At 41.4% G+C, this 72,089-nt stretch overlaps 1 protein-coding gene across 1 annotated transcript; it reads left to right on the top strand.

Annotated features, from left to right (window-relative positions):
• Positions 1-24,428: 24,428 nt before the first annotated feature.
• DPT (dermatopontin) lies at positions 24,429-65,598 on the top strand. Its single transcript, XM_081226121.1, has 4 exons — positions 24,429-24,745; positions 46,445-46,570; positions 61,395-61,502; positions 65,322-65,598. The coding sequence occupies exons 1-4, from the start codon at positions 24,441-24,443 to the stop codon at positions 65,386-65,388; spliced, it is 606 nt and encodes a 201-aa protein (XP_081082247.1). The 5' UTR covers positions 24,429-24,440; the 3' UTR covers positions 65,389-65,598.
• Positions 65,599-72,089: the final 6,491 nt, after the last annotated feature.

Here is a 72,089-nt window from a genome sequence, read left to right as displayed (position 1 = left end):
TTAGCAGGTCCAGGTAGGGTACTGGTACCTGTAATTATAGAAAGATTCTGAATTGGTTCTTATGCATTTCAGATTTGAGAAGCACTTCTCTACTCCATCTGCTTTGTGATTCTGGGAGTCTCCTCCCCTCACCCAGACTTACATTCCCAACTTGAATATTTTTCTCCTCTGGCCAAATTCTGTTCCACTTTGAAAACTGGGCTCAAGTGTCACCACTGCATTTAAGGGCAAAATAGCACCATGATTGAGTAAGGTTTCTGCAATCAGACAGGTGAAATCAAATCTCAACTTATTTTATTGACAACATACAGAGCTAAGTTTGCTTATGTAATCTCCCTGAGCTTCAGTTTCTTCATCTGTTATATGAGAATAATATTATCTCATACGGCTCTCAGGGTTGTGATGAGGGTTAAATGATATAATACTAAATACATGTAAAGTGTTGAGTACATCACCAGGCACACACTAAGTTTCCAATTGTCACTTCCTGGTGGGAAGGCAGCACAGCACAGTACTGCCAAGTGCAGGTTCTTTGTCCGTGTGTGGTCAGAAGCGGGACCTCATACAGTGTACTTAATGTCTCTGAGCCTCAGTTTCTTCTTTTTAAAACTGGAGTAATACTAACCTCCATCTCAAAGGTTGTGTTGAGTATTTGAGACAATAATACCTGTAAAGTACTGTGTACTTTCCTGGCACTTAGGAAGGATCTTAGCAAATATCCATTATCATTATTCTATGAAGATATCCTGCCTTTTCAGTCACGTTGCAGAATTTACTTTTCCTCTTTGGCATTTCCATAAAACTGTTCATACCCTTATGAAAGTACTCATATTACTTAACAATTATTCCGGAGAGACCTTCAAGACAGCAGAGGAGTAAGACATGGAGATCACCTTCCTCCCCACAAATACATCAGAAATACATCTACACGTGGAACAACTCCTACAGAACACCTACTGAACGCTGGCAGAAGACCTCAGACCTCCCGAAAGGCAAGAAACTCTCCACGTACCTGGGTAGGGCAAAAGAAAAAAGAAAAAACAGAGACAAAAGGATAGGGACGGGACCTGCACCAGTGGGAGGGAGCCGTGAAGGAGGAAAGGTTTCCACACACTAGAAGCCCCTTCGCGGTCGGAGACTGCGGGTGGTGGAGGGTGGGGGGGTGCTTCGGAGCCAAGGAGGAGAGCACAGCAACAGGGGTGCAGAGGGTAACGCGGAGAGATTCCCGCACAGAGGATCGGTGCCGACCAGCACTCACCAGCCTGAGGGGCTTGTCTGTTCACCCGCCGGGGCGGGCGGGGCTGGGTGCTGAGGCTCGGGCTTCGGTCAGAGCGAGGGAGAGGACTGGGGTTGGCGGCGTGAACACAGCCTGCAGGGTGTTAGTGCACCACAGCTAGCCGGGAGGGAGTCCGGGGAAAAGTCTGGACCTGCCTAAGAGGCAAGAGACCATTGTTTCGGGCTGCGCGATTAGAGGGGATTCAGAGTTCCGCCTAAACGAGCTCCAAAGACTGGCGCAAGCCGCGGCTATCAGCGCAGATATAAGCGCAGACCCCAGAGACGGGCATGAGACGCTAAGGCTGCTGCTGCCGCCACCAAGAAGCCTGTGTGCGAGCGCAGGTTACTATCCACACCTCCCCTCCCGGGAGCCTGTGCAGCCCGCCACTGCCAGGGTCCCTTGATCCAGGGACAACTTTCCCGGGAAAACACAAGGTGCAGAAAAACTGTCGACAAAATTCAAAACCAATTCATGATAAGAACCCTCCAGAAAGTAGGCATACAGGGAACTTACCTCAACATAATAAAGGCCATATAAGACAAACTCACAGCCAACATCGTTCTCAATGGTGAAAAACTGAAACCGTTTCCTCTAACATCAGAAGCAAGACACGGTTGTCCACTCTCATCATTATTATTCAACATACTTTGGGAAGTTTTAGCCACAGCAATCAGAGAAGAAAAATAAATAAAAGGGATCCAAATCAGAAAAGAAGAAATAAAGCTGTCACTCTTTGGAGATGACATGATAATATACATAGAGAATCCTAAAGATGCCACCAGAAGACTACCAGAGCTAATCAATGAATGTGGTAAAGTAGCAGGACACAAGAGTAATGCACAGAAATCTCTGGCATTCCTATACACTAATGATGAAAAATTTGAAAGAGAAATTAAGGAAACACTACCATTTACCACTGCAACGCAAAGAATAAAATACCTAGGAATAAACCTACCTAAGGAGACAAAATACCTGTATACAGAAAACTGTAAGACACTGATGAAAAAAATTAAAGATGATACAAACGGATGGAGAGATATACCATGTTCTTGGATTGGAAGAATCAACATTGTGAAAATGACTCTACTACCCAAAGCAGTCTACAGATTCAATGCAATCCCTATCAAACTACCACTGGCATTTTTCACAGAACTAGAACAAAAAATATCACAACTTGTATGGGAACACAAAAGATCCTGAATTGCCAAAGCAATCTTGAGAAAGAAAAATGCACCTGGAGGAATCAGGCTCCTGGACTTCAGACTATACTACACAGCTACAGTAATCAAGACAGCATGGTACTGCCACAAAAACAGAAACATAGCTCAATGGGACAGGATAGAAATCCCAGAGATAAACCCATGCACATGTGGTCACCTTATCTTTGATAAAGAAGGCAAGAATATACAATGGAGAAAAGACAGTCTCTTCAATAAGTGGTGCTGGGAAAACTAGACAGCTACATGTAGAAGAATGAAATTAGAGCACTCCCTAACACCATACACAAAAATAAGCTCAAAATGGATTAAAGACCTAAATGTAAGGCCAGTCACTATAAAACTCTTAGAGGAAAACATAGGCAGAACACTCTATGACATACATCACAGCAAGATCATTTTTTACCCACCTCCTAGAGAAATGGAAATAAAAACAAAAATAAACAAATGGGACCTAATGAAACTTAAAAGCTTTTGCACAGCAAAGGAAACCATAAACAAGACGAAAAGACAGCCCTCAGAATGGGAGAAAATATTTGCAAATGAAGCAACTGACAATGGATTAATCTTCAAAATTTACAAGCGGCCCATGCAGCTCAATATCAAAAAAACAAACAACCCAATCCAAAAATGGGCAGAAGACCTAAATAGACATTTTTCCAAAGATGATATACAGATTGCCAACAAACACATGAAAGTATGTTCAACATCACTAATCATTAGAGAAATGCAAATCAAAACTACAGTGAGGTATTACCTCACACCAGTCAGAATGGCCATCATCAAAATATCTACAAACAATAAATGCTGGAGAGGGTGCAGAGAAAAGGGAACCCTCTTGCACTGTTGGTGGAATGTAAATTGATACAGCCACTATGGACAACAGTGTGGAGGTTCCTTAAAAAACTAAAAATAGAACTACCATACAACCCAGCAATCCCACTACTGGGCATATACCCTGAGAAAACCATAATTCAAAAAGAGTCATGTACCACAATGTTCATTGCAGCTCTATTTACAATAGCCAGGATATGGAAGCAACCTAAGTGTCCATCAACAGGTGAATGGATAAAGAAGATGTGGCACATATATACAATGGAATATTACTCAGCCATAAAAAGAAACGAAATTCAGTTATTTGTAGTGAGGTGGATGGACCTAGAGTCTGTCATACAGAGTGAAGTAAGTCAGAAAAAGAGAAAACAAATGCAGTATGCTAACATATATATATATATATGGCATCTAAAAAAAAAAAGGTTCTGACAAACCTAGGGGCAGGACAGGAATAAAGACGCAGATGTAGAGAATGGACTTGAGGACACAGGGAGGGGGAAGTGTAAGCTGGGACGAAGTGAGAGAGTGGCATGGACATATATACACTACCAAATGTAAAATAAATAAGTAGTGGGAAGCAGCTGCATAGCACAGGGAAATCAGCTTGGTGCTTATGACCACCTAGAGGGGTGGGATAGGAAGGATGGGAGGGAGACGCAAGATGGAGGAGATATGAGGATATATGTATATGTATAGCTGATTCACTTTGTTATAAAGCAGAAAATAACACACTATTGTAAAGCAATTATACCCCAATAAAAATTAAAAAAAAATTATCCCCATGTTTCTTCATTAGGCCTTGTTATATTATATTATATTATATTACATCAATTATTTTATATTATACGATATTTTATTTTATGTTATATATATACACATATAAAACAACCACCACCTCATAGGTGTTCAATAAATGTTAATGAATCCCTGAAGCAATCCAAAATCATTAGGTAAGTTTTTTTATTAGATCAACAAGAGGTTATTTGAATTGGTCCTTAAAATGGCCAGAAAATCTTGCTTATATGTGACCTGATTTATTTTTGGATAACTAACAGCATCCCAGACTCATCATGTGTTTAATGAGAGGCAGGAAGTGCATTGCTTTCCTGGAACAGCTTAATAAAGTCCTCAGTGTATGATGCTAAAAGGGAAGATGAGAAAATGAATAAATTAATGCTTGCCAAGAACAAGAAGCTCTGGAGAAGAGAGAAGTTGCATAATAATATAATGGCTGTGGGTCATGCATGGCCAGGATTTTTCTCCTTTAGTCATTGAGGGAACTCAGTGTTTTACAGTAAACAGGTACACTATCTCTACAGCTTTTGTGAGATTGAATTAGGCAGGAGACTCAGATTATTTCCATTCTGCAGATGGGGAAACTGAGGCATGACATAGGCATAGATTTTCCCTATGCCACATACCAATGAAGTGGTGCATATAATAAAAATAGCTACTTGTTGTGAAGAATCTACTATGTCCCCTCACTCTTAGGTTTATTATAAACATTATCGCTAATTTTCACATCTACCCTGGGAGGTAAATATTAGCTAATTGAAGTTCAGAGGGGTTAAGTGACTTGCCTAATCTCACAGAGTGATTAAGTGTCAGAATTTGGGATCATCCTGTATGATTCCAGAGTCCATGCTGTTTGCACTACATCAAGACCAGGCATTCTGATCTCTAGCCTAGAAGATTGCACTGTGGGATAGGGAAACAGTACTGGCTTTTGAAAAACCTGTGATTAAGTTTCAAGATTTCAGAGAGCAGTGCACAGGACATGGTTGAAGGTGAATTTAGCCTCAGGTGAATGCTGCTGCCAAACCAGTTGTTCCTGGTTTAACGAATGTGATTAAGTTGCAGTGGGAAGTGGGTTCGAGAGGAAGAGTTTCAGGGCCCTGCTCTGGCTCAGTGGAATAAATAGTGCAGGGATCCAGCCCTCAGCTGGAAAGGGGAGCCTCTCGCTTGAGTGTCCTGCAGAGCGGAGCAGGAGAGAGAGGCTGTAAGCTAGTGTGGTCTCGGGGAAAGCGTGGACTGCACAGCCAGACAGGCTAGGTTTCAATCTTTCTGACATTCTCTAGGGTGTGCCTCGGGTATGTTCCTTCATCTAGCTGAGCCACTGCTTCCCAGTTGGGAAATCAGAAACATTCTGATCATTTTCACAGCAAGATGATGATGATTACAAGAACTTATGATTAAGGTGCCAGTCGCAGAGCAGGTAGTTTGACCTTCCAGCTCTGGGATGGCTGGGACTCAGAAAGCAATCAGAAAGCCAAGCCGCTTCACTGGGGGATGAGGTGACCCAGGGCAGCCCAGGCTGGTTTGTAGTTACCAGCATAGGCCAGACCTTGCCTTTACTGCCCTACAGGAAGGAATAGGTCATGGTTCCGGTTCACTAGCTGGTACGAGGTAGTTTCTACCAGGCTAGCGTAGAAGAATGAGGCAGTGAGAACAGGAATTGCTCAAGGCGAGATTATGTCCCGGGAAAACAGCACCAGGCCGCCTTGCTCTGCCCAGAAAGCAGCAACCTGCAAGTTGGGGCTACAGAGTCCCCGGGTATGGGAAGGGGTAGGAGAGAAATTGTCTACTTCTCAAGGCCACTTTCAGGCCTCTGATACATCACCCACAACTTTGAGAAGAGTGTGAAAATGGCACCCAGCCCTGACAGATCCCCCTCCTTGTATTTTGCCTGATGAACAACAGGCTCTCAGGGGCTCAGCTTTAGAAGAGTGAGAGTTTTCCAAGTCCAGACTAAATGGAGGCGACATGGCACCAGGGCCTTGGCATTTATTATTCCTGGGGAGACTTGAGCTCTCCTGTAATTTGCAATTAATATGGTGAACTGTTTCTCACTTGTCAGCAACCTTGACTGAGTGCCTGCTCTCTGCAGAGCACAGCTGCACAGACGGACTTAGAGTCCTGACTTTGAAGCACACAGTATGGAATGGGAGCCTGAGCCAGGGCTTACTAACTGAAGGGCTTTGAACTCCCTGAGTTTCAATTGCCCCATCTGTAAAATGGGAATAGTGTTACTATAACCTGATGCAAATGAACAAATGCATTTTCAGATACTTTCTCTAATGCCTGGCACTTGTTAGCTGCTCCATAAATACTACCAAGACAGTGAATAGTAGAAAAGTTGTATTCTCAGTGTGGTCACACTGAAAAGCAAAGGAAATAATGATAGAATGAAATGCACAGATTGCATGACTAGAAAGAAACATGGGCTGCAGAATTATGGAGAATGACCTTAAAAGCATTTATTTCAGACAGATGGCCACACTGTCACTGATGAAAGTCAGTCAGCTCTAAGGGGGCCTCGGCTTTAGAACTGCATTTTACATGAGAAGGATTTTTAACTTAGTTATCATATGGCTCAGGGGTGTGGGTGATAATTTCGTTCATTCCACAGATATTTTTACTGCCTCCCATGTACGAAGTTTTCAAAGTAAAACAACTGCCACATCCAGACTAGAGTGATTGGAATTATTTGGGTCGAAACTAAAAAGAAGGTAGTTTTCCCTGTGCGTTTTCAACTGGTTCTTTCAGCATTCCCTTTCCACCGGGTGTCTTCTCCCCCAGCACATCCCATCTCAGCACAAGTATCCTTAGTCATCTCTTAGGGTCTCCCTCTCTTCCGGATGTCAGTCAGAACTTACCTGTCCTTGCTTATTGTCTTTGGTTTTTCCGGACCCAGTCTCGGCTAACTATGAGAAATTGAACTGGGAGACCACATTTCACGTCATCTTAATGATTACAATCCCATTATAGTCTTACCCATCTGAGAAATATTTACAGCATAAACAGGGATGGGTTGGGGGCTTTACACACTGGCCCGAGAAACAGAATCTAATAGGACTTCAGACACTGCAACAGGAAGATGAGGTATGTACAGATATTTTTGCTTCCCACTGTCATTTCTTTTTGCCAAAAGATAGGAAGAAGGAAGCAAAAAATTTGCAGGAAGAACAATGGGCCAGATACTGACTTGGGCTTTGGAAATATGTAAATGAGTAAGACAGTCTGAACAAGTTTTAAGTAGAAAAAAGGATGTGATTTGGAAGGTGCTAAGATACCTCATACTTTTTTCCTCCAAATAGAGCTTTTAGCCATGTTATGATTGTGACATTTTCTTAATATTTCTCCCTGTGTTGAAATCTCCTATGCTTGTCACCTCTCACCACCCACCTAACTCATTTCCTGTTTGACCTCTTGGATCAATCCTTAAAATGCTCCAGGTCACAAAGTAGACATTTAAAAGGGAATGTGTGATTGTACGGACACAGTGCTTCTGCTAAGTGGTCAACCCTTAAGTTTGTTTTCCTGGCATTTTAATATAATGGTCACATCAGGGTGGTTCCTTTAATCAGGCCTATAATAAGGCTTCACAGGTGAATATTAGTTCTTATCAAATATTATATATTAAATAATATTTAAATATTATTTAATTTTATTTATTTATTTATTTATTATTTTATTTATTTATGTTATTTATTTTATTTTATTTATTTGATATCAAATATCAAATATTAGTTCTTATCAAAATATTAGTTCTTATCAAAATGATTATTTGTTTATATTTACAGTCTAGGGTCAAATTTTTTTTTCCTGGGGAAATACCTGTGAAATCATAATCCAAGTAGAAAGTCTGGTTCATTAAGAAAATTTAATTTTATTTACAAATATACAGAAAGGAACCTAAGGCTTATTTGGTGTTGTTTGATTAAAATTTTATAATACTGTATGGGTTAAAATTCAGGATATATAAGATTTTAAAATTTTTAACCTGATACTCTGTAGAATATTGAATTTAAAATTAGGTCTTTGAAGGCAGAAGCAGTGCCCTGTGGTTTATCCTCTCTTGGTAGCAATTCATAGTCATAAAATATTAGGAAGGAATCCTTTGGAGCAGGGACCCATGGTCTGTGGTTGGATTCAAGGTGTCCATAACATCCCTGAAAATGTATGTTAAAAGTCTAATGTATGCACTTTCTTCTGGAAGGAAGGTTTAGTGTTTTCATCAGATTCTCAAAGTTGTCTATGACCTTTAGAATGCTAAGAATCACAATCTTGGAGATAAGCTACACCGACCTCCTCATTTTACCGGTTGGGAAACTGCCCACGCCCTCCCAAACTTGTACGGTTAAGCAACTTGACTGACAGTCTGCGTGAGTGCAAGGCAGATCCCAGACATAGACGAAAGTCTGTGGACTTCAGGAGCATAAGAATTAGAACCATCTGCACTAACACCGGTATCTTCTGGACCTTTTAGGCAAACAAAAGATACTAAGTTTAGTTTTTAAAAATATTATTTTTCACCGTAATTGCAAATGGCTCATTAACATTGATGAAGAGGTGGAATTGTATCCGTGAAACCCTGCATCACTTAGGTTTACTGGCATCCAGTTTGGCTCTGATTTAGGACAGGGGCTGCATATGTGCTGGAATAAACACCCCCTCCCTCCCTTTCTCCTGCACTGCATCCTGCTCACATGTTTGGTGCCGGTGGCAAGTATTTGGTCTCTTCTGATGAAGCCCTGGAGTTGAGGGATGCTGTCTGCTTTTGTTTCATGGAAAATTACTGCCATATCTCACCCTGATATCTGAAAGCTCATACCATGGTTCTCATCCAACAGGTCTGTCAGGTGTGAGGTGTTTGTACAACAGTTTCTTGGACAATAAGGAGAAGATAAAATTTCCCAGATGAGGAGGAAGTGATATGAGTGGAAACCTGCAGAGGTTTAATTCCCATCTCTCCTCTCCTCACCTCGTCCCCACCCCTCTCAGAGTCTGTCAGTACAATGCTATCTGCACACATACTACAAGCTGTACAGGGTCCATAAATCGGAGTTGTAAGTGATCCACCATTTAATACTTATTCTACTTAGTGGGTCAACTGATTTGTCTTTAGCTGAGTGAGAGTAAATAAAGTTGAATTTGAAAAGTTAAACTGTCAGGAGTTGAGTGACCTTGATTCCCTTTCCTGGCAAACCTGGGAAAATTTGCCCAATTCACCGATCTCGATGCTCTCCAAATAACTTGTTTAATATCATTACTCATATTTTTCTCAGTGATTTTTCCTGTAAAATGGAATTTTTACTTGTGTGTTTCAGTCATTTCTCACCCTCAATCAATTTCCCGACCACTCATGTCAGGGTGACTGTTAAATTTGATTTGTTTCTTGCCGTTTTAGTTGTTGCTGGGGAGACACGGCACCTCCCTTCCTAGTTATCATGTTTGGCCGAAGGAGTTTTCTGTTTTAATTCATCATTTCAGTTCAGCTCAACAATGGCTTTTGAGCCTTTACTATGTTACCCACACTGATTCTGAGGAACTCATGGCTGAAACAAGCAGTCCTTGTCTTCAAGAAGCATACAACTTTGTGTGGGAGTCTCGTGTAAGCTGCTAATTTTAACACATGGCAGCATGACAATTTCATGCTGAAAAGAAATACGGGCAATGTGTTATGGCAGCTCAAAGCAATGACATCTTAGTTGTGTGATCAGAAAACTCTTCAGAGAGGAGGATGCATGTGAGTTGAGCTTTTTTTCCCCCTAAAATAGTCAACGGGTATCTTTTGTTGAGTGCTTACTCTGAAGCATTGTGCTTTTTCTCCTTTCATACTCACAGCAATCCTATGAAGTAGATACTATTATCCCTATGTTACAACTGGGCAAACACAAACGTAGAGTTCAAATAACCAACTGCCAAAGGCAGTTCTTCTTGCTGACTCCAGAATCCCTCACCTCACCACTCTACCACGCACCTGCTTATTTGAGTAAGTTCTCTAATCAGCAGGAGTTGAAAGCATCCCAGGTTGCACCTTTATGTCTACTGGGTGAGCAGTGGAAATGGAGTCAAAGAGGGCAGGACTGTGCAGCCTAGAAAAGAGGATAGGAATTGTCCTCAACTCCTGAGTGGTTCCTCTGAGCCAGGCACTGCCTGAGCACTTCACAGACAAAATTATCATCTCATCCTCATAATACGTTTGAGAACTGGATATTATTATGCCAATTTTTATAATTGAGGAGACTCAGAGAGTTATGTTTACTTACTTGAGGCTTCAAGGAATATTGGAGGGCAGGGATTTGATCTCAAGTTCTGATGATTCCTTTCCAACCTCTCTAATCCACTAGGGGAAGAGTAGGCTCCACAAAACTGATCAAAGACTCCTGGGCTTTTGACCATAAGTATACCTTCACTTTCCTTTCTCCAACCCAGTACTAGAAAGCAAATGAAAAAAAAAGTAGCCTAGATTCCTTTCATCGAATTGCCTTCCTGTTGTGAGGTGGATTATAAATTGGCAATTAGGAAGAAAAGGGAGTAGATTAATTATCAGCATAATCTCCCAAGATGAATACTGATTACCTTATTTTACAATGAAAGAATTTGTACTCAGAGAGTGAAGAAACTTTGTCATGTCGACGAAAATTCAATTAGCTATCAAGAAGAAAAAGAAAGAATTTTATTCCAGCCAAACTGAGGATTATAACCGGGGAGGCAAATTCTCAGAATGCTCTGAAAACTCTTCCACTTGTTAGAAGTCAAAGGCATAGTCATGTACATTTTCGAGACAAAGGATCATACATCAAAATGACATACTGATATTTTACATAAAGTTTACCAAGGATATATAGTCCAGGTAAGTACATACAAAGCAAGCAGCAAGTCACCATAACCCCCTATAGAGCTGGGAAAGAACACTATTCTTTTGAGAAGTTACGTTGCTAGTGTGAGAAGAAAGAAAAAAAATTGATCTTTATGGTTGAACAGGCACTCCTATCTTTGAGGAGCTGTGGTTAATGTGTAATGCAGATGCACACTGCACATTAGGGAGGGAGGAGGCCCAAATAAACACACAAAGAGAATTTTATGTTTAATTTTTTCTTGTCCTGCCTTAAAATGGAAACTTTATTTCATCAGTCAAAATTAGATAGCAATTATTAGAAGCAGAAGGGGTGAATGCATCATTGTTTGATATTTATGGAGATTATCAAGATGTAAAACAATTTGTATTCAGATATTTATCCCTGGCCTTTTCTGGACTATTCTTTTTTTTTTTTTTTTTTTTTTTTTTGGCAGTACGCGGGTCTCTCACCATTGTGGCCTCTCCCGTTGTGGAGCACAGGCTCCGGACGCGCAGGCTCAGCGGCCATGGCTCACGGGCCCAGCCGCTCCGCGGCATGTGGGATCTTCCCGGACCGGGGCACGAACCCGTGTCCCCTGCATCAGCAGGCAGACTCTCAACCACTGCGCAACCAGGGAAGCCCTGGCCTATTCTTTTAAAGGACTCAAAGTCAAAATTTGTAGATGGATCTCCTTCCTCAAAGTTTGTATTTGGGGTATTCTATTCCTTGTGGGGGTTGAGGAGCTTTGCACTGGTTTCCCATAAATGTTGACAAATTCTCCTTTGCCTTTCTCTCATGAAGTCTTCTTGGAGCAGACCCCATCTGAGGCCACTTTCACAGATCTAGATTATCTCTCCAAAGGAGGTAAGGGAGAATCCCAAGATTCCAGCACCCTAGGGAGACTCTGTGAAATGTACTTCCCATTCCAGAAAAGTAAAAATAGCGTGTTTCTCAGATGGTCATAGGGTAAGTACTCAAATGCCTTTGGGTAGCCTAACCATGCTGGTGATTTATGGAGCAGCTCTCCATGACAATGGATACTTACAAGAGCTGACTGACAATGACAAATATGAAAATGTTACTCAGAGGTACTAAATTGTTACTAAACTCTTGAAGATTGTAGATGGCTCAGAGCTTACAATTCTATCATAGCAACAATAAATATTTATCAAGAATCGATTATGGGCCAGAAACTCCATTAGAAATAGGACGTAAGGGTGAATAACATAGAATTTCTATCTTCAGGGATCTTACAATCTAGAGAAAGTTTCTAAAAAATAAATAGGCAAGCACACAAGTTTGGGAGGTGGTATAATAGGGGCACTTAAACAGGAATGCACAGGTGAGCACTATCCAGATGGGAGGGTCAGGGAAGGCTTCCCAGGAGAGGAACTGTCTAAGTGGAAGTCTGCATGTGGGTTGAGGTGAGCCCAGTGAAAGGGGAAGAGGCCATGGAAAGTGTTCTGCACTGTTGGAAGATCACACAAAGGCCAGGAAGTAAGAAAATCATGATATTTCTAGACATCTGAAAGTAATATGGCTCTGGTGAAGAAGCAGTGGGTAGACTATGAGAGGACAGCTCCTAAACTTTCTCAATGATTGATTCTTTTCCAGAACCAATAATTTAATAGTGACTTTGAGGTTTCAGAGACAGAAGCTTTGACAACACTAAAAAGAGTATCTTTTTTCAAGAATATATTTAAAACATAGAATTACTAAATGTTAGAGATGGAAAGGAGCCCTCATCTGATGCAATCCCCTTGTTTAACAAATGAGGAAACTGAGGCTCAGAGAGGTTTGATGACTTATCCAAGGTCCCAGCAAGCTTTAATAAATGATTTTGCTTTAATACATGCACAAGTATATTACGTTCCTGGATGGGAAGAAAGTACTGTCAAAGTGAATATTTTTTCCAAATTCAGATATGGCATTCATACAACTCCAATTAAAGTGGCAAAAGGATTATTTACAAACAATCCAACAAAATCATTCTAGAAATCAGTGACACTTAAATGTTCAAGTCTTTCAGGGTAATTGTCTATTCCATAGTACAGTCTACACAGCAAGGTAGAATGGAAGAGATAAGAACCCTTTCCTTCTAACACACAAGGTACTTCCATATGTTATATCCCACTTTCAATGCGTCCAAGTACATTTTAAGAGCACACTTCCAGGGGAAACGTCTTGTCCTTACTACTGTCCTGCAACCTGACAGCTAGCCAGCAAGCTGATGCGCAGGTAAGCCCTGTGATGACGCCTTCGATGAAAGGGGCAGCAAAGGCATCATAAGTCATCCCTGACTCAAAGCCTTCCATTCCAGCCCTTAAAAATATTTACTGTATTAGTTCTTCTTCTTTCCAAATGCAATAAGAATTAACACTTATATAATGTCTCGCATCCCAGGAGCTCTAAGGGATTGACTAACATAATGGGGCTTAGTACCTTTCCGATTAGCCATGGGAAAATGTCAGTTTTCATTGCTCAGGAAAATTACTGCTCTTCCTCGTAACCTTCCCCCCACCACCCCCTCCACCGCCCCGAGAGCCTAATTCATCATTCTTAGGCCAGGAGAGCAGAGTCCTGCTCTGGAAAAGTAGACTGAGACCTGAACAAGGGGGGGACTTGCCTCAGGAATTGGGAGGCTGTTTCTGAGGGGTGGTGTTTACACAGGGCTCCGACTCCCAACGTGAGCAGTGCTTTGGGAGTTCTATTGTGTAGGGAGCCTCACCCTCCCCGCTGCTGTCCTTGGATCACTGCAGTGTGCCTCAGTACTGTGGTTTAAAACCATTAGCTTCCTGTCAGCCACCTTTTCGTCTCATGGGTTGTTTCTGATGCCAAAAGCTCTGTGTGTGTGTGTGTGTGTGTGTGTGTGTGTGTGTGGTTCCTAATTAACAGGGCAAAGGTTGCAGCATATGGATGACCTCCTTTCAGAACTATGCAATCTCACTTGTAGGGTATCCAAGTACTTTGAAGAAACACATTACTCCTATGGGGATACTAGTACTTTATCCCCTACTCCTTCAGTACTTTCCATCATTGTACTACAGATGTACTACATGCATGTGTAACAATCCAAATGATCTAGCAGATAGAAAGAAAATAATTCGTTCAGAAAGCACTTAAGTGGTGTCGTTCCAAGTCAAATTTCCTAATTTGAAATCGGCCTTTTAAATGCTTAAAGCTATGTATATAGTCCACACGATCTAGCAGGCAGTAGGCACTCAGTAAATATTTAGTCTCTTCCATTGGCAGGGCTATAGCATGAATCAGTTCATCCTTGCGTTGATGGGAGGCGGTAAAGCTGGCCTTATTATTTCCACTTTACCACTTTGGAAATGGAGGCTTTGAGAAGTAATGGCCCAAGTTACAGACATATTGGGTGACAGGGTCTGGATATCAACCCATGCCTCCCAGTTCCAAATTGAGGGTCTGAAGCACCCCACATTGCTCTGACAGTCAGTCCCAGCACCCCTGCCAGGTTTCTCAAGGGTGTGGAGGACTCGGCATCGTGAGACTCGACCAATGTGTCCTGTAGCTCATGCACATTTAACAAGCCCTTCCCTCTGACCATTCCGAAGCAGGCAGGGGCAGGAGCCTCCCTGAAGGTGACTTTCCTCTCCAGGGAGACAGTATTTCCATTGTCTCTGCCAGTTGCTTCCCCAGCACCGTCTGTCTGCCGCTTCCTCTGATCTTGCCTGACTACCTTAACTAAGATGCACTCTCTTGCTCCCATTCCCGCAGGGACGCACTTGTACTTCCTTTGGGGTTGTACACTCACTTAAGCTTTCTGGCCTTCAGATGATGAACTTAGTCACCTAGGAAGCCTATTGTCTCTCCCAATTCTGAAAACACATGACCACTCCAAATCAGCATTTCTCAAAGTGAGGTCCACAGACCACCTGCATCATATTCACGGAAAAATATGCTAAAGGCAGATTCCTGGGGCCCCATCAACCCTACTGAAGTGCAGTCCCTGGGGACGGGGCCCTGGAATCTGTGTTTTTATTGAGCTCCCCCACCCCCACTCCCACCGTGACTTTCATGCATAACAAAGTCTAGAACCACAGGGTTAGGTGCATATTCATTCCCTGAGAAGGAGTCTGATTTCATATCGTTCCCCAAGTGAGTGAGGCAGAACCATGCAAGGCTCCTCTGCCAACTACCCAGCTGCTGGTCTGGGTCCAGGTGTGACCCTGGCTCCATGGCACGCGTGCTGAGGTGAGGGCTTTGCACTATATTCCTGTTTTCACGGAGCCCATCCTGGCCTCCTGCTCACACACCGCCCATGCAGACAGTGACAGAGAAGAACTGAGAATCACAGCAAAGGCTGCAGCCCAACCTTCCTCCCCTCCCTGTCAACAGCCTGGAACCAAGCATGCTGGACGCTAATGACTGCTATTTTCTAACCCAGCTTTTTAAAATGCTGCAATATTAACATCTACCAAAATAATTCAACCCACTTGGACAGTGGGGTTGCTTCACCTAAGCAGAAGCACTGATTGAGTTGCCAAAGCCATACACTGTGTGTGTGTGTGTGTGTATCTGTGTGCATGCACGGGTGTGCCCACATTCATGCACTCATACATATATGCACATACTTTACTTTTAATCTACACAGAATTAAATAAGACCGTATTTAGAAAGTGCTTGAAGAGAGGCTGGTATTTAAAAGAAAATGAGTTATGGTTTTGCAAGGTGACGTGATGGATATTCTCCATTTCACTTTCTGGATTACTTCTCTTTCCTGCCCTGGGCCCTGAGAAGCGTAATGCACTACGTGAAAGTGCCCTCCAGCCCTCAGGTCTTCATTAGGCTTGGCCAGTGGGAGGCACCAGGAGAATATTAAAGGATGAGAAGAAAGGGGCAAAATAGTAATTTCCCTGCCAAGCCCTGGTAGGCAGTGACTGGGTTTCTCTCCATGAAGCCTCAGCTCCTGTTGGCTGTCCCCTCTTCTAAGACTAGGTTCCAGTAACATCACCCTTTCCCTGCCCCTTCAGGCCTGGGGGCAGTATTTCAACTGTTTCTCGTGTAGCTGACCTGGGGGTTCGCCTTTAATCCTGCTCACACCTTTGCACATGGTTCTTTCATTTATTCTCTCCAGTCAGCCCTCTTGAATATGTACCTGTTTCTTGCCGGGACCTGGCTGATATAAATGATAAGTGCCTGGATTCAATACAAGGGCAATTTTGGAACATGGTGACTGTCCTCAGCACTGGACATCTGTCTCCAGTTTCTTGTGGCCCTTAGTTACCCAGTGGGAGAAAAATATTCTTTTCAGTTGTGTGATGTTGGGAAGCATCAGTGTGGTTCCTTCTTCAATGTGAAGCCAGCCCCACTTCTCCCCACCAATCTTCTACGCTCAGTGCTCATACCACTCCATCCAAATGCCCACCTTTGCAACTTGTTCCATTTGTGGAGAGAGCAAAGCTTTGTGTTCCACCAGATTTTAAAATAGATTATCTGAATTAGCTGAGTGACCTTGGGCAAGTTTCTTTCTCAGCATCAGTCACTCCCTTTGAAAAACTGGGAAAAGTTTTCCTTCAAAGAATGCAAAGATGACGTTCAAAATCATGAGTATAAAAGTGTGTGCCACAGTTAGACATCCTGATGTAAGTGTGCAGGTCTGTGAGACGTCAGTTTTCTTTGCTCAGGAAGATCTCCAGGGACAGAGATTGCATGGCCTAGTGGAGAAGCCTGACTCACATACATCAGGACAAGTCAAAGGGATTCCCAATCTGTTTTCTGGACAAGATTTACCTTTGACTTCCTGAATGGAACAAGTTGCAAAGGTGGGAATTTGACACAACTGAAAAGAACATTTTTCTCCCACTGGGTAGCTAAGGGCCACAAGCAACTGGTGACAGATGTCCAGTGCTGAGGACAGTCACCATGTTTCAGAATTGCCCTTGTATTGAATCCAGGCATGTATCATTTATATCAGCTAGGTCCCAGCAAGAAACAGGTATATATTCAAGAGAGATGACTGGAGAGAATAAATGAAAGAACCACGTGCAAAGGTGTGAGCAGGATTAAAGGTGAACCCCCAGGTCAGCTACAAGTGCGGGAATGGGAGCAAGAGAGTGCATCTTAGTTAAGGTAGTCAGGCAAGATCAGAGGAAGCGGCAGACAGACGGTGCTGGGGAAGCAACTGGCAGAGACAATGGAAATACTGTCTCCCTGGAGAGGAAAGTCACCTTCAGGGAGGCTCCTGCCCCTGCCTGCTTCGGAATGGTCAGAGGGAAGGGCTTGTTAAATGTGCATGAGCTACAGGACACATTGGTCGAGTCTCACGATGCCGAGTCCTCCACACCCTTGAGAAACCTGGCAGGGGTGCTGGGACTGACTGTCAGAGCAATGTGGGGTGCTTCAGACCCTCAATTTGGAACTGGGAGGCATGGGTTGATATCCAGACCCTGTCACCCAATATGTCTGTAACTTGGGCCATTACTTCTCAAAGCCTCCATTTCCAAAGTGGTAAAGTGGAAATAATAAGGCCAGCTTTACCGCCTCCCATCAACGCAAGGATGAACTGATTCATGCTATAGCCCTGCCAATGGAAGAGACTAAATATTTACTGAGTGCCTGCTGCCTGCTAGATCGTGTGGACTATATACATAGCTTTAAGCATTTAAAAGGCCGATTTCAAATTAGGAAATTTGACTTGGAACGACACCACTTAAGGGCTTTCTGAATGAATTATTTTCTTTTTTTCCTCATCTGTATCCATATCTTCCCAACGGGACATTTCTGTCAGCAGATCATAAGCTCTTGATTACATGTATTCTGATGTCAACATGTTGTTTCACTTAGAAGCACATAATATATTTACTAAAGTGATATTTCCAGCAGCCTCCATGTCTCTGGGCTTCATTCATCCTCACAGATCCCCAAATACTAATTCGGCACTTAGACCTACCAGCTTCCTTCCAGGAGCGTCTCAGAACCAACCTGGCTTGGCTCTCCCTTCACAATCTTGGTTCCAGTGCACGTGAAGGCCTCCTTCTCCACCATGAAAGCAGCTCCTTCTGCCTGCTGCTTCCGAAACTCCTAAATTCTCCCCCCTCGCTCTCTGCCTTCATTGCTCAGTCCTGCAACTCACTCTCAGTGACCTCTGCCATCCACACTCATCACATGGACTAACGGAGCCCCTGAGGGTGGTGAAACAACACCCTGCCAGTTTTGCTCATTCCCAGACTAATTCCGCCAGTCACGTACCTGCACAAGGATACTCAGCTGCCTGCAGAGCCCTGGGCTTCTCATCACACCGATTTGCCTAACGATCCCCTCCACTCCAGTGTCTAGTGTTTTTCTGAGGTGATAATGACAACCTACGTTTGTGTCAAGCATTATAATTTACAAAGGCTTTGCCAGACCACAATTTGATATGATTCTCACAGTAATCTCATGGTGGCTATTATCTCTCATTTTACAGATAATAAAACAGGTTTGTCTAACTCAGTGGTTCTCAACCAGAGATGATTTTATTCCCCAGGGAATGTGTGCCAATGTCTGGAGGTATTTTTGGTTATCACATTTTGGAGAGGGGAGACCTACTGGCATCTAGTGGATAGAGGCCAGGGATGCTGCTCAACATCCTGTAATGTACGGGACAGTCTCCACAACAAGGAATTATCTGTCTCAAAGCATCAATAGTGCCAAGCAAGATATTCTTGTCTAATGTCATTTCATTTACTTGTTGAACCAGGATTCTAACCCAGATCTTTGGAGTCTAGGAGCCCCTGCTCTTTTTAGCATCGTGTGCCACTGCTTTCAGGTCCTGCCACTACCTTGGTTAATATCATCTCCTCATTGAGAGAAAAAGACTGATGAATTCAATGAAGTTCCCTTGGTGCTTTGTGCTAGCTATGAAAATTATGGTCAGTTATTAATTCTCTCTGAACCTAATTTTCCTCAACCATAAAATGGTTAGCCTAGAACTGTTGGAAGATTAACTGGTCTGTCACATGTAAAGCACATGGCTGAGTATCCAGCACACAGTAGGTGCACTTTATTCTACCCCTCCCAATCTTCTCTCCTCTCTCTTCTTAACTTCAGCTCTTCCTGAACTTCCTTAACTTTCTCTGCTGCCTGCAGTATGAGCATTTTTAACATTTTAGCTCTCAAGGCTAGCTTCAAATGGCAAAAATGTGGGTTCTATCTTAGGAAAGCAAAGGATCACACAAAGAGAGGCAAGCTTGAGGAAGAGGAGGACAGCCTGGTATACCAGGGCTATTCAAGACCTTCCTCAGCTAAACTGTGAAGCTGGCAAATATTCTTGTTTGGAGGAAAATATGAATGGTTCAGCAGACACTTGCCATCTTTCCTGAGAGTACATATATAAAGACCCTGTATTTTGGCCACATAGCACTGCAGCCAAATCCTAATTATACACAGAAGTTAAAAGGGAAAAAAGAAAGTGGCCCAAAATGGAATCCTCCAATAATTTCCAGTCAATATTTTAGGTTAAGTATCTGTTCATCTGGGGCTGCCACCTTCTCCCAGGCACTGGGATGAGCCATGCCTTCTGCCTTTCCAATGGCTTGTCCAGGGAGCCAACAGGTCTTATCCAGATTGCTCTAGTAGATGTAGATCTGCTCTAGAGTGACATCGTTAGTATATACAGTTTTAACTAGCAATGTACAACAGGATCTGCCCCAATCCTAAAGTAACTCGCTCAGAGGGATGTGTTGATTCAAAGGCCTTTGTGGAGGCTCCCCGTTGAGATCAGTCCAAACAGCATATTCAGAATTTCTCAAGAAGGGACTATATGCCTGAGAAGGCTTCCAGGTAGGAGTGGATCCAGGCTCTAAAAAGTCTCACCAGAGCAGCTGTGGCTTTCCATAGCTTTCCGAAGAACTTAGGCCTAATAACAAGTATGGGTGAGGATGTAGAAAAATTGAAACACTCATACCCAGCTGGTAGGAATGTAAAATGGTGCAGCTGCTTTGGAAAGCAGCCTAGCAGTTTCTCAAAAAGTTAAAAACAGAGTTACCATATAGCTCCAAAACTCCACTCTTAGGTACACATCCAAGCAAAATGAAAACATACAGCCACACAAAAACTGGCATGTAAATGTTCATAGCAACATTGTTCATAGCCAAATGGTGGAAACAACCCAAATGTCCATCAATTTATGATGGATAAATATCTTGCAGTATGTCCAGACAGTGGAATATTGTTTGACAATAAAAATAAATGAAGCACTGACACATGCTATAACATGGAAGAACCTTGAAAAAATGCTAACTAAAAAAATGATCACAAAAGACCACATATTGAGTGAGTCCTTTTATATGAAATATCCAGATTAGACAAGTTCATAGAGACAGAAAGTAATTTTGTGGTTACCTAGGGCTAAAGGGTTGAGGAAAAATGGAGAGTGATTGCTAATGGGTACAGAATTTCTTGTTGGATGATAAAAATGTTCTAAAATTGATTGTGGTGATGGTGGTAGAACTCTATGAATATACCAAAAGTCATTGAATTATATACCTTCAATGGTGAATTGTATGGTGTATGAAGTATATCTCAATAAAGCTATTAGAAGAAGGAGGAGAAGGAAAGAAAGAAAAGGAGACAAAAAGGAAAAGGAAGAAGAATCATCCAGGCATTGGCATGCTCATTGGCATAGTCTCTCCAAAACATCTCAAGTTCATTACTACTAGGAAGTGAGACATTCCAGTGATTATGCTGTGGGCTCTGGAATAAATATGATTGAGCTGGAGTCAGATAGGCATTAGCATGACTGTACTACTCCTTACCAAGTGACTCCTGAAATTTAAGTAGAGTTTTCTGAGATAACGTGTGTGTAGTGGTTCTACAGCATGCATCAGGCCACCTGAAGGGCTTGCAAAAATGAATATTGCTGGACCCCGCCCCAGAATGCCTGATTCAGTAGATCTGGAGTCAGGCCAGAGAATTTGAGTTTCTAAGAAGTTCTCAGGTGATGCTGATGCTGCAGGTCCTAGAACCACACTTTGAAAACTACTGATCTAATACTGAGTTCTTGAAGTTCCCCAGGGCCTACTGAGCATACTTTGCCAACAACAGCAGAAATTCATAGTGCAAATTAGTATGTGTGATTTAATATTAATAACCTTATCAATATTTTATTTGGCAATTATTTTTAAATGTTGATATATAATTAGTGGACTGCAGTTTTGATGAAATGATGAAAGGAATCACAGTCTAGGAATCAGAAGACCTGGGGGTCATGCCCTTCCAGTCCTAGGAAGTTGAACCAAAAAAGTTCCTGACCACAGTTTCCTCACCTGTGAAAAACAAATCCCAATAATGCCTCACTAATATATACAAGGCTGTGAGAAAGATAATATGATAACCTAGTTGAAAATGCATGGTAAATTGCGTATGCATTAAACTTACATTCTTAATGTCTGCTCAGGACAGTCTCTGGGAAACCTCCAGCAATGGGCTGCAAGTCCTCAGTTTCTAGAATCCCCTGAGACACTGCATGAGTTAGGATACTATCAACTCTAAGTGACAAGAATCTATACCCAAACTAGACTAAACTCTAAAGATGTTTACTTGTGCACATTACAGGGAGTCTAGCCACGGAAGCTGTAAACTGGAAGATAAAAGAGGTCTGCAGAGAATGGGGAACAGGCAGGGCCTGGAAATTGTTGGGAAATGAATGTATGATAAAGATGAGTGCTTACAATGATTTGCATTGTCTCTTGGAGCTCTATAAGTCTTAAGATTACTCATAAGTCATATCCAGAATGCAAGATATAACTCATGAGCATCAGGATGATCCATTTTAAAACCTCTACAGTAGTGGTTCTCAAACTTGGCTTTACATGCAAATCATACAGGAAGGTTTTAAAGGATACTCTTGTCTGGGCCTGGTTCAAAAGCTTCTGATCTGACGGATCTGGGGTGAGGCTCAGACACTGGTGTCTTTCAAAAGTTCCCCAGGTAATTCTTAAGTGCTGACAGGGTTGAGAATAATTGCTCCAGCATATCATAAACCAAAGTGGTTGCCCTAAGCATGGAGGACTCCAGTTGCCAGCACTGGGGATTTACTTAGGGATAGGAGTGATAGGACAGTGGTGCCTAATCTTTTTGGCACCAGGGACCGGTTTCAAGGAAGACAGTTTTTCCACGGACCGGCGGGGGAGGGGGGCGGGGGAGCGAGGGAGCTGGGAATGGTTTGGGGATGATTCAAGTGCTTTACGTTTATTGTGCACTTTATTTCTATTATTATTACATTGTAATATATAATGAAATAATTATACAACTCACCATAATGCTGACAGGAGGTGGAGCTCAGGTGGTAATGAGAAGCAGCTGTAAACACAGATGAATCTGCACTCACTCACCCGCCATTCACCTCCTGCTGTGTGGCCAGGCTCCTAACAAGCTGCAGACCAGTACAGTCCGCAGACCAGGGGTTGGGGACCCCTGTTATTGGAGAAGGTGGTACTAAAACAAAACTGGGACTCACGCCTATTCAGCCCAGAGCCTCTTCCCCTCCCTTTGATAACTACATCATCAGAGCAAATGACATGCTCGACACACACACAAATATACACACATGTTTGCTTTCCTCCCATGTGTGACTTTCTCCTTCAAGGTTACCTTAATCTAGGCCTGAATGCCATCTGGTAAATGTGCTATACGTTGACAAGGGGTGGCATTCATAGTGTGATTTTTTTCCCCTGGATCCACATTCCTTTAGGAAAGTGGTTCTTAAACTTTGGTGTGAATAAGAATCACGTGGAAGAATTTTTTAATGTAGATACCTGGGCATTACCTGTGAGGTTATGATTTAGTAGGTCTGGAGTGGAGCCCAGGAATCTGCATTTTAAGAATCTTCACGGGAGCTTGAGAAATCATTGGTCTACAACCACAATTTTAAGAAACTTCCTGAGGGACAGCCCTGATGAAAAATGGGAAATACTACCCATTTAGGAGGTGCCCAAAGGGCTCAAGAAATTTGAACAGCTAAATCACCAAAGAAAACAGACAGATGACCAATAAACACATGAAAAGATGCTCAAAATCATTAGTCATTATGGAAATGCAAATAAAAACCTCACTGAAATACCACTGGAAACCTACTAACTTGTTAAAATGGTTAAAATAAAAGAAACTGCAATTTTTCTGGGAGGGATGCACTATAGTTCAGCACTTTAGAAGTCAGGTAGTTTCTTACAAAGTTAAATATACACTTAATCCAGTACTCTCACTCCTAAGTATTTGCCCAAATGAAGTAAAAATTTCTTCTCACAAAAACCTGTTCATGGATGTTTATAGTAGTTTTATTCATAACTACTAAACACTGGGAAAAAAAAAACAAATGTCTTTCAACTGGTAAATGTATAAGCAGTCTGTAGTACAGCCATACCATAGAATACCACTCAACAGTGTAAAGGAACGAACTATTGACACTAACACACAACAGTATGGATGGATCCAGAAAGCATTTTTCCTAGTAAAAGGAGTCAGACAAAAGACAACATATTGTATGATTCCATCTATTTGACATCCTGGAAAAGACAAAACTACAGTGACAGAAAGTAGATCAGTGGTTACCAGGGGCTGGGTATTGGGAAGGATTTGACTACCAAAGGGCATAAGGGGACTAGAGGGTTGAGGGAATTGTTCTGTGTCTTGATTATGGTACTGGTTGAATGACTGTATGCTGAACATTAGAAGAGGTGAATTTTATTATATGTAAATTATACCTCAACACAGAGGGGAAAACCACCAAAGGATAAAAAGTGGCTTTATTCAAATTAAACTCATGCCGTATTTGACAGCCGAGCACAGTTTCTAGGTGTAGATGGATCCAATTTCAGCAGCTCACAAGGATGCTTAATTGTAGCGATAATGCCCAACTTATCTCTCCAGGGGCCCATAGTACTTCCATATGTGACTTAAAAATTCCCAGAGTAGCCTGCAAACTGGCATTCCATGCTTATACTCAGGGTTAAAAGATGTTGGGCTGAGAACTTAAAGTAGGTATCTAGCCTTGCAGAAATCTAAATAACTCTGACCCTTCAACCTATTATTTTGGTGTTTTGAAATCACTTTCTGCATATTTGTGTGGTCCTGGAAGGCTGGTTTGGAGAACAAATACAGGGGTTTGCTAGTGGTGGGGGGAGTAGGGAAGAGAGAAGTGAAGTGCTAAGAGATGAGGGACAAATTTGCTCCTTTTTTCAAGTGAATGTTTCTGAGGAGTGTGAAGCCATTTGCTTTTATAATCTATCTGCTAAGTTGTTCCTGCTCTAGGGAGTTTCTTCCATTTGCATGTTCCTTACGTTTTCTTAGAATTCCACCTTAAAACAAACTGAATGTACTTATGGCCAATATCTCCGCGCTGAAAAGTTTTGTTTAAACGATGACACACTGCAGTTGGAGCCTGCTTGCTCACCCACATCTGGAAGCCACATGTCAGCAGCAGCTGTATAAAACCAGCAGCCCAGCAGACATAGGGTGACATTTTTTGCCAGAAACCCAGACAGCATGGACCTCACTCTTCTGTGGGTGCTTCTGCCACTGGTCACCGTGACCTGGGGACAGTATGGTGACTACGAGTACCCATATCAGCAGTACCATGAATATAGTGATGATGCGTGGGTGAATCTGAACCGGCAGGGCTTCAGCTACCAGTGTCCCCATGGGCAGGTGGTGGTGGCCGTGAGGAGCATCTTCAACAAGAAGGAAGGTTCTGACAGACAGTGGAACTACGCCTGCATGCCCACCCCTCAGAGCCTGGGGGAGCCTACGGAATGCTGGTGGGAGGAGATCAACAGGGCTGGAATGGAATGGTAAGAGCCAGGCGGCTGCACACGGCCGGTATTATCGCAGCATATCCCTCTCACTGGGGGATGCTTGACGCTCAGGGAACAGCACTTACTAGAGACTGGGCAAGTTCTACCAGGAACTTTTCCATTGCATGCTCTGGGTGGGGCAGGGTCACTGCTGAGCAGACTACATTACAGGACAAAAACCCAGAATGGGGGATGTCCATGGCAGATGGACTCCTCTGTGGTTCTGTTCCTTCCAGAAGCAGCCCTACTCTCAGTTTGGTCCAGGACTAGTATGGGTCTGCGAAACGTTTACCAGTTCGCCAAAAGTTAAGAACAGAAATTGAAAGTATTTACGGAACCTTATAGCAATTTAATATTGCTGTGACATCCAAGTGACATTTTAATTTGGTAGTAATTTATTTTGACTGTTTTACAAAAGTATTGGTACCCAATAGTTTGGGGAAGATAAACAATGGGACGTTCATCACAGACAGTTTGAGAAATATTGATGTAGAGCAAACGAGTGGGGAGAGGGGTCAAAGAAGCTTAGGCAAAGAGAAGTGAAATTAAATAGCTCTCTCCTGCCCCGATTAAATGTGTTCTCTCAGTTTTGAGTACCAGGGTCCTTCTCTCTGTCTGAATTTAAAATGGGTTTCATTGCTGGGAAATAGTTTACTAAAGTCTCTTGGGGAGAAGGACTGTTCTCTTCTGACTGGGCTCTGCCATGGTTAATGACATGGAAATGGTCTGAGCCTGTGTCTTCACCGTGGGTGTGACTGTCTCACCCTAGTATTTGGTCAGAGCCCATCCTAGGAGCTATGGTCTGTGAGGCCAGATAATCACAGCAGCCAGGATGAAAGCAGGACCACTGGGTGGGTCAGGGGAATGGGTGGAAGCAGACCCTGTGGAAGGCTGGCCTGGGAAAGAGGAAGCCCACCTGGCAGGCTGCTGTTATGGTAACTGTAGAGAGAAGATTCTTTGAGGACTCCCAGCATGCATGTGGTGTAATGGGGGTTAGGGATGGTCAAGCACAAAACTCTGAGGGTCACTCCAGCAGCACACAGAACAATGATGGGAGATCAAGAGGAAAAGACTGATGGGTGGAGGGGACCACTCAGTAATAAAAACAGCGGCCATTGATTGAGTGCTTACCCTGAGCAAGCACCATGCTGGGTGATTTATATGGATGATCTCATTTAATGCTCAAAACAAAGTTCTAAGTCATTTTATAGGTAGACAGAACACAGTCTAGAGATCAGGGGTTTCCTCAGCTGGGAAGTGGTAGACCAAGGATTTGGATCCAGTGAGTCTCAGCTCCAAAGTGTATGTGCTTAGCCCTGGTGATGGGTGAGACAGACTTGAGTGTCTGCTCCCTCTGCCCAGTGTGGGCTCAGTCAGCACAGCCAGGGCCACAGGACTGGACTCGGGGCAGTTCTTCATCCTGAGGACGGAGGACTCTGCAAATCACAGCAGAAGCCAGCCCTGGAGGGATTGGACCAGCTTAATTACTACCATGACTGAGGAGGGGCTCAGCCAGCCTGTGGAAGGGATGGGGAGAGGGTCACACAGGCAGCTTCAGGTCAGGGGCCCCATTATTGGGCCTTTCTCACCCCCCCCCCAACTGCCTCTAGTGAGCAGATTTAATTATTCAAAACCCCTTCTGACACATGGCTGACTCAGAATCCAGCCTCACCTCAATGATTGACAGTCTCCAGTGGTTCCCTGTAGCCAGGCCAGTTGCCTGGCACAGAGCATGGGGACGCCCAAATTACAACTGTCTGTCTAGTCCTCCAACTTAGGGGGCTATTATATGGGTGGGGCCCCTTTCTAATGTTCCCCTTGTAGAGCCACAACAAAACACACTCAGATGATTTCTTAAGCCCCAAAGGAAGAGCCCTGGGCTCTGAATCAGGAGGCCTGGATTTAGATCCTTGTTCTAAAGACAACTTGCCGGGTGACCTTGAACCACGGGTTCAGCTGTCTAGGCTCCCACCTAATTTGGAAAGTGAGAGGTCAGACTGAATGATCTCGCAAGGCTCCATGGCTCCAATTCTCTTCCCTCTGCTTGGCTCTGAAAAGACAGTTGGATTTTTCTTTCATTCTGTTGATTCTTGCGTTTACCCCTGCTAGGGAGAGAAGGCAAATTATGTTTAGTTTCAAACTTGCCAGGGTGTGACTGGTTTGTCATTAACTCCCAAACTATTTGAAGAAAAGTACGAGAGGGAGTAGAAATGATATGATTTTGTTTGACCAATGCGAGTCGAATGAGAAACTGACAGGCACGATCTCTCTTCCACCTTCTCTTCTTCCACATGTTTGAGTATGCGGAGTCAAATGATATTTTTTTCTTTCTCCCTTTCCACCCTCTGTTTTCTCATCTCCTCCTCCATCAATCGCAGAGTAAAAAATGTACAAACATGAAAAACAGTAGGACTCAGCTGCCCCAGAACTGATCCCAGTTATCCCAGAGGCATTTTTGTTGGATGATTATCGCTTTGAATTTAGACTCCAGCCTCAGTGAAAAATCTGGAAGGAAAGAAATTGCTCATAAACTGGGGAGCAGTTATATCTTCCCGTTGGCTGCAGGGTCTTAATCTGTTCCGGAGGAAAAGTTGACAGTTTTGTGCAATTTGGCTGCCTTGTATAACTACATTAGCTTGCAGGTTTATTTTAAAAGGGGACGAGGAATCTTGAACACAGATATGGCAACAGTACATAGGGTCTGCTAAAGACACTTGCTAGTTGGAGCACAGTCTTTAAAAAGTGTTTCCGTCATGGCTGAGTGACTTGTAACACTGCTGTTTGGCTAGGGTTTCTCTGTTGAAAATCACTTCTTCAGTAGGCAGATTCTGAAGTGTGCATGCTGGTCGCTCACTAACGACTGCTTGGAGGCTTTACCTGGGTTCCATGAGTGGCATTGTGCCATCTCAGAGCATGCCTCAGTTGCTCTTGGGGAGTCTTCTCAAACCTGGGTTGACCCAGGCTGTAGGACATGTGGGTCCTGTGTGGAACAAGATGAAACTGGAATTTTGTAGTGAGGCTGAGCTGGAGTGTGGTGGAAGGGGCTCTGGTCTTAGAATCAGGAAACTTTGATTTGCAGCTCCTGTTTCTATCATCTCTGAGCTCTGTGGTCTTGGGCATTCAGTTTCTCATTCTGGAAAAAAGGAAAAGAGTGTGACACCCACCTCACAAGCTGTTAGAGGGTGTTACCGTGATGCTTACAGGATAAAGTGTAGGAGAACTCTAAAACAGATCTAAATCTACAACAAATTCCTGGCACATCATGGACAGTCAATAAAGATTTTGTGCATCTGAAATTTGATGAGGCTAATTTGAGGCAAACCAGCTTTACATGGAATCTGAATTCAGAAGAAGAGCATTCAGTATATTGGCATCTGCTTTTTCCCCAGGGCTTCAAAGAATTCCCAAGAAGATCTTTCAAAATGGCAGCTTGTTTTAGAGCTAATTATTTGAATTTATGAATTTACCAAAGATAAGTCACATGATAGAGACGAGGAAACCATGTTACTTCCACAACATTCAAAAATCATGAGCTACTCCAAATTTTGGCAGTTTTATCCTTGGCTAAGGTACAAGCCCACATAAGAGCATATAATTCAGCCTGTTAGGCTGAAGTAGCCATAGATAAAGGTACTGCCTCAACAATACCAAAAGAAGTTGCAATAGCATACTCAGCACAATATTTGCCATTGTCACCTTTTAAATAAGAACTACTAGTGAACCATGAATAGTCAACATTACCCAAAGAATTTCCTACAGATCATTTACAAGGAGTCAGTAGGTGATCCATCAGTGTTAAGCATTCAAGAGGAACTTCATCAGTGACAGAGGGGAGAAGAGTAGCAGAATTAAGATTATTACAACATAAAAGAGTGATGTGAGGAACAGCTAACAGAAGGACTTCTTATGAAGTGAGGCAGCTGAGAAATGTTGGGTGTGATGAGAATTTTCAGGAGAGCTTCTACTGAAATGGTTAAATGGTCCTGGACAAACCTCAACTCTAAGTCCTTAGGTTTTCTCACCAGTAAAATAAGAGCATTACAGGGACTAGTTAAGGGACAGTGAGGCCTTGAGCCTTGTAATCTTCTAAGATGGTTTTTATGCCTTGAAGGGCTTCTTTACTTACAGGATGTTGATTCACTCTGGGAAGAGGTTTTAAAAGATCTATTTGAATCTTGATGGGAGGTGGGCTGTGAATTTTCCCGATATCAGCTGTAGATTTTGCCCATAAGGGGGTTGGTAGTTGATTCAATAGGGGCAGGTGATGAGTGTTTCCAGAATAAACTCTAATGCCATCAAAAACAAAGCAAATAAAAGATGTCAAAGAGTCATTTAATTCACCTGGTTGGCTGCTTTGATAACTACTGTCAATTCTAGAATTGCTTTCTCCTTTTGGGAGAAAGAAAGTTCTATATACTTCTCTAAGAAGTATTGACCTAATAAATGGATGGGCAGAGAAACTAAGGAGAAAGGGGTATGTGTCTTTCAAAGGGCCTAAACAAAAGGGAATATGTTCAAGGACAGAAACCTCTTGAGGTTTATTAGAGATCCCTACTATTTGAATTGTTTTAATGCTACAAGGCAAGGAGTGATTGACAGTAGAGGGGTTGAGTACCAGGAGTGTGGCTCCAGTATCAGTGATGTCTGGAAGAGATTTATCCCCCATCTGGAGAAACGTTCTTCAAGTCAGTTAAGAGGGAGGATTGGGAAGAGCTCCTACAGTTCCCAGGAGCTTAGTCACTGAGAACCAGGAGAATGTTAGAAACGGCTGATTAGAGGGCTGAAGGCACCTAAAACACTTAAATTTGTAGCAAATTCTTTTCCAGTGTCCTGGCTTTTTGCAATAATAGCAGAAACTCGGGGTGGGTGGGGGGTCATTTAGGGGCCTTCGCTTGCTGGAGTTGAAGGTTAAGAATTTTGTCAGTCTTCCTTTTAGGTGACTCATTTAAAGTATGAGAGAGCTGGTTTATCAGATCAACTAAATCTGGAGTGGACAAATTTTCCTGTTCCGTCCTGGTCCTTTTTACCAGAAGGGAGATATTCTGGGTCACCCTATTACTAAACATAGAGTTACAAGCTACATGGGTGGAATCAACATCTGAAGAAAGACCAGAATTTGCTTTAAGAATAATATGAAATCGATTGTAATAGTCATAAACAGGTTCATCAGATTTTTGTGTGCAAGCCTGAATTTTGTTCCATTCAACAGGCTTTGGAAAAGCCCTAGGAATTCCTCAACGAAGTCACTTATTGATTGCCTGAGCCTGATCATGTAATAAGTTAGTGGGCTGGTCTCATGGTTGTAATTCTAGAGAACTGTCGGGCTTTCCTGTACTAACAGTTTTCATTCAATGCTGGGCCTGGCCTTCACCTACAAGCATTTGAACAAACTGATGTTAAGTCGTAGAAACCAGGTTGATAAATCTGAATGACTATATTAATTCAGCAAATCTGTGAGGATCTCCAGTTACTTTGGGAGAATCTCTGACCATGACTCGCAGTTCAGCATTAGTCCAGGAAATACAAGAAATTAAGGGTTTAGCCTCTGGATCCCCAAAAGGCTTAATTTTAAAGGGATAGGTTCTGATAAGTTCAGAGGAAAAGGGAGTGGAGAGAGTTTCAGAGAAAAGGGGAAGTCTGGCAAGAGAATTAGTATTGGGGAACTGGGGATGTAAGGGAGGTGTAGTCAGGCAAAAAGAAGGGAAGGGGGAAGCTGGCACTGGAAGTGGGGCCTGATCAGGAGGAGGAGTGAGATAAGATGGTGCTGGAGATGGAGCCTGAGACAGAGAAGCCAAGGAAGAAGAGCCTGAGGCTTTGGGAGCCATGTTACCTTTCTTTAATTGTTTACCTTAGTTCATCTTAAAATCTTATTTTGCAAAGATGCAATTTTAGGCTGCTGATAAAGTTTGGAAGCCTAAAAATACCAATCGAAATAGGCATTCCATTTAGTTTGGAAATTTTAGAGCTATGGTTGTCCAATTTGGTTTTAAGAAAAGTACATTTAGGGATTTCAAAATTTCCTCATAATGGTCATTGATATTCTAAATTGCTTTCAGTTAGGTCAATCCAGTTTGGTTAGACATGCACATGAAGAAGGACGTTGGTTTTCAAACATAAAATGGGCCAGGATCCCTGTAGGAAAGGAGTGCCCTCAAAATGTTTAGATAACTGGGATGCTATCTCTCAGAGCTTTTTCTCTAGAGTAAAATAATTCTTTTCAAACAACTTAAGCAGCTCAAATAGCTCAAACAGCCTGCAGGCCTAATACCAGCCAGTTCTAAGGGAACAGTCTAGTCTTGGAAGAGCCAGGCAGGAAACTGCTCAGCACAGTTCCAAAACAGTCCTTATTTCTGAAGGAATGGGCTGATGGCTAGCCAGTTCAAGCTGGATCAGTCTGATTTCAAAAATCAGGCCAAAGTGCCAAATGAGTAGTTGCATACAGAACAAGGTCTTAACCAAAAAAAAGATGAAACCTTAAAACAGATCCCAAATAAAACCTGGAGAGCTTCAAAACTCAAAGAGAGTGAAGCTCAGATCCAGGAGAAAGACTTGCCTTCAAACCCCAGGGTCAGTTAGAAAAGCAGTGAGCAACAATGAGCTCAATGTGGTACCACACCTGTTTGCTTACAAGCCTCAGAGTAATCGGGGGTCTTCACTGGACCCCCATATGGAACAACAAAATGTTGACCTAAGACAAATAGACGGCCAGTTATAACTCCAGCAAAAAATGGGTTTATTTGGAGGAGCAAAGAATTGCAGTTTGGGGTCTACAACTATAGTGAGGCATGCACAAGTCCCCCGCAAAATGGAGAGGAGAAAACTCTTTTATAGAGGGGAAAAGGAAGTTGGGAGGGCCTATATTAAACAAAGTTCATGGCTTTTCATTGGTTGTGTTATGACAATCTCTCATTGGCTGAGCTCTTGCCAGGCAAGAAGAGGAAGTCTTTCTTCTTCTGTTGGGCTCTGCTATCTTTGAAGGGTATGAGAGCACCCCTTTCTGGTCTCCTGACTCTAATTGAGGTTTCTGCTTATTGATTTTTTACAGTAGGAGCTCAGTTTTCCATAATCTGATTCTAACTCAGACCAAGGTTCTATCTAGTACGGAGCAATCCATCCTGATTCATTATTCTGATCATTCAGTACACACAGTGCTCACCTCTTCAGAGAAGTTTTCCCAGACCACCTCCTCTAAACCAACGTCTCTCACACTCTACTCCCCAAACTGTGTTACGTTTCCTGCAGTGCTCTTGTCATTACATGATTTGTATTTATAGTTTGTCCCCTGCAGATTATAAGCTTCATGAATATAGGGACTTTGTCTCATTCACCACTGTATAGAATATTGCCCAGCACTAGAATAATGCTGGCACATAGTGGGCCCCACTAAATATGTAGCAAAAGACCAAATAAGACTAGTTAGTGCATCGAGCAGCCCACAGTGCCCTCAACAAAGAAGCCTGAGATCTTCCTGCAAGGGAAACCATTTTGCTTACATTTTTTAATTTAATTTTTTATTTTATATTGGAGTATAGTTGATTTACAATGTTGCGTTAGTCTCAGGTGTACAGCAAAGTGATTCAATTATACATATACATATATCCATTCTTTTTCAAATTCTTTTCCTATATAGGTTATTACAGAATGTTGAGTAGAGTTCCTTGTGCTGTATAGTAAGTCCTTGTTGATTATTTTCTATATAGTAGTGTGTATATGTTAATCCCAAACTCCTAGTTTATCCCTCCCCCCAGTACATATATACAGTGGAATACTACTGAGTCATAAAAAAGAATGAAATAATGCCATTTGCAGCAACATGGATGGACCTAGAGGTTATCATACTAAGTGAAATAAGTCAGACAGAGAAAGACAAATATCATATGATATCACTGATATGTGGAATCTAAAAAAATGATACAAATGAATTATTTACAAACAGACAGACTTCAAAAACAAACTTATGCTTACATTTTTGATTCTCAATATTCCAGTGTCTATAATATGGAGCTCAATTTTATTGTACACATCTCATTTTGGCTTCTTGCATTCACCGCCATGCAGGATGGTCTTTTTTGGTCTTCTTTCTTGCATTCACCGCCATGCAGGATGGTCTTTTTTGGTCTTTTTCCTGAAGTTCTCCAAACCATGCGTAGAGGATGGCTGACACACTTGTTACCTCAGGATAAATTCTTTATTAGGTTTCCATTATCCCCCAAATCTTAATGTCCCAATATGCTTTTAAAAACACAATAGTAAAACTTTTCATTGCAAAAGCCATATGGGCTAAATGCTACATGGTATCCTGGTTTGGATCCTGTAAGAGAAAAAGTGCATTAATGGAAAACCTGGTAAAACCTAAATGAAGTCTGGAGTTTAGTGGTGTACAATGTTAATTTCTTAGTGTTCATAAAGGCACCAGAGTGATGAAAGATAACTTTAGGGGTAAGCTAGGTGAGGGGCATACATGAATCCTATGTATTATCTTTACAAATCTTCTGTATCTAAAAAATTATTTCAGAATTAAAAGATTAAAAAATAAGGATGCAGGCTGGTAGAGTACATATTGGGAGTTTAAAAGGCAGAGCGTAACAGAATCACAAAATCTCAGCACTGGGAGGGATCTCATGTAAAATCTAGAACAACCTCCCTACATCATAGATTAGGAATTAAAGCCAAGAGTGAAGCAACTGAAACAGCAACGAAACAGGTACCTTAAGTATAAGTGCTATTATCTTAATCCTAATTGATATAGTGCTTTATAGTTTATAAAGTATTCCTCATTCATACATTCATTTGCTTATTCATTCACTACCAAATGTTTATTATCACAAACTTTGCCAGACTCCAAGATTATGAAGGTAAATAACATACAGTCTATGCCCTTGTGCTACTCATGGTCTAATCTTATTTGACCTTCACAATAATACTGCAAGGCAGCATTACTATTTTCCCCATTTTATACATGAAGGACCGTGGTTCAGAAGCACTAGGAGACTTGCCTGCTCATAGCTAGTGCAGAGGTGGAGGCCAAGCCCCAGTGCTGATGCCACAGTGCTGCCGGTGAATATTAAATGTTGGTGGTATTTTTGGTCTTGAATAAAGTTGTAGTCAGTTCTGGGCTATAGAAGATATCACATCTATGTAAGATTGACTTCTGAGGGAAACAAGGCTGAGTGTGGGAGAATAGAGTTATAGCAGATCTAGGATTCTTGCCAACTTTCCATCTTGGTCACTCTCCTGAGATCTAGGAATCAATTGTCTGAGGGAACTAGGGCTTTGCAAAATGGCTCTTGGCTGTGCTCATAAGGACGGTAAACTTTCACTCCTCCCAGTAGGGGATTTGCTTCTGTCTGCATACTTGTCAGATATAATATTCCTAATGAATAAGAGATTTCCACAGAGTTAGGATACCTTTCTCTCTCTCTCTCTCTCTGTGTGTGTTTCATTGAGGTATCTTGAAGTAATGGAAGGAATATGGACTTTGGAGACAAACAAAACAGTTCTCAAAATGCAGCCCCACTACTAACTTTAGGCAAGTCATGTCAACTTTCTAAGCCTCAGCTTCTACTTCTACAAAGACAATGCCCCAGAATTGTTGTGAGAATTAAATGAGATAACATATATGTATTATTGGCTGTGTGTCCTTTGGGGAATTACTTAACCTCTCTAAACCTGAGTTTCCTTATCCATCAAATGGTGGTGGTGGGGGGGAACTGATTGTCCAAGCCCATTTCACGGGATTGTTTTGGTGATTAAAATAATTAATGCAGGTATAGTGCTTAACACAATGCCTGGCACATGGTAAGTCCTTTATAAGAGTTATTTATCCTTACTATTATGACTACTCTCTGGAAACTGAAACTCAAAGAGATAAATATCACACAGTTGGTAAATTATAAAGCTGGAGTTGAAATATACAAATTGCTAGATTACAAAGACCACTGATAGGTACCATTTTGTTTTGGGAACATATAATTCAGTATACATATTAAGTGTACAATATGAGTGTCAAATATTTTTCACATTTCAGATAACAGAGTGGTAGTATTAGATCTCTTGGTTAACAGATATTGTAAATAATTGACTTCAGGAGCTCCTGTGGTTAATTAAGCCTGAAATCCCTGCATGACCTGGAATGGTTCTCAGGCCAAAAGTGATCTCAGGACATAAATACATCTCATAATACAACCTGGATCTTCTCAGAGGCCTTTGGGTTAGCCTCTACTGCTTGTATTTTTCTAAAACAGGGCAGGAGTTTGTGTTTTGGGAAGAATTGCTATTTCTCCCTTGTCCTGTCCTATGGCTTTCTATCCAGAGAAGCTGTTCAGCAGTTCATTTCTGATACACCATCTTGAAACCTGCTAGATACTAGCAGAATTAAAACCCGACATGGAGAAGATAGCAGAACTCTTACCCAGGTGTGGGCAGGAAGAGAGCAGACTGCATATAACTCAGCATTACTTAAAGAGACTGTTCATACCCCCATCATTGTGGCAGGGGGACCAGTAATCAGTGGTACAGTGTTTACCTTCAAAACCCCTGCACTATCTCACGATGAGATGGTTCAGAGATAGTATATGTTAGGTGAAATGTGTGATAGTGACATCAACGTGTCATGACAAAGAAAAATCAGCAAGAGTTAGAATTGTCAAGAAAGGAAGATTTCTTGGGGCAGGTGAGCTTCAAATTATGTTTTATTATCTACTTTTCTGAGGCTAATATTACTGCCCCACTGGAAGGGTTCAACCTTGATAATTTCTAATGTAGGCTCCAACAGAAAGTGTTTTGTGGAGACTAGGATGTAGCTTCTCTTTCCATTTAATTGCAAATATTTATGATAATAGTAATAATAACAACTACTACCTTTCCTGCCTTCCTGCCTCTTTTTGTTTTTAAACATCTTTATTGGAGTATAATTGCTTTACACTGTTGTGTTAGTTTCTGCTGTATAACAAAGTGAACCAGCTATATGTATACATATACCCAATATCCCTTCCCTCTTGTATCTCCTTCCCACCCTTCCTATCCCACCCCTCTAGGTAGTCACAAAGCACCGAGCTGATCTCCCTGTGCTATGCAGCTGCTTCCCACTGGCTATCTATTTTACATTTGGTAGTGTATATATGCCCATTGCCACTCTCTCACTTTGCCCCAGCTTACCATCCCCCTCCCCGTGTCCTCAAGTCCATTTTCTACATCGAATCTTTATTCCTGTCCTGCCCCTAGGTTCATCAGAACCAATTTTTTTAAGATTCCATATATATGTGTTAGCATACAGTATTTTTTTTCTCTTTCTGACTTACTTCACTCTGTATGACAGACTCTAGGTCCATCAACCTCATTACAAATAACTCAATTTCAGTTCTTTTTATGGCTGAGTAATATTTCTTTGTATATATGTACCACATCATCTTTATCCATTCATCTGTCGATGGACACTAAGGCTACGTCCATGTCCTGGCTGTTGTAAAAAGTGCTAAAATGAACATTGTGGTACATGACTCTTTTTTTATTATGATTTTCTCAGGGTATATGCCCACTAGTGGAATTGCTGGGCCAAAGAATAGTTCTATTTTTAGTTTTTTAAGGAAACTCCATACTGTTCTCCGTAGTGGCTGTACCAATTTACATTCCCACCAACAGTGCAAGAGGGTTCCCTTTTCTCCACACCCTCTCCAGCATTTATTGTTTGTAGGTTTTTTGATCATGGCCATTCTGACCACTGTGAGGTGATACCTCATTGTAGTTTTGATTTGCATTTCTCTAATGATTAGTGTTGTTGAACACTTTCATGTGTTTGTTGGCTACCTTTATATCTTCTTTAGAGAAATGTCTATTTAGGTCTTCTGCCCATTTTTGGATTGGGTTGTTTGTTTTTGTGATATTGAGCTGCATGAGCTGCTTGTAAATTTTGGAGAAAAATCCTTTTTCAGTTGCTTCATTTGCAAATATTTTCTCCCATTCTGAGGGTTGCCTTTCTGTCTTGTTTATGGTTTCCTTTGATGTGCACAAGCTTTTAACTTTCATTAGGTACAATTTGTTTTTTTTTGTTTTTATTTCCATTTCTTCAGGAGATGGGTCAAAAAGGACCTTGTTGTGATGTATGTCATAGAGTGTTCTGCATATGTTTTCCTCTAAGAGTTTTATAGTGTCTGGCCTTATATTTAGGACTTTAATCCATTTTGAGTTTACTTTTGTGTATGGTGTTAGGAAGTGTTCTAATTTCATTCTTTTACATGTAGCTGTCCAGTTTTCCCAGCACCACTTATTGAAGAGGCTGTCATTTCTCCATTGTATATTCTTGCCTCCTTTATCAGAGATAAGGTGACAGTATGTGCGTGGATTTATCTCTGTGCTTTCTATCCTGTTCCATTGATCTATATTTCTGTTTTTGTGCCAGTACCATACTGTCTTAATTACTGTAGCTTTGTAGTATAGTCTGAAGTCAGGGAACCTGATTCCTCCAGCTCCATTTTTCATTATCAAGATTGCTTTGGCTATTCAGGGTCTTTTGTGGCTCCATACAAAGTTTAACATTTTTTGTTCTAGTTCTGTAAAAAATGCCATTGGTAATTTGATAGGGATTTCATTGAATCTGTAGATTGCTTTGGGTAGTAGAGTCATTTTCACAATGTTGATTCTTCCAATCCAAGAACATGGTATATCACTCCATCTGTTTGTATCATCTTTAATTTCTTTCATCAGTGTCTTATAGTTTTCTGCATACAGGTCTTTTGTCTCCTTAGGTAGGTTTATTCCTAGATATTTTATTCTTTTTGTTGCAATGGTAAATGGGAGTGTTTCCTTAATTTCTCTTTCACATTTTTCATCATTAGTGTATAGGAATGCAAGAGACTTCTGTGCATTAATTTTGTATCATGCTACTTTACCAAATTCATTGATTAGCTCTAGTAGTTTTCTGGTAGCAACTTTAGGATTATCTGTGTATAGTATCATGTCATCTGCAAACAGTGACAGCTTTACTTCATGTTTTCTGATTTGTATTCCTTTTATTTCTTTTTCTTCTCTGATTGCTGTGGCTGAAACTTCCAAAACCATGTTGAATAATAGTGGGGAGAGTGGGCAACTTTGTCTTGTTCCTGATCTTAGAGAAAATGGTTTCAGTTTTTCACCATTGAGAACGATGTTGGCTGTGGGTTTGTCATACATGGCCTTTATTATGTTGAGGTAGGTTCCCTCTATGCCTACTATCTAGAGAGTTTTTATCATAAATGGGTGTTGAATTTTGTTGAAAGCTTTTTCTGCATCTATTGAGATTATCATATGGTTTTTACCTTTCAGTTTGTTAATATGGTTTATCACATTGTTTGATTTGCATATATTGAAGAATCCTTGCATTCCTCGGATAAATCCCACTTGATCATGGTGTATGATCCTGTTTATGCGCTTTTGGATTCTGTTTGCTAGCATTTTGTTGTGGATTATTGCATCTATGTTCATCAGTGATATTGGCCTGTAGTTTTCTTTTATTGTGACAACTTTGTCTGTTTTTGGTATCAGGGTGATTGTGGCCTCATAGAATGAGTTTGGGAGTTCCTCCCTCCGCTATATTTTGGAAGAGTTTGAGAAGGATAGGTGTTAGCTCTTCTCTAAATGTCTGATAGAATCATCTGTGAAGCCAGCTGGTCCTGGGCTTTTGTTTGTTGGAAGATTTTTAATCACAGTTTCAATTTCAGTGCTTGTGATTGGTCTGTTTATATTTTCTAGCTCTTCCTGGTTCAGTCTTGGAAGATGTTTTTCTAAGAATTTGTCCATTTCTTCCAGGTTGTCCATTTTATTAGCATATAGTTGCATGCACTAATCTCTCATGATCCTTTCTATTTCTGCAGTGTCAGTTGTTACTTCTTTTTCATTTCTAATTCTGTTGATTTGAGTCTTCTCCCTTCTTTTCTTGATGAGTCTGGCTAATGGTTTATCAATTTTGTTTATCTTCTCAAAGAACCAGCTTTTAGTTTTATTGATCTTTGCTATTGCTTCCTTCATTTCATTTTCATTTATTTCTTATCTGATCTTTATGATTTTTTTACTTCTGCTAACTTTGGTGGGTTCTTTGTTCTTCTTTCTCTAATTCATTTAGGTGAAAGGATACATTGTTTATTTGAGATTTTTATTGTTTCTTGAGGTAGGATTGTATTCCTACAAACTTTCCTCTTAGAACTGCTTTTGCTGCATCACATAGGTTTTGGGTTGCCATGTTTTCATTGTCATTTGTTTCTAAGTATTTTTTTATTTCCTCTTTCCTTTCTTCAGTGATCTCTTGGTTATTTAGTAATGTATTGTTTAGCCTACATCTGTTTGTATTTTTTTACATTTTTTTTCCTGTAATTGATATCTAGTCTCATAACATTGTGGTCGGAAAAAATACTTGATATGATTTCAGTTTTCTTACATTTACTGAGGCTTGACTTGTGACCCAATATATGATCTATCCTGGACAATGTTCCATGAGCACTTGAGAAGAATGTGTATTCTGTTGTTTTTGGATGGAATATCCTATAAATATTAATTAAGTCCATCTTTTTTAATGTGTCATTTAAAGCTTGTGTTTCCTTATTTATTTTCACTTTGGATGATCTGTCCATTGGTGAAAGTGGGGTGTTAAAGTCCCCTACTATTGTTGTGTTACTGTCACTTTCCCCTTTTATGGCTGTTAGCATTTGCCTTATGCATTGAGATGCTCCTATATTGGGTGCATAAATATTTAAAATTGTTATATCTTCTTCTTGGATAGATCCCTTGATTGTTATGTAGTGTCCTTCTTTGTCTCTTGTAATAGTCTTTATTTTAAAGTATATTTTGTCTGATATGAGAATTGCTACGCCAGCTTTCTTTTGATTTCCATTTGCCTGGAATATCTTTTTCCATCCCCTCACTTTCAGTCTGTATGTATCCCTAGGTCTGAAGTGGGTCTCTTGTAGACAGCATATATACTGGTCTTATTTTTGTATCCATTCAGCCAGTCTATGTCTTTTGGTTGGAGCATTTAATCCATTTACATTTAAGGTAATTATCAATATATATGTTCCTATTACCATTTTCTTAATTGTTTTATGTTTGTTTTTGTAGGTCCATTCCTTTTGTGTTTCCTGCGTAGAGAAGTTCCTTTAGCATTTGTTGTAAACCTGGTTTGATGCTGCTGAATTATGTTAGCTTTTGCTTGTCTCTAAATGTTTTAATTTCTTTGTTGAATCTGTATGAGATCCTTGCTGCGTAATCTTGGTTGTAGGTATTTCCCTTTCATCACTTTAATTATCTCCTGCCATTCCCTTCTGGCTTGCAGAGTTTCTGCTGAAAGGTCAGCTGTTAACCTTATGGGGATTCCCCTGTAAGTTATTTGTTTCTTTTCCCTTGCTGCCTTTACTATTTTTTCTTTGTATTTAATTTTTGATAGTTTGATTTTATGTGTCTTGGCATGTTTCTCCTTGGATTTATCCTGTATGGGACTCTCTGTGCTTCCTGGACTTGCATGACTATTTCCTTTCCCATGTTAGGGAAGTTTTCAACTATAATCTCTTCAAATATTTTCTCAGACCCTTTCTTTTTCTCTTCTTCTTCTGGGACCCCTATAATTCAAATGTTGGTGTGTTTAATGTTGTCCCCGAGGTCTCTGAGACTGTCCTTAATTCTTTTCATTCTTTTTTCTTTATTCTGCTCTGCAGTAGTTATTTCCACTATTTTATCTTCCAGGTCACTTATCCATTCTTCTGCCTTAGTTATTCTGCTATTGATTCTTCCTAGAGAATTTTTAATTTAATTTGTTGTGTTGTTCATCATTTTTTGTTTGCTCTTTAGTTCTTCTGGGTCCTTGTTAAACGTGTCTTGTATTTTCTCCATTCTATTTCCAAGATTTTGGATCATCTTTACTATCATTACTCTGAATTCTTTTTCAGGTAGACTGCCTATTTCCTCTTCATTTGTTTGGTCTGGTGGATTTTTATCTTGCTCCTTCATCTGCTGCATATTTCTTTCTTCTCATTTTGTTTAACCTAATGTTTTTTGGGTCTCCTTTTCACAGGCTGTAGGTTCATAGTTCCTGTTGTTTTTGGTGTCTGCCCCTAGTGGGCAAGGTTGGTTCAGTAGGTTGTGTAGGCTTGCTGGTGGAGGGGACTGGTGCCTGTGTTCTTGTGGATGAGGCTGGATCTTGTCTTTCTGGTGGGCAGGACTGTGTCCAGTGGTGTGTTTTGGGGTGTCTGTGACCTTATTGTGATTTTAAGCACCCTCTCTGCTAATGGGTAGGGGTTGTGCTTTTATCTTGCTAATTGTTTGGCATTGGGCTTCCAGCACTGGAGTTTGCTTGCTGTTGGGTGGAGCTCAGTCTTAGCATTCAGAGGGAGATGCCTGGGAGAGCTCCTTCCTGCCGTTTCATAATAAACTTTGTGCTATGCTCTGGGGTAGACACGACATATAGCATCTCTTTAATCTTCATGTAATACTAGCAGGGTAGAAATTATCATCTCCATTTTGCGGAAGTAGGTATAAATGTCAGCAGAAAGGACAAGATGGGGAATGGGGTCCTTCTGTTGGGGCTTAAGAGAGAAATCCAGAACTTTTAAAGCTCCTTTAAGTAGGCAAACGTGCTCCCAAACTGGTTTGCCTCTGCCCCTTGCCATTTCACTGCCCCACCATCCCAAGCCAGTCTCTTGTTTCTCTTCTCTGCCTTTAGTACCAATCTACTTCTTCTCTCCAATATCTGTATTGTTGTGGTGTCTCTTATTGGCACAGTTGTCTGGAAAGGATTGCAGACCAAGTACAGCACCAGACATAGAGTAGGTTCTAATGACTATTTGTTGAAAGACTTAACAAACATTCTGAAATTCTGTGACCCATGTTATAAATGTCTGATAGCAACTGAAAGGGTTATTCTGAGGAAAATAGAATTTACAGGAGTCAAACTTTACTCTAAAAGAATGAGTCCCCCTTGGTGGAATTTAAACCCTCATCAAGCTGGGTTGGGAGAGAAACACTGGGGAGTAAGAGCTTTGCCACATGGTCTCCCGGTCACATGGAGTGGCCACCAGCCTGGATGATGATCAAAGCTGCTCTTATTCCATATTTGCCGTGGAGCTGAAGACCAGCTAGCAGTCCTGGAAACACATCTGTATGTTTATAGAGCTGGAAGAAAGATACCAGCACAACCAGCCCACCCATTTGATGGGATTGTAAAAGCTCTTAACCAAGATAGTGCTGCTTTCCTTTACCCTGTTCTCCACTCAACCCAATGCCACCCCCAACTTGCTAAGAGTTTGGACTTTCTTTGAGTTGGGACTGAGACCAGCAGAGACTGGAAGAAGAGACTAAAACTTCACAGAGGAGTTCACCAGCAAAACCAGATATGTGCACACATTCCAGTCCTGGCCTCCATCATTGGGCCTGACCAACAGCCCTGGACCCAATGAAGAACACAAAAAAACAGTGAGAAAGCCTGGCTGGAGATTGGACCAGAAGCAGAATGACAATCCTGGAGCAGCATTTTGTGCTCCCTGAAAGTTCATGAACAGGAGCTTTGGCCTCAGAAAAATCTGAGTTTGGATCCTGGATCTTCCTGTTTCTATCTTCACCAAGATTTTTGCAGGCATCATTTTATTTCATCTTCACAGTGACTTAGATGAGGCTCTACACAGCATGTGAAGGTCAGGGCTAGTACCAGAACTCATGTTTGCTGATTCTTCAACAAGGGCTCTTTCCCCTGCATCCTATCGCTTCCTTGTTTTGCTATTGTGGACGCAGGAGAAGGTTTTGTCTTTGCTTTTCAGGGTGAAGACCCTGAGAGAAACCACTTTCAGAAAGACCACTTTCTCAGAAAAGGTCCATGACTATTGTCAGAGGAGTAACTGCCTGCTGATTTTCCTTCTAGAAAGTTTCTAATGTCAGGTGGAGCATGGCTAACAGTGCTCCAGTTTGTGAAACTGAGCCTCCAGGCTTCAAAGGGATGATAAGAAAGAAAATATGTCTTTTCAAATGGAGAGGAGAGAGTCCTGAATGAGGGCACCCCAGGGGCCTGAGACTCATTAAGGGAATGTTCTCAGGGAGTCTGTGCCTAGGGCTCAGCTGGGGTCCTGTCACTGTTCATCAGGAAAGCTGCAGTCTTGGGCTCAAACTCTTTTCTATGGACCATTCAGGAGCAACAACCAAGTGCTGGGAAGTGAAGCAGATCCTCAGGAATGTCTTTTCACCATCAACCTTTTTTAAAAATTGAATCTGAATCACTTTAATGATTCAAGTTTTCTCCAACATCCCCTGACACTCCAATTGACAGGCTGCCCTCATTCCCTTTCTCACCTGCCTGGCTCCTGTGTTTGCAATCCTGCAGTTTGTGGCCAAATGTTTAGGTGAGTCTTATTAACTAAGGTACTTTTAAAAAAGGTGATTGAAAGGGAGAGAAATGCCTAAAGTTTATTCATTTTGCACCCTCGTCCTGGAGTAGGCTTTGTTCCTGAAAGAGAAGGTGGAAGTGGGAAGATGGATCGCTCACGTGAGTTCCTGAGAACTACTTGGAGTTTCAGGGCCCTTCCTGGATTTGAATGACAGGCTTTTAAAAGTCCATTCTGCCTCTGATAATGGAAGATGCTCTGATCATTCATTTGTTCATTCATTCTTCCATCAGACATTTGCTGGACCCCATTGTCAGGCACTGTGGGGAATTCAAATTGAAGATTAAGTGATCTTTCTCCTTCAAGGACTTTACCATCTATTGGGGGCAATAAGTCATACTCAAATATCTATGCTACAAAGTGGGTGTGTCAGTGACTAAGACAGTCGACTGCTGTGAGCTTTGTTTTAGGGAAACAGCAGCTCAAGGAACACATATGAGTCCACCAGCTTTCCACTGATGGAGACTGGGAAGCCAAGGGCAGATTTCACAGAGTATACTCACAAGTGCCGTGTGGACTAAATGAAAGTATGATGACAATAGTAAATAATTTATTAATCATTAATAGACACTATCCCCAGAGTTGTATATACATTGCCTTATTTGGTCTTCACAATAACTTTAATAAGTACATACTGTTATTATGCCCATTTTACAGATGAGGAAACTGAGACCATTAGAGGGTCTGAAGCCTGTCAAAGGTGACACAGTCAGAAGTGGTTAAGAGCATAGCCCATGCTCTTAACCGCCCTGCTATACTGCTCCCACATGAGTGTGAAAATGTACCCTTACAAAAATCCAATTCTAGAAGGAATAATTTCATTGTGTTGGCCTCATGTACTGCCAAACTCCAGTGCAGGCTCACTCTACTAAAATGTGAGTGCAATGGGACAGAAGCTGGGGGAAGTGAGCTCTGTTTGGTTGTCTAACTTTCATCATATGTTCTTAGGCCCTGGGCCTGTAGTGTCCAAATAATCTTCACAGGGCAGTGTTATCTGAGGTGGTGCGTGAGAGAGTGACACACACACTTCCATAGAGGACTATGGGGTCAGCTGCCTGGCTGGCAGCCGGCGGAGAATTCATGGAACTTGGATGGCCTTCAGAACTGGTACCCCGTGAAACCATTCAGCTTATCTTGCTACATTTATTTTTGCTTATGGGAACTCACCACCCTGGGAATGCTATCCCTGTGATAGTCTGAGTGTACAGGACAAACCAAGACAATGGAACAACAGCTCCAGGGAAACCACAGCCTGGCTCAGTTCTGAAAGGGCTGTTTTAGAGGACGGCAGAATTTTAGTGATGGTAAGGAGGAAGATCACAGAGAGCACCAGTTTGCTGCACCGTTTCTCTTTGGACACATATGAGCTTTGTTTACAACTCTTACAGCTTTCTGTTGAAGTTGGCTTTCACTTGCATTGCTAGGATTAGGATAGAATAAGACCATGCTGGAAGATCAGCCCCCAAGGCTACCCTTCAGACCTTGGTTGTCCATTCCAAGTATGTGGCTTCCTGATATGTACCAGGTGTTTTCCAAGGTGGTAATACTTCTGATGAGATGCAAGTACTGGTAGAGCAAAGAAGACTAGACCATCAAAGGGCACAGGTCTCAATTTATGTCATAAATTGCACTATTGATCTCCTACAGTTGAGCTTTCTAAGGTCTTTCAGAAATTCTTACCGGTCCTGGGAACAGGGAATTCAAGCCAGTTTGTATGGTGACCGAGTACCAAGCCCATCTCTCAATTCTTTCAACACAGAAGCACAGTGATTGAAACAGAATAGTGAGGGAGTACAAGTTTGTTGAATGAATGAATGAATGAATGGATAAATAAACACGTTTGAATATATATAAGCATAAATGAATAATAAATGATAAAAAGTACAGGTGCTTTCTGACCAGACATGAAATATATTTAATATCTAGTTTTGTCAGACCCAGAAGATCATTTCCAATAATTAAAAAGAATGAAATGAAATCCAGTCACTGATGGTTTTATAGTTTGTGTGTCAGCAAGGTCCCTCTCACCTATCAGCATCGGGTACTTATTCTTACTTTATCTATTATATTTTCTGGAAACTTACCTTTCCTTGAAAAGCAGGGTTGTATTCCAGCAGCTGTCAGGTCGTGACACAGAGACAACTGCCTTCTCTGCTTACTCATAAGAGGGAACATGATCAATGGCCAGGTGGGTAAAAATACAAAGAAGCAGAGGTAGCTAAAGACCTCCTTTGGAAGGTCTTATGAAAGCTCTCACTCTGCGCAAGGTGGGAGCCCACTGTGGCCAGGTGGAGAACAGCAACCTCATCAACACAGCAAAAGGAGCAAGCCTTAAGGCCCCGGTGGGATGTGGGGAAGGAGTGGGAGAAAGTGGGACAGGAGATGGAACAAAGGGAGAAATGATTACACTGTTCTAAGCCAAGGCTTAGCTAGGAAGGTGCTGTGAAGAGGAAACAGGCTGATTCCTAGACCAACAGCAGCCCGGATAGAATGAAACAGTGAAAATTCATGTGACTGCAGGGAGGGTCTGTGGACTAGAAGAATTAGAACTGAGCAGCTTGGACACGAAAGGGACCCTTAGAGGATGTTTGAGGAGTTCAGGTGGCCCTTCACCACTCTGTAAGGACTGCCTCCATAGGCCAGGACACACAGTGGGCACTGGGGATAGAATTTTGACCAAACACTCCCTGACCATGTAGAGCCTGCTGTCTAGTGGGCAATAGAAAGAGTCCTGGATATGTTGTGAAAACTTGGAGTTGTGGTCCCAGCTCCCCACAGCTTGTACTGGGTCACCCTGTACAAATCGCTGTGCCCACCTGGGCTTTGCCTGCTGAGTATCCTTGTGCTCAGTCTCCAGGCTTATGCTTCTAAGAAGGTCTTGTGAAAGCTTCTCTTTGTATTCTTTTTATTTTAATTCAAGTAGTGTGAATTATATTATCTTTTATTTTAAATGGCATGAATATAATATTGCATTTGTAAAAATTCTAGATGCCTCTATATCCATTTATTTATGCATTCCTCCATCTAACAATATATTCATAGAGGTCTAACAAGAGCAGAGTTTCTCAATTTTCCTTCGGTTGAAAGACTGTGAATCATTTGAATTTGAATGGCAAATATACATCATTCCTATCAGTAAAACAAAGTTTTTTTATGATTTGCATTAAAATGGAATAAATTGTAAGGAATCTAGGTCATTGAAAGAGTGGCATGACTCAATAACTGAGGGAGCTGGGATCTTGGAAAGGGGGGCTCTACTTGTGCATGATTGTGGTTGGTTTACTTGGACTTGTTCTCTTCTCTTCAGGTACCAGACATGCTCCAACAATGGACTGGTGGCAGGGTTCCAGAGCCGCTACTTTGAGTCAGTGCTGGATCGTGAGTGGCAATTTTACTGTTGTCGCTACAGCAAGAGATGCCCATATTCCTGCTGGTGAGTTTAGCAGCCAAACGCAACTCCTCACTGCTTCTGGGGCTGGAGGGGAGCTTGCGGGAAGGGGTGGGGTGGTGGTGGTGCTCTGGTCCAGGTTTCTGGCTTCAAATAAGCCAGGGCTGTCACAAACAAGTTTTAAATATAGCATCTAGCCTATAGAAGGGGATGGATGGATGGGTGGATGGATGGATGGATGAGTGGAAGAAAACGCCAGAATAATATTCACACTGGGAGAGACCTTACAGGTCATCAACCCAATGCTCCTATACCCTTCTTTTGGCAGAAAAGGAAACAAACAGAATAGAGCAAGGATGTGACTTGCCCGAAACCACCCAGCTATTTCATGGGGGTTCACTTCTATGCTGAAGTGTACTGACTCCTGTTTCAGTGCTCTTTTCTCTCTATCACAATAACTACTCATCACATTCAAGGCTGCTGAACCCATTTGGGAACGTATGTTTTCCCGCGGGACTTTTTTGGAAGAAGCCAACCCCGTTCCAGGTCAGAGTGGCAAACATAGTATAAAATTACAGACTAAAAAAGGAGGCTAGTGCTTTCTAGATAACTATGTAATTCCAGTCTCTGAACTTTTGTTCCTTTCTGGCTCCCTGGGCTGATGCCAAATATCCCCTGACCTAGCCTTTGAGTTGACTAGGAGATTGTGTGTATATTTATTTACCCTGATAACTTACACTGGATGTTGACAACGTAACTTGTCCCAAGTTCTTCAGTCTGCAAACAAGTCAGACATTTCTGCTTTGGACAAAGGAATCCAAAAGTGTCAACATTTGAAGGTTGGCTGACTCAAATGATGTATCTCTCCACAGTGTGATGCTTGGAAGAACAGCCTTGTGGGTTATGCTTATTCTCTGCAACCAGAGAGCATTACTCCACAGATGCCCCAGTGGGGCACAATGTCTCTAGGGATATGCATCTCCAAACTCTTAACATTTTTCTGTTTGAAGCAATGATAAATGGTAAATTCAGAGATCAAGGTCAGCTGATATCAGTAGCTATCTGATGGGGCAGGGACCTCGTCCAGCTTTCCAAAATGCCTCCATGAATCTGTTCTTACTCCATCACAGCAGGCAAACAGGCATGGCTAGGGTGTAGGATATAACTGTGAAAGATCCTGAATCCAAGGCCAAAGGGGCTTCACATTCTGGGGTAGAGTAGAAGGAGCCCACCAATCATTAAGATGCTAGGAAATTAATGAACATGGAGCTATGTAGGTAGGCAGAAAGTCTTGATATCAAAGACTGACAAATAGAGATGTGCAACTTTTCTTAAGTTGCCCAAGACATTCAAATCTCTGGTAGCAACATTTATCCTTGGCTTTGGTCTGCAATGGTCTGCCCATCCTCCTTCACCACCCTACCCTCCCCCTTCCTCATCCCACTACATCACCCAGACATGTCACTGATGATTGGTAGAACCAAAGGGTGGGGGGGAGAGAGGATAGAATTACTCAGAAAGACACAGCAAGTCAACTTAGAAGCGGTCCCTCTAAGGAAGACTTCACTTGGCTGCACCTCTTTCTGGTTGCGTGGTGTTAGAGCTGAGAGCTACCACGGTTGTCAAGGAAATGGTACTGTTTTAAAAGGGACACTTGTAGCAGCAGCAGAATGAGACTGCCGTATCACCATGGTAAGCAGTGCATGACTCACTATCCCACTGGTGTGTCTAGACATTTTAGTGGCACCTTTAAATTTCCTGAGTCATGACGCTATATGTTTTTCTAAATTGAATGAAACCTCTAGGGCATGAATTAGGTCATATTTCTTCAGCATCTCAGCATATTGCCTGGCACAAAGTAGGCCCTTAATAAATTTCTCGAATGAATAACGAAACATCGCAGGCACATAGGAACTGTAACAGTGGTGAAACCTGACATTGATATGATGATGTTTTATAGTGGAAAAAGACTTCATTCACAAGCATCATTTTATTTGATCCTTTTAACAGCCCTTTGGAGTGAGAACTGTTTTCCCACACCTTCCCACAGTGAAAACTCCTGATAACTCTCTTATTTGAAACCTTCCCTTACATCACTTTAACTATCTTGAATCACCTCCCAGGGAACTGGACATGTGTAGGTGGGGACATTTTTCTCTTCCCACTTTGAAGGCCATTCTGCAGCACTGAGCCTGACACTGAGAAGTGAGCATCCATCCTCTCTGTGCTTGCAAGCTTTTAGGGATTCAGGAATAGCACCACTCTGCACAGGAAAAAAAAAAAAATCATCCAACCAACTCCCACATAAGTGCGTGCGGGATTTATTTGTTTGGTGGGAACCAAGGTGCTGCTCCCATTTCAGTCTCTGCAGTTTCTCATGAGATAATACAGCATCACTGAACTCTGGCAAGAAAGCGAATTCCTGATAGATGCAGACATGGCGTCACTCACCGGTCCCCACTGGGATTGGATACATATGTAAATATTACACATATTTATTTCTATGTGAGAATTAATTCTTAGTCCATTCATCTGCAAACCACAAACACGTCACTGAGGAAGCCACAACCTTTCACAGACTGTTTGAAATAATTCCTCAGTCTCCAAAGAGCTCCAGCAGCTGCATGCCATGCACCAGGCTGTCCCCCATCAGCACGCTAAGGCTGTCCATGTGTAGAATATGACCCAGGAACCGACAGCTTTGAATTGAGCATGTGTTTCCTTTCCTAAATGGTTCTTCTCCAGATTCGTGACCTTTCATCAGGTTCACTGGATAATATGTTTTGACCAAAAAAATAATGTCCTTTCTCAGAATTAACATAGATAACCCATTAGTTATCCTTCAGCCTTGAGTTTCTATGACTTTCAGATGCTGCATTCTATTTTCCACTGCCTGGTCCCCCTCTCCCTTCTGCTCAAGTCATAGTCACAGAATTTTTTTTCTTAATTCCTAGATCGCTCTAGCTAACAACAACAACAAAGTCAGTTCATCAGCATATTCTCCTCTGTCTACCCCAAAGCACTCCATCAAAGCTAATCTTTAGCTCCTACTCTCATTGTTCAGATTTTAATACAAGATGGATAGTGTCTGCATGACTGTTCCCCATGAAATCATGGCAGGGACAAGAATGACCTCGTAGGCACTTCCACTGTGGCGTCTGTCACCCCCACCCCAGCTCAGATGCCTGCTGCAGCACTGTTCCCAGAGGTCTGGTGGGAAGTGCAGCTTCTACACTGGTTCTTCTGAGCAGGTGGAAAGCTGTTATTATAGAGATGGAGACACCCACACTTTGAGAAATAGGACTGAATGTTAACATTTAAAGCAGCTTGCATTGAGTTTAGATGCTTCGGTGCCCTGGACCAACCATTGCCTGGCATTGCATGATGCACAAAGCACTCATTTTGGGAGACAATGGCCCCTCTGAGCTTGAGCAAAAGCAGTCATACCTTTCACCAGTCGGGGTGGCCATCGTAATTACTGTGCCATATTTATAATACAGAAATGTGTTTGCTGCATGCATATCAGTGCTGCCTCCCTTCTTATGCACAAACTTCAAGAGCAGAAATTTCAGAGATGTCGCTGGTTGTCTAGTAAGTATTGGGTAACGAAGGCCAGGCCCTACTTGCTACTTTAGAGCAAAGTAAACCTCGCAATTTGAGACCAAATTTGTCATTTTGTTCTCTCTAGTCTGCTCCCCTTTACTGTTTTCTAGAAATAATCATTCATTCTTCTATTCATGAATTCATTTAATCAGACTGAATATAAATGAATATGAAATAAGTACAATTCATAGACTTTGATTCAGTTCCTGATGATCACGATGATGATGATAATGATGTTTTTATTTATTGAGCACCTACCATGTTAACACATTTACTTTTATTTTGAATTATATTTTATTTTTTAATACAGAAGGCTTTTATTAGTTACCTGTTTTATAAATATTAGTGCATATATGTCAATCCCAATCTTCCAATTCATTGCACCACCACCACCACCCCCGTTTTCAGCCTTGGTGTCCATACATTTGTTCTCTACATCTGTGTCTCTATTTATACCCTGAGAACTGGTTCATCTGTATCATTTTTCTAGGTTCCACATATATGCATTAATATACGATATTTGTTTTTCTCTTTCTGACTTACTTCACTCTGTATGACAGTCTATAGGTCCATCCACGTCTCTGCAAATGACCCAATTTCGTTCCTTTCTATGGCTGAGTAATATTCCATTGTATATATGTACCACATCTTCTTTATCCATTCATCTGTCGATGGGGATTTAGGTTGCTTTCATGACCTAGCTATTGTAAATAGAGCTGCAATGAACAGTAGGGTGCATGTGTCTTTTTGAATTATGGTTTTCGCTGGGTATATGCCCAGTAGTGGGACTGCTGGGTCATATGGTAATTCTATTTTGTCTTTTAAGGAACCTAGATACTGTTCTCCATAGTGGCTGTATCAATTTACATTCCCACCAACAGTGCAAGAGGGTTCCCTTTTCTCCACACCCTCTCCAGCACTTGTTGTTTGTAGATTTTCTGATGATGCCCATTCTAACTGGTGTGAGGTGATACCTCATTGTAGATTTGATTTGCATTTCTCTAATAATTAGTGACGTTGAGCAGCTTTTCATGTGCCTCTTGGCCATCTGTATGTCTTCTTTGGAGAAATGTCTATTTAGGTCTTCTGGCCATTTTTTGATTGGGTTGTTTGTTTTTTTAATATTGAGCTGCATGACCTGTTTATATACTTTGGAGATTAATCCTTTGTCTGTTGATTCATTTGCAAATATTTTCTCCCATTTTGAAGGTTGTCTTTTCATCTTGTTTGTAGTTTCCTTTGCTTTGCAAAAGGTTTTAATTTTCCATAGGTCTCATTTGTTTATTTTTTATTTTTTTTTTTTTTTGTGCGGTACGCGGGCCTCTCACTGCTGTGGCCTCTCCCGTTGCGGAGCACAGGCTCCGGACGCGCAGGCTCAGCGGCCATGGCTCACGGGCCCAGCCGCTCCGCGGCATATGGGATCCTCCCGGACCGGGGCACGAACCCGCATCCCCTGCATCGGCAGGCGGACTCTCAACCACTGCGCCACCAGGGAGGCCCTCATTTGTTTATTTTTGTGTTTATTTCCATTACTCTGGTGGTGTACCAAAAAAGATCTTGCTGTGATTTATGTCAAAGAGTGTTCTTCCTATGTTTTCCTCTAAGAGCTTTATAGTGTCCAGTCTTACATTTAGGTCTAAATCAATTTGGAGTTTATTTTTGTGTATGGAGTTAGGTAGTGTTCTAAATTCATTCTTTTCCATATAGCTGTCCAGTTTTCCCAGCACCACTTATTGAAGAGACTGTCTTTTCTCCATTGTATATCATTGCATCCTTTGTCATAGATTAGTTGACCAGAGGTGTGTGGGTTTATTTCTGGGCTTTCTATCTTGTTCCATTGATCTAAATTTCAGTTTTTGTACCAGTACCATATTATCTTGATTACTCTAGCTTTGTAGTATAGTCTGAAGTCAGGGAGTCTGATTCCTCCAGCTCCGTTTTTTTCCCTTAAGATTGCTTTGGCTATTTGGGGGCTTTGGTGTCTCCATATAAATTTTAAGATTTTTTATTCTAGTTCTGTAAAAATGCCATTGGTAATTTAAGAGGGATTGCATTGAATCTGTAGATTGATTTGGGTAGTATAGTCATTTTCACAATATTGATTCTTCCAATCCAAGAACATGGTATATCTCTCCAACTGTTTGTGTCATCTTTGATTTTTTCATCAGTGTCTTATACTTTTCTGAGTATGGGTGTTTTACCTCCTTAGGTAGGTTTATTCCTAGGCATTTTATTCTTTTTGTTGCAGTGGTGAACGGGATTGTTTCCTTAATTTCTCTTTCTGATCTTTGGTTGTTAGTGTATAGGAATGCAAGAGATTTCTGTGCATTAATTTTGTATCCTGCAACTTTACCAAATTCATTGATTAGCTCTAGTAGCTTTCTGGTGGCGTCTTTAGGATTTTCTATGTATAGTATCATTTCATCTGCAAACAGTGACAGTTTTACTTCTTCTTTTCCAATTTGTATTCTTTTATTTCTTTTTCTTCTCTGATTGCCGTGGCTAGGACTTCCAAAACTATGCTGAATAATAGTGTTGAGAGTGGACATCCTTGTCTTGTTCCTGATCTTAGAGGAAATGGTTTCAGTTTTTCATCATTGAGAATGATGTTTGCTGTGGGTTTGTCATATATGGCCTTTATTATGTTGAGGTAGGTTCCCTCTATGCCCACTTTCTGGAGAGTTTTTATCATAAATGGGTGTTGAATTTTGTCAAAAGCTTTTTCTGCATCTATTGAGATGATCATATGGTTTTATTCTTCAAGTTGTTAATACAGTGTATCACACTGATGTATTTGCATATATTGAAGAATCCTTGCATCCTTGGGATAAATCCCACTTGGTCATGGTGTATGATCCTTGTAATGTGTTGTTGGATTCTGTTTGCTAGTATTTTGTTGAGGATTTTTGCATCTATATTCATCAGTGACATTGGGCTGTAATCTTTTTTTTTGTAGTATCTTTGTCTGGTTTTGGTATCAGGGCGATGGTGGCTTCATAGACTGAGTTTGGGAGTGTTCCTTCCTCTGCAATATTTTGGAAGAGTTTGAGAAGGATGGGTGTTAGCTCTTCTCTAAATATTTGATAGAATACACCTGTGAAGCCATCTGGTCCTGTACTTTTGTTTGTTGGAAGATTTTTAATTGCAGTTTCAATTTCACTACTTGTGATTGGTCTGTTCATATTTTCTGTTTCTTCCTGGTTCAGACTTGGAAGGTTACACCCTTCTAAGAATTTGTCTATTTCTTCCAGGTGGTCCATTTTATTGGCATAGCGCTGCTTGTAGTAGTCTCTTAGGATGCTGTGTATTTCTGTGGTGTCTGTTGTAACTTCTCCTTTTTCATTTCTAATTTTATTGATTTGAGTCCTCTCCCTCTTTTTCTTGATGAGTGTGGCTAAAGGTTTATCAATTTTCTTTATCTTCTCAAAGAACCAGTTTTTAGTTTTATTGATCTTTGCTATTGTTTTCTTTGTTTCTGTTTCATTTATTTTGGCTCTGATCTTTATGATTTCTTTCCTTCTACTAACTTTGGGTTTTGTTTGTTCTTCTACCTCTAGTTTTATTAGGTATAAGATTAGATTTTTTATTTGAGACTTTTCTTGTTTCTTGAGGTAGGATTGTATTGCTATAAACTTCCCTCTTAGAACTGCTTTTGCTGAATCCCATAGGTTTTGGATCATCGTGTTTTTGTTGTCATTTGTCTCTAGGTATTTTTTAATTTCCTTTTTGATTTATTCAGTGATCTCTTGGTTATTTAGTAACATATTGTTTAGCCTCCATGTGTTTGTGAGTTTTTTACGTTTTTTTCCCTGTAATTTGTATCTAATCTCATAGTGTTCTGGTCAGAAAAGATGCTTGATATGATTTCAATTAATTTACCAAAGTTGATTTGTGACCCAAGATGTGATCTATCCTGGAGAATGTTCTGTTTGCACTTGAGAAGAAAGTGTAATCTGCTGTTTTCGGATGGAATGTCCTATAAATATCAATTAAATCTATCTGGTCTAGTGTGTCATTTAAAGCCTGTGTTTCCTTATTAATTTTCTGTCTGGATGATCTGTCCGTTGGTGTAAGTGAGGTGTTAAGGTCCCCCACTATTATTGTGTTACTGTCGATTTCCTCTTTTATAACTGTTAGCAGTTGCCTTATGTATTGAGGTGCTCCTATGTTGGGTGCATATATATTTATAATTGTTATATCTTCTTGGATTGATCCCTTGGTCATTCTGTAGTGTCCTTCCTTGTCTCTTGTAACATTCTTTATTTTAAAGTCTATTTGAACTCATATGAGTATTGCTACTCCAGCTTTCTTTTGATTTCCATTTGCATGGAATATCTTTTTCCATCTCCTCACTTTCAGTCTGTATGTGTCTGTAGGTCTGAAGTGGGACTCTTGTCGACAGCATATATATGGGTCTTGTTTTTGTATCCATTCAGTGAGCCTGTGTTTTTTGGTTGGAGCATTTAATCCATTCACGTTTAAGGTAATTATCGATATGTATATGCCTATTACCATTTTCTTAATTGTTATGGGTTGTTTTGGTAGGTCCTTTTCTTCTCCTTGTTTCCCACTTAGAGAAGTTCCTTTCACATTTGTTGTAGAGCTGGTTTGGTGGTGCTGAATTCTCGTAGCTTTTGCTTGCCTTTAACACTTTTGACTTGTCTGTTGAATCTGAATGAGATTCTTGCCGAGTAGAGTAATCTTGGTTGTAGGTTCTTCCCTTTTATCACTTTAAATGTATCATGGCACTCCCTTCTGGCTTGTAGAGTTTCTGCTGAAAAATCAGCTATTAACGTTATGGGAGTTCCCTTGTACGTTATTTGTCATTTTTCGCTTGTTGCTTTCAATAATTTTTCTTTGTCTTTAATTTTTGTCAATTTGATTACCATGTGTCTTGGCATGTTTCTGCTTGGGTTTATCCTGCCTGTGACTCTCTGCACTACCTGGACTTGGGTGGCTATTTCCTTTCTCCTGTTAGGGAATTTTTTGACTGTAATCCCTTCAACGATTTTCTCAGGTCCTTTCTCTCTTTCTTGTCTTTCTGGGACACCTATAATGCAAATGTTGGTGCATTTAATGTTGTCCCAGAGGTCTCTTTGTCTGTCTTCATTTCTTTTCATTCTTTTTTCTTTATTCTGTTCTATGGCAGTGAATTCCACCATTCTATCTTCCAGGTCACTTATACCTTCTTCTGCCTCAGTTATTCTGCTGTTGATTCATTATAGTGTATTTTTCATTTCAGTTATTGTATTGCTCATCTCTGTTTGTTTCTTCTTTAATTCTTTCTGGGTGTTTGTTCTTTAATCCTTCTAGGTCTTTTAAAAACATTTCTTGCATCTTCTCGATGTTTGCCTCCATTCTTTTTCCGAGGTCCTGGATAATCTTCACTATCATTATTCTGAATTTTTTTCTGGAAGATTGCTTGTCTCCACTTCATTTAGTTGTTTTTCTGGGGTTTTACCTTGTTCCTTCCTCTGGTACATAGTCCTCTGCCTTTTCACTTTGTGTATCTTTCTGTGAATGTGGTTTTCCTTCCACAGGCTGCAGGAATGTAATTCTCCTTGCTTCTGCTGGCTGCCCTCTGGTGGATGAGGCTATCTAAGAGGCTTGTGCCTCATTTACTTCTTATGCATGAGACTCATGATACTATGACACAGATCCGAGAATTGAGGTGCAGAAATTGTGACTTGTTCAAAGTACTGAACTCAATTCCAACAGGTCTATCTGCTTCCCAATCCCATGTTCTTTGCAGAGAACTGGGCTCTCTGAGTGTTGATAAGGAAATAAGGCCTGGACAGATGAAGTATTAGGTAACAATACAGTAGGTACCCAGTAGTGAAAACAGAGAAGAAAGTGGTTATTTTTGCTGAAGGGGAGATGTTGCAAGTGGAGTTTTCCCCGCTGATTGCAGGACCATGCCAACCATGATGTAAGTTGGCCAGTGAAAGCCAGCATGAATCAAAACAAATGTGTGTGCTGACCAGCCCTGAGCTTGGACAGTGAGCTGGAAACTCAGTTCTAAGAGAATAATTTGGAAAATACTTAGGGACTTTCCTCTTCTAATTTAAGTCACAGATATTTCTGGAACTATGTTCCCCATGTTGTGATACATAATTGAACTGTTTGATATACAGATCTCCAAAATCTGCCACAAGTGGACAGACATGAACATACTGCATTCTTTCTCATACCCCCAGAGTTCAGGGTCTCTCTGCAGAGAAGGGCACTTTGGTAACTACAGAGTCATTTAGTCTCACTTGACCACTTTCCCCAGCTCTTTGCAGGAGAAGTCAGGGTGACTGTTCCCTTGAGGTTGCTTTACTTTATGCATAAGTGAAATTGGGTTTTACTTTTCACATTTTTGCAAAAGTAATTCAAACAGGTTCTGGTACAGCACCTATTGGGGGTGCCAGGCCACTGGCAAATTAGCCTAACCTAAAGTTTTCTCATTTCTTGTAGCTTACCTAGAAAAGCATTTATTATGCAAGAGGATTGATCACAAACAGATTCTGTTTATTTAAGACATTTCTCAATGATTTGCCTGTCAGGGGCATCCTCTTTTTGGCTGGATGCAGAATGTAGGCCAGCTTCAACACATCAAGTCTATAAATGTTGAATTTCTCCTCCATGCCCACTGCTGAACTAGATCATAAATGTGTATATGACTTCCATGTACCAATGACCCCTCAAAGAGTTCACTGTATTGATCATCATCGTGAAACAAGATGCTATACAGTATTCTGTTTTTAATCAAATGCTAAATAGGTGGTGCTAACAAGTAATAGAACATTAGAATATGATATTTTAAATAAGGTGTTAATTGGGAAGTGGAGAAAATAGGAGCAAAACAGAATTAGAGATTGGACTGACCAGAAGAAGCTTCTCTGACATGTTGTTTGAGCATGGGCCGAGCTCTTAAAAATGGGATGGAAAACATTGTTTACTCTTGTCTTTAAAAATGCTGAAGTATGGCTTCCTCAGGTACCCCCTTCTGGTTTGTTAACTTGTAAATGCTGAGTTTTCTTCCAGTTTTTACAGTAGAAGTCTGTAGTGTGTGCCTCTCTGGCATCCCACAAAGTGGGATAAGGCTGAGGATGTGACACTAGCTGACTTTGGGCCACGAGATATGACTCCATTTGTTCATGTGCGCTCCAGTGGGGTGCATGGCCTGAAAGTGGAGCCTCTAGGATGACCCCAAATAATCCAGCTGTCCTAGCTACCAGCAGGTCAGACATGTAACAGATATATGCTGGTGCTATGAAGTCTGACTTTATGTTCAAGTCTCAGTAATCAATAATAAAGGTGAAGTTTGTTAAAATCTTATACTGAGTCACTTTCTGTTAAAGAATAGAGTCAAAACCCTTTAACTATTAAAAACTGCATAATTTCTTAAGCAAACCTCCGACAAAAAGTAAAATTGTCCTCTTTATCTAACTAAATTCTATCTCTACTCCCCTTTTTAAAATGAATGTGATAACATATATCTGAGTAAGCTCTGTGATATGTCCTATTCTCACAGCAAAGGAGAATGCCATCTATCAGCTGCAGTTCAGTTTGTGGTAACGTATTGGAGAGCAATCATTTATTGATTCTAGTTGGATCTACTGATAATTTCAGAGCTTTTTTTTTTTTTTGCGGTACGCGGGCCTCTCACCATTGTGGCCTCTCCCGTTCTGGAGCACAGGCTCCGGATGCGCAGGCTCAGCGGGCCATGGCTCACGGGCCCAGCTGCTCTGCGGCATGTGGGATCTTCCTGAACCAGGGCATGAACCCGTGTCCCCTGCATCGGCAGGCAGACTCTCAACCACTGCGCCACCAGGGAAGCCCAATTTCAGAGCTTTAATAACCTTAGATGAGAAAATCCTATATCAGTCTTAAAAATCCCTTCCATTTTCATGGGCTCTCTTCAGTTCATAACTAATTTCTTTCAATCTCCTTCAACCTTATCTAATACAAGAAGTTGTACAAGTGGTTCTATGTTATCAAGTTCTCACTTAGCTTTGGAACAACTTTCTGTCTCTCTCGTCTTGCCTTCATAGGGCATAAAAAGTAATGTAAAGTGAGGAATTGTACCCCAATAGTCACTCATCCAAAAGTGATAGGAGGAACACATACACACACATACGTACTTCTTTGTAAAGGGGTATGTAAGGCTCCTGATAGAAGAGCTTCAGTAATAGACTCATTTCAGTACATTGAATAAAGACACCCTTCTGACTGATCTTTCCCTTCATCTTGCCAAGCTGAAGGCTTGTTTGATTGTTGTAATTGGTCTAGGAATGTATGGCAATGCTCAGTATGAAGTGTGCTTTGCCAAGAAGCTGCCTGAAGTGACCTGGTAATTCACAAGGAATCTGGAACCACACTGAACTCTCTCCCCCACTCTCCCTCTGGAAGCTCATTGCCATAGCTCATGAAACCCTGATCTTCTGCTTCCCTGTAGTCTCTTAATTTCCTGACAAGTCCCTATGCCCTTGTCCCAATACCTAGTTCTGAAAGTTTAAATTCTTTTTTTCCTCTGAGGAGCCATTACTAGGGCTTTCATTTATTAGAATATTTTGTGTGTGCATGATGTCATCACGAACTAAACGGAGACACGTCTATCTGGTTCTAAAATTCAGAATCCTGGACCGTATTGAAACAGCAGCTCCCTCTGTGAATGGTGTTTGGGAGGTTCACTTTCCTCCCAAAGGGGAGGAAAGGGGCCTTTCTCCCTCTGTATTTTCAGTTTCATAAAGTAGGGAGAATTTCTATCAATATCCAAACTCCTTCCCTAGCCCCTTTAATCTAGGATTCTGTAAGATAGTCTAAACTTTATCTCATGATTTTATAACAAAAACAAAACAAAACAACAACAAACCCCAGAAATCAAGCGAAAACAAAAACTTGCCTGGGATCAAGATGGAAAGACACAAATAAGCATGCATAATACCTTCTCCAGGGCATTCTAGAAATTCACTGAACAGCAGTCCCCCACAGAGAAATCTCCCAGTTGAACAGCAGGCCCTTTGGTCTGGTCACCTCCAAAAATGAAGCAATAGGGAATGCTCATTGAAGAAAGCATTGGATGACTTTTGTCCCCCTTTGAAGCTTAAAATGTCATGATTGTTTTAAAATGCAAGCCTCTTTCCCACTTATTCCAAATGTATTTAACTATCCAAATCATCTGAAGGTAGATCAGTAAAGACTTAAAAAATAAAAGTCTAGCCTAATTATTTCCAATAGTTTTGGCAATTGGATTTAGCCTAATGCAGTATTACCTTATGTAGATTTTGCCTCAGCAGGTATTAAAATGTTTGGCAATTAACTTTTATACATTGTATCTAAAGAATGCTCTAAAAGTTCTGGAAAATACTTTGTGCTTCCTGATGCAAGAAAAACGCCTCCTACTCCCTCTCTTTTAATCCTAATTTGCATTATCCACATTCTCAACAAATCCCTCTTTCTTTGGGTAAACTTGAATCTAGCACTTGTTAGAATCCTCAGGGATCATAAACCAATGGAATTCAAATGACAACCTATTAGGTCCACTTATGAGTCATTTAACATTTTCATTAGAAATAGAAAGCCCCTGTTCTGGGTCTCTTTAGAAGCACAAAATAGACTTCTGCATTAGCCTTATTTCCTTTCATGAACATTAAGCAGAAATACATGTAACCCACTCCAAGTTGGGTCTGGCATCCTGATAGAAGCATAATTATGCCTTGAGAAGAGAAAAATCAGAGAACAAGGACAACTGCATAATGTGGGAAAAGGAATGGGTATGAACAAAGGCAGTGAATTTTTAGGGCTGTGGCTAACCCAGGTTACCTTGAGCTAACCATTGATCTTGTTGCATCTAAGCATTGAGATTCTCTTGGGAGAACTTCCAGTTTATAAATCAATCTTTTTAAGATTCATGACAATCTTTCAGTATTATGATTACACAGGGAGAGGTCTTTCTATCATCAAAATACAATGACCTGTGACCCCAAATCACATTAAATTACTAACACTCACTATTTGTTTCCCAAGCAGCCTTGGGGGTGCAGATGAAGACTTTGGGGAACCTGTATCATACTGAAAGGACTATTTTGGTCCTGAAGAGCCCCAGTGGTGAAGACTTATAAGAACCAGGAAATTCTAGATTTATTCCAGGGTGGACCACAACAAACCTATTCAGAGAGAGGCCCAGGATTGACGTAATCTTGGAGAAAGAAGGAAAGGAGAAGGAGGAAGAAGAAACAAAATTTCTCCTAATAATTCAATTCCTACCACGTGTCACACATATTTGTATTAGTTCCTATGACAAACCTATAAGGTAGCTTTCATTCTTCTATAGACCAGGAAACTAAGATTAAATGACTCTCCCAAGGCTATTTATTTATTTTTATTTTTTTTTTTGCGGTACGCGGGCCTCTCACTGTTGTGGCCTCTCCCGTTGCGGAGCACAGGCTCCGGATGCGCAGGCTCAGCGGCCATGGCTCACGGGCCCAGCTGCTCCGCAGCATGTGGGATCTTCCCAGACCGGGGCACGAACCCGCGTCCCCTGCATCGGCAGGCGGACTCTCAACCACTGCGCCACCAGGGAAGCCCAAGGCTATTTATTTATTCGGCAAATACTTACTAGGTACCAGGAACTGTTTTAGGTGCCAAAGAAACAATGGCAGACTAGGTAAAGACTACCCTTGTACAGCTTACCTTTTACTTTAATATTTTTCAAATACCTTTCTGATCATGACTCACAGTAAAAAATGCATACTAAACTATTACACAATACAAACATCATATAAATACAAACATGCATATATACTTGAAACAAAGTTTTTACACACACACCCAAGAACTTATCTTTAGTGTGTACAATGAAGTCTCTGATATTTTCTATTTCTTCTTTTTTTTAAAGTTTATCTGGTACTAATGAATTAAATTGATTTCACGATCTGCTACTAAGTCACAATCCACAGTTTGAAAACATGGTTCTAGTGGACTTGAATGGAATGGATTAATATTAATATTAATCAATATTTCCTCGAGGCCTGAGGAGTTATCTACATCTTTTTTAGTGTATAGTTTAACAGCAAGAAGGAATATGAGAAGTGCAAGGAAGCTGTCCATCATTTTGCAGCCTGGAATGGCTTGGTGGAGGCCATCCAACTCTGGTTTGGGTCTCCCATAATGTTCAAACTCCATCTCTCCTTTATAGTATGTCTCTTGTTTGCTCCTGTTTGCCCCTAGCAATAATAGTTTTATCTTTTTCCTCTAACCTTTTGTTCTTCCCACATAGGCTGACAACAGAATATCCAGGTCACTATGGCGAGGAAATGGACATGATTTCCTACAATTATGATTACTATATACGAGGAGCAACAACCACTTTCTCTCCAGTGGAAAGGTGAGCCTTCACCATGGGCTAGGGTTAGCGAGGTCAGGAATTAGCTCCACACAAGGATCATGCCTGCAGGAACCTTGATCTGGGGTTTTCCCTATTTTAGTTTCCTACTTGGTCTAAGATTAACTGAGAGATTGATGGGACAGTGGAAAGCAATGGGAATTGAACCCATTTCATGCAGCAGATCACCCTTGGAGATGACGTTGTGTTCCAGCTTGCTCAGAGCAGGAAATTCCCAACTTGGTATTCCATGATGTTCTAAGCTCTTCCCTTTATTCAATTTCAAAGAGCATTTTTCCTTACCAAACACTAGGAAGAGAGCACAAAAATGATTGAAAGAGTACCCACTGTCAAAATGAACCCGCTCCAATGCCATTTCTCCATATGGTCCCCACTTTGGGTTGTGGGAAGGGAGAGAGAAGAGAAGGAGAGGGAGCTGGAGGGGAAAAACACACAAAACTTAACAACCATATTTAGAAATAAAAAAGGAGAATTTAAATAACGAAAAAGAAAACGGCACGAATTTTTTAAATCTGTTTGCTCTCACAATCAGCTCCCAATCTTATCACAAATATTGAATACATCAAAACAAAACAAGAAGAAGAAAATAAAAATTCTTCTCCCTACTAATAAAGAGATATGAATAAATTCAGGTGTTAAAAGGTTGATCTGTCTACTTTTAGTCAGGTGATCATCACTTTACACAGCAAATGAATTCCTGAAAAGTTAGCAATAAGTATTTTTCAAATAGGACAAAACCTAACTCATTAACTCATTAAAGAATAGACTGACAAATTTGAGTGTGACTTATCTTTTGTGTATATTTATGCTTTTGAGTGCAATGATATCACACCTAACTGAAGTAACTTATTTAATACAACCATTAATTTAAAAAAGAAAAATAGGGTTTCCCTGGTGGCAAAGTGGTTGAGAGTCCGCCTGCCGATTCAGGGGACGCGGGTTCGTGCCCCAGTCCAGGAGGATCCCACATGCCGCGGAGCGGCTGGGCCCGTGAGCCATGACTGCTGGGCCTGCGCGTCCGGAGCCTGTGCTCCGCAACGGGAGAGGCCACAGCAGTGAGAGGCCCGCGTACCGCAAAAAAAATAATAATAAAATATAAAAAAAAGAAAAAGAAAACAGAAAAAAAAAACCCATGAAGTAGCTCTGAAAAGACACAATACGTGTTGCCGGCTCCATGAACAAAACCCCTTACATTTACTCATAGGAGAACTTCTTAATTCTCACACATTAATTGTTTGTATTTTAGATACGTTTTTATCTAGCTTAGTTACTATTTTCTAGAAGGGGCAAATTAAAAAATAAGGAGGGAAGATACTACTTAGAATGAGACTCACTTCACCAGTGAGAAGAAATAGCTGAATGATGTGACACACACAAAAACATACTTAAGAAAAAGAAAGAAAGAAAAGGAAAGACCTAAGAACTCAAAGACTATGGAAGCCCGGTGACATTTAGCAGGAGTCTGTATCCCCAGCGGGCAACACTGGATCACATTATAGCAGAGTGTTCAATATTCCTAATGATGTCTCCAAGTCATCATGAAAATTAGTTCTGCATTTCCTGCTTAAGAAGGCAGGAAGGAATACAGTAAAGAAAGCATGCCATCCAAAATTTCCACCAAATAAATACATTTTGGCAGTTAAAATGTCCAACTGCTTGGCTTGGAAATTTTCAGTTATGTGGTTTAACTCAAAATCTTGGAAAACTGAGATACTGTGTCATGCATTTGTTTAAAATGAATGTACCCATGCAATTTTGCTGCTGTCATTAACAATCAGTGGCTTAAAGGTCCACGACTTGGATTTCTTCCACTCTGCTGAAAGAGGCTGAGGCCACTACCTTGGAGACTCACTGGGCCGGAGTTTTTCCTCTACATGCAAATCATAGTGGTTTCCTCCTGGAATGGAGTTGCTCATCTGGGGCACTACTGACAACTGGGGCCAGATACTTCTTTGTTGCAGGAGCCTTTCCTGTGCAGTCTAGACGTTCAGCAGCATCCTGGCCCCTACACACTAGCTGGCAGTAGCAACCTCCGCCCATAGTTATGACAACAACAACCACAAACCCTGGGGAGCAAAACTGCCCCTGCTTGAGCACCACTGTCCAGGAAAGAAATCAGCGACTAAGCCTGATTTGAGTACCTTGATTCTTTTACAACCAAGTAGTCTACATTTTGCTTAGCGTCAATTAAAAGCCTCGTAAAAGAGTAGTGTGAATGCCTGGCTGAAGATCTTATTTCCCTGTGTCTGTTGGCACAGAGATAAATAAGACTTGTCTACAGTAATAAAATACATTTGATAAATATGCATGCTACCAATTTTCTAACCTCCATCCAAAACAAGCCATGTCTTCTGTTGACAACTGCAGGAATAAATACTAATAAATAGTTGGTTATCCAGGCTCTTAAAGATCTGTACTGGAGGACCCTATGCCCAATAACTCTAAACAAACAAGCTGGAGCAGCAGATTCAAATCATAAAGCCTGCCTTGGGCTGTTTGAGCAGCATGTACCATAGCTGCTGTTATCTCCCAGAACTAAGAGTAGTCAGTCCCACCTTCCAGATGGATGTAGACCTTACCACTGTGGGTGCTTAAGAGAAATTGATCTGGGAAGAGGCCTTTCAGATTGAAAAGGAAGAAGGATATTCTAAGGTTGAGTGACCTCACTGTGCTTGGGAAGCATCTGTGTGATCGTACATGGAATGGCTCTTTCTTTTTGCCCTTCGTCAAGACTTTGCAAAGGACATGACAGCCCATGTCCTCGATGGGGTTATGGGTGTCAAGTCACGGAGGCATTCTGATATAAGGTAAAGAGGAAGATTTGAGTTCAACCAAATTGGAACCTGAGATTGCCACCTAATTATGTTCATGAAGGTTACTTATTTCTCTGCATCTGCTTCTCCACCTTAACAATGACTTATCATGAGGATTAAATGAAAAAATGTGTAAAGCATCTAAGTGCAATGCTGGATATATTGGAGGACTCAGCAAATAGTCGTTACAATTGTCATTACCATCACCGTTATCATTGTTAAACGATATCAGACCAGAAAAGTGCTGTGCAGAGTAGGATCTCCATAAATTTTTGTTAAATGGGTGAACAAAGAACTTAGGCTAGCCCTTAGCAAAGAACATTCCTTGAAATGTATCCACACCATGTTTTTTCAAAATTGAGCAATTCTATGTCCTCTCATACCCATGCCTGACCATTTAAACAAATACTCAATTCAATTTCTGTTATACAAGAATGGCAGGCATTGTCTTCTTCACCTTATGGGTTTTAGAGTTGTTTCCCCTCCCTTCGTCTCCCTATGATAGTGTCTTCTGAAGGAGAACACACAGGGTAGAGCATGGAGCCTAGCACATGATAGGTATTTCGGAAAAGAAAGAATGAGCAGACGGATGGCCTAGGTAAGAGAAGATTCTTTACCATGAAATGGAGACAATGTTGAATAAATGCTTTTATTACAAGTTGTTACCCTATATGTCCAAGAGGTCCCTTTGAGACAGAGCAGTGGTGAACTGATCACTGGTGACACACAGGACCTCAGCATGCCAGTGACCTAGTTAGTCCCCTCCTAGGTGCAACTTGAACTAGGTGAGGAGGTGTCCAGGACTCCTGACCTCATAGACGATTACTTGTAGGTTTTCTAGAGACTTCATAGATGTGTCTTCTCAGAGGAAAGTGAAATTAGTTGGCCCTAAATTCTCCAAGGGTTTTTCACTGCTTTTCTCTTAGCAGTGATTTTTCCTAAGGTGTCTTTTCTCACTGACGTTAGCTCTCTGACTCTCTCCCCACAGGGATCGCCAGTGGAAGTTCATAATGTGCCGGATGACTGACTACAACTGTGAATTTGCAAATGTTTAGATATGCAACCTACCAATCTGGGTGAAGGGAAGGGGGCCAGGAGACCTGAGGATGTCCACTTATGTTAACCTCGGTTGGTCGGGACTCCTAAATGGTTTCTACTGCTCTCTTTTCTTCTCCCTGAGCTGGTTGGTAGTTGCTATGCCAGCTTTCTGGGCCCTTCTGACTAGTATCACACTTACAATAAAATCCACAGTTTCTCACTTTCAACATGTTCCATAGCAACCATTTTATATGAGTGACAATGGCTCTGTTGCACACCATATATTCTGTGTGCATGCTCACAGCCTGAACAAAAGCCTGGCTGCTGGAGCACCTGTCACAGCCTTGCAGCTGCTTTTACTACCCAATAAGCTGCCTGTTGCTGAGTAGTGTCTGTGAACAGGTTCAGGAGTGGAGTAAAGGGGCAGAAACTGAGGAAGGGGAAGGAAAGTCTGCAGCTATGACTGTTTGAAGGAAACCGAGGGTCCTCACCTAGAACAGACCTTCTGCCTTCAGGGGACATGCTTCCACTCTCCCCCACCACATGAGCCATGGTTGCCTAGAAGTTCACCTGCAGAGCTCTGTGCTCCAGGGGGGAGAAGACTGTGAGGTGAAATGGGGAGGTGGAAAAGTTTGGGGGCTGAAAGACTGAGGATTAGAAGAATTTCCGAAATGGGAAGAAGACTACTAGCATACCCAGTAATGAAAATGAGCATCGGGACCAGAGGAACCTGTGGGAATCAGTCTCAAGTAAGACAAAAACAAGAAAGAAGAGAGAGGTCAGAGAGTGGAACTCAAATTAGGAACTTGGAGGGAAAGGGAGTGTGGTCAGGTTGTTTTGGAAAACTGAAAAAGGGGTTTGACTCACAGGCACCTGGAAAGGCTGGCATATGCCCTGTAGCTGTGAGAGCTACTGGAAAACTCACTTGGATTGGTCTCAATATTCTGGATGGGAAAGTCTGTCCTGGGGGGTCTACTTCTCTTCTATGTGTAGTTTAGGAGTGTCTTTTGCAGAGGTGGCATTATCTTTCCTCCTCCTGTGATGTCTCCGTCCCCAGCCCTTTGCACTCTCTTCGTCATAAAAGGAATAAAAGTATTAACATTTACTATGCTGCAAACGTTAAGGGTCAGTTTTCTCTCTCTTCACCTCCCCTTTCTGATTATTCATCCATCCATTCAGAAAATATAGCTTAGCATTGTGATTTGTGCCAAGTACCACGCATGGCACCAGGAATACAATAACGATAATGAAAGAATATGGTTAAGAAATCCAATATATAAGACATAAAGTGCTTAAGTCCATTAAGGATTGGACAAAGGGTGGAATCACATTTCTTTGCCTTTAAATCCAGCTTGATTTGTCCTCAACATCCTACAAACCTCCTCACACCAATGCTTTTTAACCACAGGGAGCCCCTATTTCCTTTACCCATACAGTTGGCCTTTTCTTTTCAGATCTATGCTGTCCTTCCCTTCTCTTCTCCCTCAGGGAACCCAGGAGAGCAGGCAGCCAAGCAAAACCACAGGGGTCACCCACCTTGTTATGCAAGCCATCTAGGTGGCCAAGATGGTGAATCTCAGCCAGTGATGCTGCATTTCCCACAGTGAGATCCTGGTATTAGGAAGAGGAAGGCAGAGCTAAGGATGCCCTCCTTTGCCTTAATGCTGAGGCCCTTTTTCATATGATGGTTTTGCTTTATTGCTTCCATTTCATTGTTTCCACCTCTCTGGCAATTTTACTTTACAGCAAGCTTCACAGTGTTGTTTCACAATGGGCATCATGAATATTTTAGCAGTTGCAGCTCTGGGTCAGGATGGCAGCCAGGAAATGGACTTAGTTGGGTGTGTGGAACACAGCTGGAAGGGAGGCAAGCAACACAGACGGGCTGACTTAGCAGCTATGATGAAAACCAAAGGTGTGTAGGGGGTGTTGTACCTCACCAGGGCTGAGGTTGGAGAGAGGCAGCTGGGAGAAGCAGTCCAGGAGACTGCCAGACAGCACAAGTCGAGGAAAAAAAAATAATAAAGCAATCCAATAAGTGTCTGTGCCAAGTAGAATAAATGGAGAGAAAAACTATGAGAGAAGCTGTTTTTGCATATAGGCCAAGGACAATAACGGTAAAGACATTATCAGCTTGGTTCAAACCTGAATAATTTATACTTTCTATCATGTCAGTCAGGAAGAACTGGGTGCCAGACTGGGGCTAAATCCCAGATCTTTTGACTGCAAGTTCTCTCTCTGTGCTCTCATTACTCCAGTCTTTCTATTTACTTGTCCACAACCTTGGATGAGCTACCTCTCCACTCTAGGAGGACATTTATCTAGGTAATCATTGTGTTTTCTTGCAATCCTAGAATTCCGTGAATGCTATCATCTGCCCCAAATTGTTTACAAAGGGCTTTGCTAAGGCATTTTCTTCCAGAGAAGAAGCCTGGGATGAGAGTTGAAAACCTAGGCCCTACCCCTGGCTCTGACAGAAGGTGGCTGTGTAATGCTAGACAAATCCCCGGGCCCACCCTTTCTTCATCTGCCTGGTACGAACAGGAATCCCTTTTCCAATAACTTCACAAGATGGTGATCACATAAAATGGGAAGAAAAGAGACATGATTCCTGCCTCACAGGGCCTACAGTCTGGTAGGGAGAGATGAGAACATAGACAATGGAGACACAAGTGCAGCAGAGTTTCCTGAGGAAGCCAAGCCTATGGTTAGCCCTGAAGGACCAGGAGAACTTGTGAGGTGAGTGGGAAAAGTGTGGGCTCTGGAGTCCAACCGTCTGGGCACAAATCCTGGTTCCGTCCCTTATCAGCTGCATGACCTTGGCTCAGTCACCTACCTTCCCTGAGACTCTAGTTCCTTACCAGTAAAGACAATAATAGTACCCACATCATGGTGTTGTCGTAAGGATTAAATGCAATCTCATAGTGTCTTATTATACTTATTATATGTACTTACTTATTATACATAATAAGTACCCAATAAATGTAGTAAGAGGAATGGAATATTATTAGTATATATTAGAAAAAAATGTTCCTCAGCTAAGCTGGATATTAGTAGAGATAAAGAATAGGAAAATTCATAAAAGAGGTGGGACTTAAGTTTTGCTCTCATTCATTTATTTATTTGTTTACTCATATTCAGTCACTGAATCAATAAATTATTCAGTCCTTATTATATATTAACCACTGTACTAGGCACAGTTCCTGCATTCCAGAGGCTTATAAACTAAGGGAGTCAGACAAGCAAACAAATCATTACAGTCCAGATTGATAAGTCAAGAATAGGTATCATTTCAATAGAGAGTGGTGAGAGGTTAGGGTGGGAAAAGGGAAAGTGGCATTTCAGGCAATAGAAACATCATGGAAGGCATAAAAAGATGTATAGGCTTAGGAAACGTTCCCTAGGAAGCACTGATGTCACCAAGGTGTCTGGGAGGCACAACATGCAGTCATAATGCCCTAAGGATGTACTGGTAGCTTACAACAGCATCATAAACTAGTTATGCATATTAATTGCAATTTTTGTATCTATCTAGAACTCAGATTGCAGCTGGGCCTCCTAGAAATCTGAGAGGGAATTTATCAACTCCCGTCTCTGCTCCTCCATTCCTCTTATATGCACAATACCAGGGCCTGGGAAGTTTTCTCTCCATCCTGGGTGTTCATCCACATGTATTATCTTTACGATCAACTGCTTTGACCCAGACGAGAAACTCAACATTTTTTTTAGTTCCTTCAGAGGAATGTATTCTCATAAAAGCATTAATGAATGTACAAATTCAAACAGAACAAAAAAACTTTAAAATTTAGACATTTCCTTCTTCCATTTTTTTTTTTTTTTTATTGTCCATCATGTAGTCAGGGGGTTTCCCTCTCTCTAGCTGGTCCTCCATCTAGCTTCCAACCTACTTGATTCTCTTCTTACACTTCCAGATTCTTCTCCCCCTATTAATGAAGGAAAATGTTGCTCAATACAGACCGCATCCAAACAGGTATGCATATCAAGGTGGCCAACACAAGCAAAGGCCATATAGTCAATAGAGTCCACTCTTAGAAAGAAAATCAAAGAAAAGAAAAAAAAGAAAATCTTAGAAAGCTTCAATCAATTTTAATTAAACCTGTTTAGCGCTTCTGTTTAGCTCTCTGAAGTTAAACCACTGTGTTAAGAAGTAGTACCAGAGTTACCATTCTGGAAGCCAGAGTCATTTAGGTAAGTGAAATCCTTTGCAAAATGGTGTCTGGATCTAACTGGGTGTGTTATCTGTTACCCATTAGCGCGTCGAATATATTTTATCAACTTATTCCCTTGTAAAGCAAGGATAAGAAAACACACCCACCTCAAAAAGTCATTTTAAATAATAATATATTCATGCATAGCTCAGATTTTCATGGAACTTAAACTTTTCACAGGATGAAATAACCACAATCTCCTAAAAACTAAAAACCAACCAACACTACCTATGTATTTTAAAACCTATTTATTAGATTCCGCTGTGCCTTGCTGAGTACTGGAAATGTACCATTTGTGACCTCCTTCTTCTCCTCTTCCCAATGCACCCAGAAGGAGCCCAGTTGTCTGTGTGAATGAATGAGTATCTGTATCAGTGAAAAATGTTGAATAGAAATATCTTTTAAAACATGTACATTCCTATAGTCTCTGAATTCTCTGAACTGTAGCATTCCTGTTTTATTTCTCTGTTCTTTTTTATACTTTTCTGCCTTTCCCAACTTTAAAAAACAGTTACCATTGATTGTGTTTATAATTTTTTTTAAAAAGTAATTTTAATCTTATGGAACAAAAACGGTCACCAGCTGCCAAGCATTTCAGCCCCAGGACCATGTTCCAGCTGAAAGGTGAGCATATGGTGACTTCATGGAAAGAAAGATTATAAAACCAGACTCTTTCATCTAACCGGCCACCTAGTGAGTTATAATTTAATATGCAGAATTACCTGCACTTTCCAACGTCTCTCACCATCCCCAGAGACAATGGAACAGATGTTCATTCTGTCATATGGCCAATGAGAAACTAATATTTAAAACTCCTCCACTCACCAAAGTCTTACTTGCCCTTCAGGGCCAAGCATGGGCTCAGCTTCCCCAGAAAACTTCCAGTGCTTTCTAAGACTGGTTCAGGGTCCCTCCCTGGCTCCCTCAGTACTCATCTTTGTTTTCACTCTCATGAAGGCAGGGGTCCTGCCTCTCTTGTTCCTTTGTAGGTTTTTAGTGCCTGGCAAGATGTTTTACACATAGTGGGCATCCAAGGCATATGTTTTAAAATTAATCTGGATTTCTAGTTGGTTTTCAGTTTTTATTGGGAAAACCTATCAAAGCTCTAAGCAATCAATAATTGAAAACATGAGTAAAGGCACTTTGAAAATTGTGTAGTTCTATTAAGAGGCGTGGTATGATGATGATGCTGTGGTTTTGAGGGGGGTTAATGCCATCTCCTGCTCTTTCCCCAGCATCATTAGGTAATCATTAATTTCATGCTTTGCAGAGCTACTCACTAAAGATGAGGGAGTTGGAAAGCACACCAGTCACAACTGTCACATGTTCAGAAAGTGTGTTACCACACTAATGACCAGAATGTGAATTTTGGTGTTTTTATGACCTTTTCAACTATATTGAAATCAATATCTGAGGAGCAAGGACAGGGCTAGGTATTTATTGCACATGAGATAGAGCCTAGTTAACTAAACCCTGAAGAGACTGGGGGGCTGAGGGGCAAAGGGGCTCAGGTTGGTAAGCTGCTGTAACTCTGTATGAATTTGGATGCTTTTTGAGTCTTATAACAGCATATGAGTTCCAGGGGGGTGGGAGGGCAGTGATTTTTGTTTGATGCATCCCCGATACAACAAATATTTGATGAATAAATAAAAGTAGAGCCCTAAGACTAATGCTAACACAGATTAAAATTTCATGAATACAGACTTTATGACCCTTGTTTTTCCTGGTTATTCCCACTCAGAGTTACTTGTGGGATTAGCTGGTGATAAACTGGACTGAAGCAGTGAAGCTAGTTTCTCAGAGTCAGGGTTTCCTGTTTATAAGGTTGCCTGGCAGGCATTCACAAGCCATGCTGGTGTGCCACATCTTCCCTCTCTGAGACTGGTGGATTTCAACTGACCTGGGTGTCTCCTTGGGCCTCTTTTGTTGGCAGACGCAAAGGTGAGCTCATGAGCCATAACCCCTTGGAAAGACGTTTTGGAAACAAACAGGCTCTGAGTCATACCTGTCTGTCCCCCTACCGAGACAGTAGAATGTCATGCAGATTAGTTCTGCCCAGGAAAAAGGAATTGAAAACCCCTCACAGTGTAAAACAGCACAGTTCAAGTTGGAGAAGGACTTCCCAGAAATTCAGAGAGAAGGCAGGCTTAGTTCTCCACATGCGTAGGTAAGCCGTGAGAAAAGTCCTTGCAGACGGATAGAAAAAGATGGAAAGATGTGGATGAGCGGATTATTGGGGCAGCGCATCAGGCTCAGCCCTTCCCAGAATGGCGCCATTGCTTGTTCTAAATCCATAATCTCACACATCTGTGCTGTTGTACATTTAATGTTGACTGTTACTTCAACAAGGTATCGTTAATCACCTACTTTGTTCCTGGAACAAACTGAAGGAAGCCATAAAGCATAAAACACACTCCTGACTTACTTCCGCGATCGCCGGCGTTCCGGAGCCCAGACGCAGCGGCACCTTCTGTTCGGTCAGCGGCGTG

The sequence above is a fragment of the Mesoplodon bidens genome (genome assembly GCF_964165515.1).
Source record: "Mesoplodon bidens genome assembly, chromosome: 2".
Taxonomy (NCBI): domain Eukaryota; kingdom Metazoa; phylum Chordata; class Mammalia; order Artiodactyla; family Ziphiidae; genus Mesoplodon; species Mesoplodon bidens.
This window is presented reverse-complemented; position numbering and strand designations above follow the sequence as displayed.

Coding starts and splice junctions, on each gene's coding strand:
- DPT (XM_081226121.1), top strand. CDS start 24,441: ATGGACCTCACTCTTCTGTGGGTGCTTCTGCCACTGGTCACCGTGACC. Junction 24,746..46,444: donor AACAGGGCTGGAATGGAATG/GTAAGAGCCAGG, acceptor TCTTCTCTTCAG/GTACCAGACATGCTCCAACA. Junction 61,503..65,321: donor ACTTTCTCTCCAGTGGAAAG/GTGAGCCTTCAC, acceptor CTCTCCCCACAG/GGATCGCCAGTGGAAGTTCA.